Raw genomic sequence first — 68157 nt, 5'->3', positions numbered from 1 at the left:
CTGAGCGTTAAATCCCTGCAGATTCATGCCTAGCTTTTTTACACCGGTTTCGTCCTAGGAAGTCATTGTGTTTTTAATTTTAATTGCTCCAACTGCACATCTAAAGTCCCTTTCAGATACAGCAAGTGTCGCCCCGTCCTTTCCTACAGAACAGCTCGCTTTACAGGTAGAACAGATGGTTTGGAGAGGAAAGATGGATCTGGGGGAGGAGGGGGGAATATTCCCAGCCTCAGGACGACATCTGGGTCAAAGGTCCAAGTGTATCACACCCCACACACCTCAAAAACACGCATTCCTGACTGCTGCATGGCGCCTGCGGCTGATTCTGGGTTGAACGAGATGAATGAAGGGGGGAGGGGGGAGGAGTAAAGGAGAGCGCATTTTAACAGCAGTAACTGTGTTTTTGTGTTCCTCACCAGAAGAGAGGGGTTGCTCCTAGTCTGGAAGCCTCAGCCCTCCCCTGGGCAGGCGGGCTGTCCCAGGGCACCGGATGATCTTATTGCACACACACACACACACACACACACACACACACCCTCCCCGCCCCCACCCGGCTCCTCTCTGACACAGGTCCCCACGTGACAGTGCCTGCCGGTGGGGGCTCCGGGCACACCAGGCAGCCACGGCCTTCCCCTCGGGCCCTGAAGTTAGAACGGGTCTCTTTGAGCCTGGAGTGGCAAATGGTTGTTTCAAGCTTGTTTGTAGCACATGTAACTAACATTTTAAACTCATGTTTTAAAAACAATTGGGATTTTGAATGCCTAAAGGTAACTTGAAAGTAAGTACGCATGGTCGTTATTTTGTTGGGGGAAGAAAACGAATTGACTAGAAAATGAATCATGTCATGTGCCCTGTTTCCGGGCCTCCCTTGGGTCTCTCCTGTCTGTCTCCCCTGCACGGGCAGCCTGGCAGCCCCGGGTGAGTAACAGGTCTCGCCACTCAAGTAATAAAACGCTCCAATTTCATTTATTTAATCATCCGTGTGCTTCACTCGGCAAATATTTATGGAGTGTCGGCTGCAGGCCCAGTATGGGGCTCCTGCGCCCCGGAAGCAGAGCCCAGGGCGGCCAAAATAGCCAGTCCCCAGCTGTCGGGGACCGTGCAGAGACCGCAGCAGGGCTGCGGGGACCAGGCTGCAATGCCGCTCCTCCTGTCCTGGGAGAGGCGGTGCCCGGATCGGGGAAAGGGAAACAGACGCCGGGGCAGGAAGTGAAGGCAGGTCCTGGACCCTCTGGGATCACAGGAGAGCACTTGCCATTCGTGCTCACGGTCCTTGGTCGCTGGCGGGTAAGGTTGGCATTTCCAAGTGTAAAAGGAACTTAAAGTCTGGCTTGTAAATACGTTTTAGGTCAAAAGAAAAGTGGACCAATTTAAGGAAAAATATGAAGTGAATAATAGGGCAGGTTTTGCATCTCAGACTTGGGAGGTGGAGGTTGTGGGATTAATGGGCCAACATCAATTAACCCCATAAAGTGCCTGCGTGGGCGAGGTGCTCCGTGTGGCCCGGAAGAAATCACTCAGCACAGATCCTGGGCGTAAGGCCAGGGCAGCCTCAGCCACAGTAGGGGACAGGACGCTGGTGTTTAGCAGGTGAGGTCCCTGGGCGGGGCGGGGTGGGGGCACCAAGCTGACTGGCCGGGGTGCCGGGTGGGCGGGGTAGGCCCCTTTTCCTAAGAACTCCAAGGTCTGGTCTCCTCCTACAATGGACCCCCTGGGGGCGAATCTAAATAGGTGACCCCTGCAGCCAGCGTCCTCTGGCTGTGCCCTTCTCCACGGGGGCCACTTAGTGCCACACCCCGACCTTGCAGGCGGGCAAAGGACCCCTGGAAGCCGACTCCAGCACCTCCTGCCGGGAGCAGTGAAGCTTCCCGCCAAGGTTTGGACCTGAGTTGGGGGCTCTGGGCTGGCAGCCATCCAGCCTGGGCTGGGGTCCCAGGATGTGACCGTGGGTGAGTTTGCCCATCCCCGAAATGGGGGGATGGAGGGATGGGGGACAGTGACACCTGCTTCAGGTTGCCTGCGGGGATCCAAGGAGTGGACAGTACGTGTTTGGCGCTTACCAGCTGACGGATAAACAGGGGTTTTAAACCCTGAGTCATGCTCATCTTTACTTCTCTAGGTCCCGGGAGCAGCTCCCAGCCCTTGTGAGCAAACGGCTCAGTTGGATCTCGGATCGTGGAGCCCATATGGGGCCGAGCCCACTCCCCGGCCCCAGAGGGAAGAGGCCCCGCAGGCTCCTCCCTCCCCCACAGCAGTCACTCCTGCCACAACCTGCACGGCTGGTTTAGAGAATTCCCTGCGTGTTTGGTTACTTTCTAAAAGAACATGTTCACTGCACGATTCTACCTTCTAGAATTCTGAAAAAGTGACTTGGGAGGGCCAGGAGAGCATGGTCCCCCAGTCAAGGAATTCTAGACCACCCCTGGGGAGGGGGAGAAGGGAAGCCCCCCCAGCTGACTCCCAACTCCTAGTTGTTTCTCAAGCAAATGCTTTCTATTTACACAAACTCTCCTTGTCTGAGACACCTCCACCTTTGACCTAGAGCTTCCAGGGTCTTCCAGTGGGGTGTTCATTCATTCCATGTCCCAAGGGGGGCATTCTGCCCTCTGGGGGGCTTGGGTCTTTGCCGCCTGGCATTGTAATTATAACTGTGATAATGCTGCATTGTCCTTCTTGGCATCCTCAGCCTCCACCCTTAAAATGCTCCTTAATGCCCCAGTCTGACCTTCCCTGAGTCCTCTTTCCCCAGCCTCTAGTCCAGGTTCCGGCTTCAGCTTCCATCTGTTCTACAGAGACCCTATCACCAGGCCAGACCACTCCTCTGAGCATCAAACCCCAGAATTTAACATGGCATCCACATTAGTGTGTCCCTAAGGCAACTGGACACATTTGAGCCAAGCTTGTGATTTTCCCCCAGACTGGTCATTTCCAGAGTCCTCTGTCTCTGTGAATGAGCCGCCCTCCGTTCTGAAGCCAGGACGGTAGCTCGAGTCCCCCCCTGTGTGTTCAATCCAGCCCAGCACGACAGCTCCACCCTGCCCCGGCCCCTGGCAAGAGGTGAACCTGCTCTGGCCCCAAATTTGAAAGGGCTCCCGTCTGGCCCTCCCTGGCCCTGCCCGTCTGCCCAGCGCCAGAAGTCCATGGGGCCAGAGGACACCCTCCTAGATCCAGCTCTGGGGACCCCGGAATTCCCAGCCCAAATGTCCCCCAGCTCACCTCCAGTCCCCACACAGGTGCATGGCTCCTGAGGTGACCGCAATGCTGGTGGGAGCCCCCGAGCCCCCAGGGGTGCCCAAGGGAAAGCTGTTTGCAGGGGACCTGGGCCAGGGCGGGGCCAGGAGCTGAGAGTCCTCAGCTGTACCCTGGCTGTGAGGGTGTGTGTGTCACAGTGCAGGACCTGTCTCGTTTAGCATCTTGCCAGCCTGACTGAGAACTTTCAACAATTTGGACGTGTGGCTTCTGGGCTCCACTCTGTACCCTCCCCGGGGCCTGTGCATGGCAGTGCAGGTCTGTCACCAAGAGTGCACAGCCCTGCCCTCCTGAGTCCCTCTGAAGTCAGGCCCTGGGCCTGGGTCCCGCCACTCCCGCCTGGTCTTAGGGGTGGCCATGTGGCACCTGTCCAGCCTGTCTTCACCTGCTGCAGAGCGCTGGGAAAACACACTTGACTAGGAGAGAGCTGGCCTGGCCCCCGGCTTCTGCCTCCAGTCCCCACTCGCTGCTCAGGGTCCTCCAGCCGGCACCCTTTCTCCTCCCCAACCCCCACTGGGGCCTTCCCAGGTCCTCCAAGGTCCTCCAACCCTAATCCACAAGACCTTTGCACAAGCTATCCTGTCTGGAACATTCTCTCCTCCCCAAATCACTCGCTGATGCCTGGGCTACTCCACTCAGCCATCTCAGGTGTCCCCCAAGCCCCAAGCTCCTCAGTTTCCTCTGTTGTGGGCTCACAGCACGTGGCTGGGCTGTCTGGGCTCCTCCACTCAAGACTCAGTGGGGTGCCCACCCCCGCAAACAGAGGGCTGGAGCCGCCCCACCCACCTGTCCAGGCCCACCCTGCTACCTCCACTCTCTCTGCTGCAGCCACCTGACCTTCTTCGTGTTCCTCCACCCAGGCACCGTCCCTCCTCAGGCCCCCTGCACCTGTATCCCCTCTTCCTGGGATCCTCTGTCCTCTCCCCTCACTCCTTCCTGTCCCATGTCACCTCCTCCCAGACACCTGCCCTGGTGACCCCATAAGCACTATCCTCTCCTGCTAGACACAGCCCTCCTGGAAGCCACTCGAGAGTTAGGGAGTTCGCTAACTCCCTGCTGACACTCACCCTAAACCCCTGGTACATAGTTTGGTTAGTCAACGGTGAGCCCTGCTTAGATTGCCTCCGGAGCGCCCCCATGGTGCCTGGGAGGTACTGCAAGTGCCCCCAAAATCAGGGGTTCCCAGACTTTCTCTGCACATGGCACAGTTAGCATTTCAGTAATCTTTTTATGGCATCCCGAGGCCAGAAGAATTGCCCAGTGGTTTTTATTTATTAAGTAGTTAGGATATATTCCCATAAATATATTTATGGGAAAATAGTCTGGCAGTTCCTCAAAATGTTAGACATAGAATTACCATGTGATCCAGCGGTTCCATTCTTCTGTATATACCCCAAAGAACTGAAAACAGAATTTCACACAACAACGTGTGCGATAATGTTCATAGCACTATTCACAATAGCAAAAGGCGGAAACAACCCAAATGCCCACCAGCGGATGAACGGATAACAAAATGTGTTGTAGTCATGCAATGAAATATTATTCAGGCACTGAAGAAGTGCAGTCTGACACACGTGTGATGTGGATGAACCTTAAAAACATGATGTTGGCCGGGCGCTGTGGCTCACGCCTGTAATCCTAGCTCTTGGGAGGCCGAGGCGGGCGGATTGCTCAAGGTCAGGAGTTCGAAACCAGCCTGAGCAAGAGCGAGACCCCGTCTCTAATATAAATAGAAAGAAATTAATTGGCCAACTGATATATATATAAAAAATTAGCCGGGCATGGTGGCGCATGCCTGTAGTCCCAGCTACCCGGGAGGCTGAGGCAGAAGGATCGCTTGAGCCCAGGAGATTGAGGTTGCTGTGAGCTAGGCTGATGCCACGGCACTCACTCTAGCCTGGGCAACAAAGCGAGACTCTGTCTCAAAAAAAAAAAAAAAAAAAAAAAGAAAAACATGATGTTAAGTGAGGAAAGGCAGGCTTGAAAGACTACATATCGTATGATCCGTTAATATGAGATATTCAGAATAGGCAAGTCCATAGAGACAGAAAGTACATTGGTGGTTGCCTGGGAAACAGGGGAGAGTGACTGCCTAAGGGGATGGAGTTTCCTCTGGGGCTGATGACTGTTTGGAATTACTAGGGATGGTTAGAGATCCACAGAGATAGTGGTGATGGCTGCCCATCATTGGGAGTGCACTAAATTGTAGGTCGTAAAATGGTTCATGTTATGTGAACTTTACCTCTTTTTTTTTTTTTTTTGAGACAGAATCTTGCTCTGTTGCCCCGGCTAGATTGCAGTGGGGTCAGCCTAGCTCACAGCAACCTCCAACTCCTGGGCTCAAGCAATCCTCCTGCCTCAGCCTCCTGAGCAGCTGGGACTACACATGTCTGCCACCACACCTGGCTAATTTTTTCTATTTTTAGAAAAGAGGTCTTGCTCTTGCTTTGGCTGGTCTCAAACTCCTGACCCCAAGTAATCTTCCTGCCTCGGCTTCCCAGAGTGCTAGGGTTACAGGCATGAGCCACCATGCCCGGCCATTCACCACAATTTTTAAAAAAACATTTATGTCTCAAAACTTAGTAGCTTTTTAAAAACAAGATACATGTAAATTAAAAGAAAAAATAATTTTTATTTCATTCATAACCACAGTTACATACTAACTAGAAGGTTGCACCTGTTGGGCACTGTACAACTTCTCAAACCCGAGAATCAGATTGGACCTTGTCACTCTCCTTTCCTTTCCCACACTGATTTTCATTACTGCTTTTTATCACAGCAACCTCCAAAAACCCAACTTTGTGAAGACAGAGCATTATCAAGAGGAAAGTAGTGCAATCTTAGGTTATCTGGAGCTAGCAGTTCACGTGCTAGCTGGACTTTGCTGGCGGTCTCCAAAATCTAAAATGTCCTGCTGTGGTGTGAGTTCTCCATGCTGCCCCAGGGGCTGGGAACTGTGATCATAAGTATATTTGGAGTTGAATTAATTGTGAAGGTAGTATTTAAATACATCCTTAAGATGTCCATCCATTATTTCTTCTTCCTCTCTATTTTTGTTTGTAATCACCCTTTCCTTCGAAATAAAAGATATCGGGCCAATTTCTTCCCCAAACGCCCACTTCTGGATGGAATATTACACACCCTGGAGAATTTCTTGGCACTTACTGACACCCAAAGTCAGAGGCGGAGGGGACTTTGACACATGCTAGCTGGTTAGCGTCACTCAGAGCCCAGGAAGTGGAAGGAGCCTAGAGTTTTTCAGCCGAGACACAGCAGAGGCAGCTGGTGGTGTAGCTCTGAGGACAGAAGAAAGAGGCACAAGACCAGCTGCAGGTGCCTCTCTTAGAGACGTTACAGGGTCCGATAAGAAGAGTGGAACCCTGGAGATCTCTCTCGAGTACTTTATAGATGTCGTCCCAGTGTATTTTATGGTGACGAAACATATTGAGAAACAGTGAAACCCTACAACCTTGAAAACCGGCTTTAATTATTTTGAGGGACAGCGAGCGGCTGAAAGGAGGACGGTGGGTATTTTCTGGGCTGCGATCTCCGGTGTCGCTGACCCGGGTCCACGCACACGGGTTTGTGTAGGAGGGACTTGAGTTCGGGAGAAGGGCAGGGAACAAATGCCCGAGTGCTCGAAACTAACCCAGGCAGGCGGGGCAAGGAGGGGGCTGTAACCATCACGCCCACACCCGCCTCTTGAAGGCCATTTTACTTTCCAAGGTGGGCATGGGCTTTGTTTGAGCTCATAGCCAGATAAAGTTTGTCTGCCCTGGATTGTCAAGGCCGGGACCTGATCTGGCGTCATTAATGGTGTCTCGGGGGCAAGGCAGGGGCTCCGCCTTATCTGTACCTGGGGCGAGGCCCGGAGCCACTTCAGAGCCACAGCCGGCCGCCCCTTGCCGAGGCTGGACGTGCATTCCGGAAGGTCGCCCGAAAGCAGAGCTGACCTCAAAGAGCAGGTGAGCAGAGCCCAGCCACGGAGTGGGCCAGGCAGCCCGAGAGTGACCCACAGGTCCCAGTGCACTTGTGCTAGGCGACTGGGGAAGTCTGAACAGGGACAGTGGCCACAGGGAATGGCGGGTCCACCCTCTCTCTGAGCGCACGGCTGGGGAGGGGCTTGTGGCAGCCCCAGGTTCCAGCTGATGAGCCAGGCAGGCTGTGGAAAGAGGCAGGGCCTGCGCTTGGGGTCCACACGGATCCCGCTTGGTGGGGCGGGGCCGAGGGCCGGTGAGCAGACACGGCCAGAGCCCAGAGCGCAGTGCCGGCCGCAGCCCGGCCCCACGGGCCCCTCCTGGGCCCCAGGGAGAGAGCGCGGCTCGGAGGGGTGCGAAGACAGAACGTTTCACTAACTCCTCCAGGTACCACATCCGGGCAGGGGCCCTCTTGAGCCGTGAGCTGCCTGTGGGGTCTTCACAGCTGTGTCGAGGGTCTTGACAGCACAACCAGCAGACAGTCCTGCAGGGACCAGCGGCCGGGAAACGCAGATGGCAGTGTCGAGTGGACTGCCGAAACCCGGGTGCTCTGGGTCCCCGGGAGCCGCCGGGGAGGAACTTAGTGGCCGCGTTGCCCACTGGGCCTGGCGAGACTCACTGTCCTGGGTTGACTTGTGTCCCCTCAAAAAAGAAATGCTCAAATCCTAACCCCCAGTACTTCAGAATGTGACCTTATTTGGAAATAGGGTCTTTGCAGACGAACAGTTAAGATGAGGTCATTAGGGCGGGCCCTAATCCGGATGACTGGTGTCCCTGTGGTAATAAAAAAGGAAACCTGGACAGACACACAGACCTACACTGGGGAAGAGGATGGGAGGAGACAGGGCAAGATCCCACGTGACCAGTGAGGCGTCTACAAGCTGAGGGACGCCAAGGAGGACGGGAGGCACCAGAGGCTGCAGGAGGACCTCTCCCCTGGAGCTGTTAGGGAGAACGTGGCCCTCCTGACACCGTGGTTTTGGGCTTCCCGCCTGCAGAACTGTGAGACAATTCATTTCTGTTGATTGCAGCCTCCAGTTTGGGGTCCTTTGTTAGGGCAGCCACGAGAAACTGAGATCAGTGTCTTGGTCCCAGCTACAAGGATGTCTGTCTGGTCCCAGACCAAGAGACACTGGCTGTCTGTGTGCACGCAAGGCCGACCACCTGCTGACGTGGCTGCTCTCCAGGCTCCCTGGGGGGCTGTGGTGGTGCATTTTGTGTCAGCTTGACAGGGCCACAGGGTGTGGGATCAGACGTTATTCTGGGAGTTTCTGTGGGGACATTTCCAGATGGGATTAACATTTAAATCAGCAGACTGCGTTAAGCGGATGCCCCTCCCCCATGTAGGTGGGCCTCGTCCAATCAGAGGAAGGCCGGAAAAGAACAAAAAATGCTGAGACCCGGGCCCCCCGCTGAGTAAGAGAGAATCCCCCCTGCCTGATAGCCTTTGACCTGGGACATGGGCCTTTTCCTGCCTTTAGACAGGAACCACACACTGGGTCTCCTGAGGCCGCAGCTTGCCACCCAGCCTGCAGACCATGGGGACTGTGGCTTGCGTGACGACGTGAGCCAGCTTCCCACACAGACACGCACACACACACGTGCACGCACATGCACACCCTATTGGGCCCGTTTCTCCGGAGCACTCTGAGAATACCTGGTCTTAAAGGTTTCCCTTTCATTTTATTTTCTTTTTTTTTTTGTTTGCTCACTTTGTTGCCCAGGCTAGAGTGAGTGCCGTGGCATCAGCCTAGCTCACAGCAACCTCAAACTCCTGGGCTCAAGGATCCTCCTGCCTCAGCCTCCCGAGTAGCTGGGACTACAGGCATGCGCCACCATGCCTGGCTAATTTTTTCTATATATTTTTAGTTGGCTAATTAATTTCTTTCTATTTTTAAGGAAAGACAGGGTCTGGCTCTTGCTCAGGCTGCTCTCGAACTCCTGACCTTGAGCAATCCTCCCGCCTCGGCCTCCCAGAGTGCTAGGATTACAGGCGTGAGCCACCGCGCCCGGCCAGTTTCCCTTTCATTTTCTAGAACGAGGCCGATCTTCTCACTGGCAGACCTGGCAGACTCCCATTTTTGCAGACTCTCTTGTGTTTTATAATTTTCTTTCATTCTTTTAAAAAACCACTTTCAAGCCACAGCAGTGAAGCCTGACGCTGCTGTTCAAGGTCAGTAAGATGAAGGGTCGAGAGACGGGACTCCACCTGTCTGGACAGGTGCCCCTCGAGGGGAACGGAGAAACCGGGCGCTCTCTTTCCGAGGGGTGCACTGACGTGACCTTAGTTAGGACAGGCGTCTGAAGGCCGGAGCTGGCTTCCCTACACCCTACACCCCCACCATCTGCGGCCGAGGTGCAGCTTTCCTGCCCCTTCCCCAGTGCGCTGCCCCCAGGGCCACGCCACCCCCAGGCCCGGCCAGGCTGCCCCCCACCACGAGAGCCCCGCCCAGCCCAGGCTGAGTCCCTCTGGCCCCTGGCTGCTGATGGTCTCTCTTCTCACCACCCCAGACCGGACATCGCCAGCCGAGACCCTTGTCCTCTAGCTGGGAAAGAACTCGCCTCTGATTCCACCTCTCACACCCTCCCCACCCCGGCGGCTGCACCCAGTTCTCCGGGGAGCCTCCCCCAGGTGCCACCCGCCGCCATCTGTGGGCCGTGCCGGGAACTGCAGCCGCAGCTGCGCAGGAGTCAGGAGGGCTGGGGCCCAACCAAGCGGTCATTCATTCCAGGACCCAACCAAGCGGTCATTCAGTCACTCAGCAAACACAGGGGAACCAGCCAGGCACTGCTGTAGGCACAGATGGCCGTGGTCGGGCCGGGGACCCGGCCTTAGGAAATGAGCAGCGTGTGCAGCAGCCACGGACGGCTGAGTCCTAAAACATTTCTGGAAAACTCCTGTCCCCCTCATCCTGTGATTTTTCCCGAGAAACACAGCCCACGCCTGCGACAGCTCATCCTTAGCCCGTGCTCACGCTCGTCTTTCCAGTCAGCTTTACCTCTTTGTCTTTTCCGCGGAAATTTAACATTTTTTTTTTTTTAGAGCCAGCAGTCCTTAATCTTCTGAGCGCTGTGTGATTGTTTTGTAGCAAGAAAAAAATGCGTTCCTGTCACCCACAAGTAACAGCCATTAATACAGCGCCGAATTTGTCTGTGGTGTTTTGGGTTTTGATTTTAACTGCATTTTGCTTTTGAGAACTATCCATGAAGATACAGTGTCACTCTGAGACACTTCCTTTACCTGGCATGTAACGTCTTCATATAAAACACACGCCACTTGAACCCACCCTGCCCACACACACGGTGGTCCCCGAGCCGTGGAGCAGCCCTGCAAACGTGTCTGCCCCAGACAGCTTCGCGGCAGCGAGCCTAGCCTCGGAGGGAGTCTCCACACCGGCGGGGAGACGCGTAAAAAGGGGCTGCCTCTTTTAAGTGCAGGGAAAGAAAAACCCAGGGAGAACAAACAAATGCTATTTCCACTGAGCATCCGGTCAGATACGCAGCCCTTACAAGGAATGAGAACATCTGGACAGATACAATAACACCAAATTGTATTCGATCGAAGGAGCGAGGCACAGGCATTGACAAAACGAGACCTGTTTCTGTTAGGATATTATACAATCTGTAAATGCAAAAGATACGGCGCAACCCAAATCCCCATCGATGAGCGCTGGTGGGATTATTATCGCCCGTCCACGTGGAGGGGGGCCACGCAGTGTGACAGAGTGATGGCAGAGGCCACTCTGGACACAGCCAGGCGGAAGAAATGGTGCACTGTGCAGCCACTTAGGCAGAACTGGCAGGAAATGGGAATCCATCTGCCTACTGCCTTTCTGTCTTTCTTTCTCTCTCTCGCTCCCCTTCCTTCCTTCCTTTCTTTCTCTTCTTTCTTTCATCCATCCATCTATAATCTATCATCTGTATACTGCTGATCTACTACCATCTATCTACCATCCATCCATCAATCGTCTATTATTTCTCATCTGTCTATGCAATCTATGTACTATGAAGCAAATTAAGCAAATGTGCACCCACTTGGTGGCCCAACCAACCAGAGGGGAGCTCTTCCAGCTGACTTTAAAAACATAGGAATTTGACAGTCATTCCTAGTGGAAAATACACTAAGGACAAAAGAAACTACAAAAAAGAGAGGAAGGAAGGAAGGAGGGAAAGAAAGGAAGAAGAAAGGCAGGGAGGAAGAAACCCAAACCCTTTTCTGTAATAATGCTGCTGCAGGCTTGCTGGTGTCACTATGCTGAGAATGCCGGGTGTGCAGGGAAGGACAGAGCAAATGTGATATTCAAATTCTGTCGTTACCTGTGTCATGGAGAATGGGCACTTTGGGCATGAGAGAATGGAAATTAAGGAGCTCTAATTTAAAAGAAAAATAGCAGCATAGAATAATCAGTAAAATCAATGATAATTGATAATCTAAGCATACTATAAGTTAGGCTATTGTTACCTTTTCTTCTTCTTCTTCTTCTTCTTCTTCTTCTTCTTCTTCTTCTTCTTCTTCTTCTTCTTCTTCTTCTTCTTCTTCTTCTTCTTCTTCTTCCTTCTTCTTTTTGAGATAGGCAGGGTCTTGCTCTGTCACCCAGGCTAGAGTGCAGTGGTGTCATCACAGCTCATTGCAACCACAAACTCCTGGGCTCCACTGATCCTCCTGCCTCAGCCTCCCAAGTAGCTGGGACTACAGGCTCGTGCCATGATGCCTGCCTAATTTTTCTATTTTTTTGTAAAGATCCGGTCTCGCTCTTGCTCAGGCTGGTCTTGAACTCCTGGCTTGAGGTGATCCTCCTGCCTTGGCCTCCCAGAGTGCTAGGATGACAGGTGTGAGCCACCGCGCCCGGGCACAATATGTCATTTTAAAAGGTGCAAATTTGCAGTTACATAGGGTAAGTGAGTCTAGAGGTCTAATGTATTGCATGAGGACTACAGTCAATACTGTATTCCATGCTGGAAATTTTGCCAAGGGAGTGGAATCTAGGTGCTGTCACCACACACACACACACACACACACACACACACACACACACACAGAGTGACTGGGGAGGCGATTATGTTAGTTGGCTTGACCGCAGTAGGCATTTCACTACAACTATGTATATCAAAACATTATGTTGTACAATTTAAGTATATGCCATTTTATTTAAAAATAATAAAATAACATACTTTGCTGATACAAAAAAATAGAAGTGATCATGCAAATAATTAAACATATTATATTTGGGAAAAATAGGCAAAAGTTATGAAACAACAGTAGGCCACTGAATAAAATAAGTTCTTTAAAAATCAGAGTTTTCACGTTTTCAGCAACCTGTGGCACACGGACTCATGATCCGAAGGTCGTGAGACGTGTGTGGCAAAATCACACCCCGTCCCAGCGGGTGGGCCACTGGACGCCCCCACGTGCTTTCGGACACAGCGTGAAAGCTGCAAGAACTCGCCTGAAAGGGGCCTTGATTAATGTAATCTTCAAATTACATCCAAACAGGCCTCTGCTTTATGACTACACATCTCATTTGTAATTTAAGGCTTACGCAAAGTATAGCATTATTCAAATGCTCATTTTTAATTTGTTGAGAGAAAAGTCAATATTTGTTATTAAGAATATGGCTCAAGTATAAGACCTATCTAGTGTGGAGCAGGAAAAGATCAAAGGTATAACCGCAGAAGACGTGAAAAGCTCCGTTTACCTTTATAAAACTGTGTCCTTAGATGGCCTTTCCTCTCACGCCTGGTGCAGCTGCTTTATACTGTGTGTGCTCGCGTGTGCACGTGGTTTGTGTGTGAGCACGTGTGTCTGCTCACACGTGTGTGCGTGTGTGTGTGTGTAGGCACATGACAGTGGACCTGAGACGCTCTGCGCTCTGCACCAGGGGTGGCCCAGGGCCTGCAGAACATTCCAGCACGGCTCCCATTCCCCCCTCCCCACACTGTGAGGCAGCTGTACCCCCCCACATGCCTCCCCCACCACCCGGGGGCAGTGACTGGGGAGGCTTAGAGGTGCACGCACCCCACCTACGCCCGAGGAAGCCTCAGAGCCGCCGAGACCTGGAGGCAGCCTCCCCACGAGAGGCAGCGGACACACGGGAAAGAGGCCGTAGAAGCAGCAGTTCAGACTGAGGGGGCTTAAAACAAAAAGGCCTCCATGCAGCCGTCAGAGGACGAGACCTTTCCCCTGTGAAACTGGGACGGGAGGACCTGGGACCAGAGAACCGGAAGGAGCTCTTAGAAACGGAGCCCCGATGGCCGGGAGCAAACATCAGAGGAGCGAGGAGTTCATCCAGCATCACCGAGGAAGCGGGAGAGGTGGGCGGTGGAGGGGAAGGGAGCGCGGACCGCAGGGCGGTCAACATCCCAACGTCCCAGCCAGCAGGAGCTCCGGGGGAACAGGTGGGGGATTGCTCAGGAGGCCGGGAGGAGGCGGGCGAGGACAGCCTCCCAGGACCGAGCCTCTTGTACCCTGCTCTCAAAGGCACGGTCTGCCTCGCTTCCCAGCAACGTTGAAAATAGTTTCTCCGTGAAACATTTTAATTGCAGACACGAATACAGATAATGAGCCGATGATCGAAACTTGGGTGTGGAAGGGAAGGCAACTGCTCTCCCCGTTTGAGGAAACCCCCAGGTGACGTCACCAACGGACAAAGCGAGGCAGAGAGGCGCACAGCGGCGACCCAGAGATGCGGGGAGATCACCACCGGGAAACAGAAACGGAAAACGGAGCAGCTGCTTGGACGGTGGCGAGGGAGGGGCCCGGGGGTCCTGCCCTTCCACCTGCAGCCCTTCTGGGCCGTTCGGTGTGACCATGTGCCCGTGACGGCCCCCACAGAAATGCACACCTATAACTTCACGGTGGTTTTCTTTTAAATTTACTTGTAAATTAAATTTTTCTTTTAAATTTTATTGCAAATTAAATTTTTCTTTTAAATTTAAGTAATTAAATTACAATTTTTCTTTTAAACTTAATTGTAAATTAAATTTTTCTTTCTTTCTTTTAAATTTAATTGCAAATTAAATTAAGTTTTTATTTTACATTTCTTTTAATTTTTCTTTTAAATTTAATTGTAATTAAATTACAATGTTTCTTTTAAATTTAATTGTAAATTAAATTTCTTTTAAATTTAATTGTAAACTGAAGTGTAATTTACCTGAAATAAGATGTACAGATCTTAAGTGTTTGGTGTGGTTGGTTTTGACAATTATGTAACATGCACCTGTGTAGCCGCCATCACTCCAGAAGGTTCCCGGGCCCCATAACCAATCCTCGCCAGGGGCGGTCGACCGCTCTCTGAGCCCCACCACCGCAGGCTGTTTTTCAGGTCCCGATGGGGCATATAAAGGGGGTGCCACAGTGTGTGGGGGCCACAGTGCGGGGGTGGGGGGGAGTGCAGGGGGGCCTCAGTGCTCTCTTGCGTCTGGCCTCCTCCCAGGTGCGTTTGCGAGCCCAGCGTTCGGCTCTGTGTCTGAGAGCTGCGTGTCTCCCTGAAAATAAGACCTACCCATAAAATAAGCCCTGGCAGGATTTCTAAGCATTTGCAAAACAGATACATCGTTATCAACTAATAATTTAAAGTTAACATGTAAATCGATGGATCTAACATTTAACACGTAACCAAACGTTCTCAATATGTGAATGACTAGAACCAAAAACCTCCTGCTTGTCCACATTTTTAGATACATTTTTTGAACTGCACTTTCTGTGGCAATAGTTCTTGCCTGCCACTGGCTCGCGTCCCCGTGCATTTCGACAGGATGCAGAGCAGAGAGGGGACTCGTGCGCCAGAGGACACGGCGCACCCTGCTGCAGTCAGCACCGCCAGGGCTGGGCCGGGAGAAGGTGCTCGGACGGCAGCGCGGTTCCCTGAGGGACACGCTGCACCTGCCTGCAGTTCAGGACCAGGTGCCCCGCCTCTTAAGACTGTACATCTTCTTCTAACTCTTTAATTTGCAAAACACAATGAAACAAACGCCTCTGCTAGCAGTTTGGAGGCTGAGATGGGAGGATCACTTGAGGCCAGGAATTTGAGACCAGTCTAGGTAACATAGTGAGACGCCATCTCTACAAAAACTTTTATGTGAATTATACCTCAATTTAAAAGAAAACTGTATCTCCACTGTGAAGTGACGCGTGTGCCTCTCTACAAGAACACGCATGTATAAGAACACGCAAGAACAAACTGTCCGGAAGGCCCAGGCGAAGCCATAGAACTCAAGATTCTATAAGCACTGCTGGGAGATCCTTTTGAATCTATTATGTACAAAACTACCCATTTATTTTTCTTCAAGACAGTAAAAAGACTCATTTTATAGTTAAGTGTACAACACCTACCATATGTATATTTTTAAGGCTTACCACCAAGTGTTAAAGATAAATGTTTCCTAGGCCGGGCGTGGTTGCTCAGCCTGTTATAACTAGCACTCTGGGAGGCCGAGGCAGGAGGATAGCTTGAACTCAGGAGTTTGAGACCAGCCTGAGCAAGAGTGAGACCCCATCTATACTAAAAACAGAAAACTTAACTGAGTGTGGCGGCACCTATAGCCACAGCTACTCGGGAGGTTGAGGCAGGAGGATCACTTGAGCCCAGGAGTTGGAGGTTGCTGTGAGCTAGGCTGATGCAACAGCACTCTAGACGGGGGCAACCGAGCAAGACTCTGTCTCAAAAATTAATAACAATAAAAATAAATGTTTCCTGATTTATAGCCACTCACAATTACTTTTGCTTTTTTTTTTGCAAGCTCAACCCCAAACTGCACTCAGTCACCACTGCGTACGCAGTTGCCCAAAGAGCCAAGGCCTGGAGAAATTTTATCTTTGACAAATGAAGATGCATCTCTTTATTCATTGAGGAGTTTTCAACATTTTCCAACATCCAAGGCAGCAGAAGGAAAGTCTGCCCAGCTCACAGAGAGAAACCGGGTCGCCTGCTGTGTTCGTTCTCTCTGGGCCTCCAGTGGATGGGTTGGTGCCCACGGAAGTTGGGGCAGAACTTCACCACCGAGTCCACGCACACGCTAATGTCCTCTGGAAACATCCTCAGAAGCCCCAAATCGTGCCTTTCCAGGTTCCTAGGCATCCCTTAATCCAGTCGAGTTGACACCTAGATTTTTTTTTTTTTTTTTGAGACAGAGTCTCGCTTTGTTGTCCAGGCTAGAGTGAGTGCCGTGGCGTCAGCCTAGCTCACAGCAACCTCAAACTCCTGGGCTCAAGCGATCCTCCTGCCTCAGCCTCCCGAGTAGCTGGGACTACAGGCATGCGCCACCATGCCCGGCTAATTTTTTTTTTATATATATATCAGTTGGCCAATTAATTTCTATTTTATAGTAGAGACGGGGTCTCGCTCTTGCTCAGGCTGGTTTTGAACTCCTGACCTTGAGCAATCCGCCCGCCTCGGCCTCCCAAGAGCTAGGATTACAGGCGTGAGCCACAGCGCCCGGCCTGACACCTAGATTTAAGTCCACAAATCTACCCGTGTCCACTTGCCACCCATACACACCTCCTTCAACCACACCTAATTTTCAAATGAAGACAAAAGCAAGGTGATAGTCCTGCCTAACACGACCCAACTATCCTGTGATTGTAGTTTTCAAGATTTTAGATGGTACGGATTTTAGAATTTAGACCTTAGGGATTTTGATCTTTGAGGATGTCAACATTCAAGATTATGACTTTCAGGATTACGATCCAAACCCATTTGTTTGTCTGCCTTTTTTTTTTTTTTTTTTTGAGACAGGGTCTTGCTCTGTTGCCCAGCTAGAGTGCAGTAGTGTCATCATAGATCTCTGCAGCCTTGAACTTCTGGGCTCAAGTGATCCTCCTGCCTCAGCCTCCTGAGTAGCTGGGACTACAGGTATGTGCCGTCATGTCCAGATCATTTTTCTATTTTTTGTAGAGACAGGGTCTTGCTCTTGCTCAGGCTGGTCTCGAACTCCTGGCTTCAAGTTGATCCTCCTGCCTCCCAAAGTGCTAGGATTATAGGCGTGAGCCACTGCACCCAGCCTTGGTTGCCTTTTTTGGGAAAGGTATTTTTGCTGGGTATAAAATTTTCACTGTCAGTTTCTTTCTGTTATGCCCCTGTCCTCTGGGTTGCATCACTCTAGATGTGAAGTCGACTGTCGTGATTATCTTTGTTCTGTGTGTTATGTGTCTTTCCTCTGGGTGCCTTTAGGGTTTTGTCCTTATCACTGGTTTTAAGCAATTTGATTATTATGTGCCTTGACACAGTTTTCTCCATGATTCTTGTGCTTGGTGTTGTGTTTCTCGAATATGTAGATTTATAGCTTTCATCAAATTTTGAAAAGATTTTGCTCATTATTTCTTATGATATTTTTTCTTTTCCTTCCTCTCTTCCTCCAGGGCTGAACTGACACATATTTGGAAGCTTAAAGTTGTCTCACAACTTACTGATGCTATTGATCTCCCCTGATCTTTTTCTGTGTTTTTTATTTTGGATAGTTTTTGCTCTAACTTCACTGATCTTTTCTTCTGCAATGTCTGATCTGCTCCTAATACCATCCAGTATATTCTTCATGTCATCGCTGAAGTTTTCAACTCTAGAAGTTCAATTAGTTTTTTAAAACGTATCTTCCATGCCTGTAGCATGCTCAATCTTTCCTCTAGCTTTTTCGACATATGAAAAACAGTTATAATCACGCTTTTAACGTCTGTGTCTACCAACTCTATCATTTCCAAGCAGATTCTGATTAATTAACTTTGCTTCTTATCAGAAGTTATATTTTCCTGATTCCTTGCATGCCTGGTAATTTCAGATTGGATGCCATTCTGAATTTTACATCGCTGGGGGCTGGATGTTTTGTGTTCCCATAAGATATTCTTGAGCTTTGTTCTGGGATTTAGTTAGGCAACTTGGAAACACTTTGACCCTTTATGCTTTGCTTTTAAGTTTTGTTAGGTGGGACCAGAGCAGAGTTTAGGGTTAATTTCCCCTCATGTTTAGGCAAAAAGCTTCTGGAGAACTCTGTCCAAATCTCCCCAAGCTATGAGACTTTTCACCGTGCATGCTGTGCACAGGTAGTTTCCTGACATGCGTGCTCTGCCACGGCTCAGCTGAGGCGTCGAGGGGACATCCGCTGACCTCTGGTGACATCTCTGCACAGCTCCTGCTCTCCAGGGATCTCTAGGGGCTTTGCCTTCCTCAACTGCCACCTGTGCCCATCAGCTCAGACACCGCTGAGCTCCACCCCGGCTCCCTCTCTCCGCCCTGCGGCCTGGGCGCCCCGTCCAGGCTGTGAGCTGGGTGATGGTAGGGTTTACCTCGCTCCTCACCTCTCGGGTCCTGCTGTCCTTCACTCCCGAGGGCCAGTGTCTTCCGTGCCACTGTTTCACGTGCCTCGTCTGGGCTTTCAGCTGCTTCAGGTATTCTACCTTGGTTAGAGGCGGAAGCGTTCAGACCAGAAAACCGAATTGCATGTGGACCCTGCAAATGGGGCGAACGGCACGTGCAGAGACCCCAGGGCGAGGGGGAAGACTGCCTGCGGGGAGACCGGGCCAGATCCTGCAGGTCTGGAGGCTGAGAGAGGATCTGGGGGCATTCTGCACAGCATGCAATGACGCGTAGCACCTGCTGATCCTTCGGCCAGCCCGGCGGGGAGGAATTGGTACACTTTAATTCACGAAACAATGGCAAAGCACAAAGCCACACGGGACTCCCTCACTGCAGCCAGCACCCCCATTCCAGACTGTCTCTGGCCAGCAGGCCGTGCGGCCTCCGGGTTTCCAGGGCTGCTCCCTGCAGCGTGGTGCCCGGTCCCTCCCGCCCGTCATTACGTCACTGCCGGATGCTGTGGCCGAGGCTCAGGACAGGAGCAAGGGCTCTGGGGTTCAGCCCTAGCTCCAGGTGAAGCACAAGGGGGTGGCACGCTAGCGGCCAGGAGGGACTGACCGTCCCATGCATAGGACGGGTTGTACTCGGCGGGCACGAAGTCCCGGGCCTCTGCCCTCCGTCTCTCTGAGGGTGTCTCTAAAGACAGGGCGGCTCCCGTCCCCCGGGGCCACCTCCTTTAGGGAGCACATGTGAGAAGGCGAATCCGTCAGTGGGCAAAGGGCAGCCCGCCTGGTTCCAGGGCAGTGTGGATGTGGGGGCCACGCTTTGAGGACACTGGGAAGGCCCGCTGCCTGTACCTGGTGGGCCTGGGGCAAGTCACAGTCCCCGGCCAAGGGAGGGGACACCCTTGGCTCCGTGGGAAGCCAGGCCTGGGCCAGAGGGAGGCCCTGGCCAGCCTCATCCAGGCAACCCAGGCCCCTTCCAGCTAATTCTGATCGCGCTGCCGCACACGCAAGTGCAGGCACCCCTGTCACACCAGACCCTCTGACAGTGACACATTCAAGCCTGATATAAAAAATGCTGGGGAAGGAGCCAGTGGTGAGCTCTCTCCCTCTTCTACGGGGACCGGTTTCCGATGCGTGTGAAAAGGCCGTGCCACAGGCTGCGACCTCGCTCCTGTCTCGCCACGCCACGTGGCTGTCGGCAGAGGGGACCGCCGCGCGGCGCTCTGTGCTCTACGGAGGAACGCGGGCACTGACGAGCCAAGCGCCTGTTAGCGACAGTCGCCGGGGCTGATTCCTTCGCCTGGAGTGTTTCTGGGTTGCCTGTGCGCGCAGAGAGCCACACAGGGCTGGCACGCAGAAGACAGTGCCCGCCGTTAGCTAAATGCTAAACGAATGAATCCCGCTCGCTGGCAGGAGACACCATCCTACTCGCAGCTGCCAGACACCATCTAAGCGGGACTAAAACGTCCGAGACGTGCTTCTCACAGTTCAGACGCTGAAGAAGAGCCTGCTAAGTGTCCCTGTCCAGCAAGGGGTCTTCCTTGGTGCCCATTCTCTCTCGATCTAAGCTTTGCAAAAATGTTCTATGCGCTTTCTTTAGCTTTTTTTTGGGGGGGGGGCTGGGTGGGTTGGTGATCCCTGAGAAAGCTTGCGATACCTCAGCCTCTCAGGGAACATTTCAAATAACCCAGACGTCTTGCAGGTCTGGACTGGAGAGAAATCAAGATGTAGCTGACGGCAGGGATCGCAACCGTTCTCAAAATGCACCAGGTGTGTCGACGTTTCGTGATGGGCGGTCTGAGCAGAGGGTCAGCAATTGGAAAACACAGGTCACAGCACCTTTTATTTATCAGCATACAAAACAGTGTGACACGAAATACACTCGACGTCCCAGAACAGCCTTACCGCCTTGCAAATCCCTAGGGGAAGCCAGAGACGCCGCGCCTAGGGGAAGCTGTGAGCGAGAACACGGTCAGGACATCTCCCTGACGCGCCCGGAACTCTCCAGAGCAGCTCCCGCGGGCACAGCGAGGGGTGCTTGGCACAGAGCGTTTTCCTGAGAGAACACACCACCCGCTGGACCCGTCCGGAGCCCCGGCCCCTCCCCCACAGAGCGCGCCAGTCCCGGGGAGGGGAGCGGCCGTACCTGCGATGGCCCTGCAGGGCCCACACGTGTGGCACTTCAGCACGCAGAGCCACAGAGTCACAGATCGAAAATAAATTCTCATAATTTATTAATTTATAACAACTGAGATGGATTCACAGAGCTCAGAGGCCACGATGGCTCGGTCTGATTTCCTCCTTTAAGGACACATCTGTGCACCGTGGATCAGGTAAAAAAATTAAATACTTTCTGCCGATAAACAGTGATAAATATGCAGACAGTGTGCACTCGATGACTTGGCTGAGTAGTACTTTTGTTTTTTTGCATCCAGTTATGAACACGCAAACTCACAGCGACTGCCTTGGGACCACGCACCTTCCCTCACGCAGTGGCCCCAGGAAGACCACGTGTGTTGCCAGGAAACCGGGAGTGAGTCTGACTTTTATTTAGAGCCCTCCCTTATAGCATAACAACAGGCAGGACGCATCTGGCATTTCAATAAATACGGCGACACACCAGGGCCGCGTGGTCTACGTTAGGCTCTTTAAAAACATGTGATGCAGTCTTACTCTAGGCACTAAAACAGCTTCTTTAGAAAAATAAAATTGTGATCTCAAAGGCCTTTCCTCACGGGGGAGAGGAAGAAAAGGCAAATGCTAGTGATGTCGGATCACGGGCCCGGGGCCCGCGTGGGTTCTTTGTTAGCGCGTTTGCCCGCTAGGTTCCCACCAAGGCAGAAAGAAATCGTCACCGAGTTTTACAAAAATATCTCAGGAACCCGGGATCTCTCGCCGAGCCCGTGGATGCCCGGACCACACATATTTGGACAATGGAGACAGCGTTTTAGAAAATATATCACTCCTACCCCAAGTTCATTTGATGAAACTATCATGTACAAAGCAGTTAATTATATACATAAATAACATAAAAATAATTATCATAAATTAAAAAGTAAAAGGCTCTCCCACTACGGTTCGGTGGAGGCGGGAACGGGGAGCGGGGCCTTGCACGCAGGCCCCCGCCGCTGCCTGGGGCGGCGCCCCCCAGCCCGCGAGGCCCTGTATTGCACAAACACGATCTAGGCCTGTGCGCGGAAGCGTGCTGTCCGGGGCGGCGTCAGGCGGTGATCAAGGTGCGTTCTGTGTCACACCAGCCGCCCGTGCCTGGCTGCGTGTCGGGCCCCTCTGGCCTGGTCTGTCAATCACCGATGGTCCACGGCGTTCCCCAGGGAATGTAGATCTGGGACCAGCAGTGACCAAGGGCAAAATAAGGCAAGTCTATCATTTCATTTTGGACAGTGTTAAAAAATATCAGGAGAGTTAGAATCGAACCTCTCCCCCGGCCTCCGGGAGCTCCCGCGGCGGGTGGCAGGGCGCTGGCGGCGGGGCCTCTCCGTCCGCGAGCCCTCTCCATCCGCGAGCCTGGCCCACACCCCCGAAGCTGCACGCACGTATGACAGCACGTGTCCCTGCACACGCGGAGCCGGCCGTTCATCCCCACATTCATTTATTAGGGGCAATCACTGCTGCTGCGACCATGCCAGCCGCCCTGCTCTTTCCCACCCGCCACACCGGGCTCAGCACGTTCTTTTTGTTGGTCTTGAGACAGGCCAGGCTTTGGAGTTAAAGTTCGAACAAAAGGACACATGCTTGCGTTCCCTCTCCGCCCACCCAGGGGGCTCCAGCTGAGCTCACGGGTAAACACGCGTGGGTGGCGGGGTCCTGAGGCCGCTCCGAGGGCTCCTGCCGGGGCAGCCGTGCGGACCCAGACCCACAGTCCTACAGTGTGAACGACTCAGGTTAAAATAAAGTTAAAAAACAACATTGGCCACAGCACAGTCATGAGTACGTGACGTATCTCTGAGATAAAGCAAAAACGTGAAAGGAACTGCACTGATAATTGATTCACGGATCTGACCAGGATGTCTTTGATGCCGGAGTCAGTGACCTTGCCTGACCCCGGGATGAGCTCGAGGGCGGCAGGCTCCCGTGCCGCGGGGCACACCTCGCACCTGGCTTCAGCCCAACGAACGGCACATCGACTCAACTCGCATCTCGAAGGGGAGAATGGATGTTAAACTTCCACCTGCTCGCTTGCTAGGAGAATCCCAGGGGGAGGACAAGGCCGTGTTTCCCTGCAGCCACTGCCGCATGCGGGCACTGTCTGTCAAGTTCAACACAGTAACTGAGCTCAAAGGAAAGGAAGAAATGAACCATTAACGCTCCTAGTAACTTACCACTTGCCTCTTGGGAGCCTGCCTCTACGTTTCCGTCCCCAAAGCCGGGGATGCGGACAGCCCGGAAGGGCGGGAGGAGTGGCCCAGCCCCAGCGCTCCGCCTGGCTAAAGGCGCCGTGGAACCAGACCCGGTTTAAAGCTCCGGCCGTCGGCACGCTTCTCAAGCTAAGCTGACGGACCGTGGCCGTCCTAGGAGGGGTTTGGAGACACTTCCGAAAAAGCTAAGCCAACCTTGCGTACATTGCAACACGTGACTTTTTTGTTTGTTCGTTTGGTATCCGGCAACACGCAACACGCCCGCCCCGGCCCGGCTGCCCCTCGCGGCTCAGTAGCTGTACATCTGCTGCTGCGGCTCTGCCTGCACCTGCGGCGGGGCGGCCTGGGGTGGGGGCGCCTGCGGCGGGGCGGGCGGCAGCACGTCCGTCTGGGGCACGGCCCGCCAGGCGAGCGGGTGCTGGTCGCCCAGCTGGCTCCCCAGGGGCGTGATGGAGTTGACCAGCGTGGTCAGGTTGATGAAGTGCGCCACCGACTGCGGGTTCGAGGCTTCGGGCTGCGGGTGGACCTGCACGTCGTTCTGGCGGTTGTGCAGCATGGCCGACCCGCTGACCGTGTCGAAGGTCACGGTCAGGATGGAGTTGTCCAGCTGCAGCTGGCGCTCGGGGGTGGTCAGGTGCCCCACGGCCACCGGCTGCAGGTTGGTGAACTGAGTCCCGGCCGCGGTGGTGATGGGAGCCACGGTGATGTTGGTCAGGCCGACTGAGCTGGACGGGGCGCTCACGTTGGGGTCACCCAGGGTCACCACCACCTGCAAGAGTCGCATGTGACAACAGATAGTCATCATTTCTGCACAGCGGAGAAGAAAGTGACCTCCCCGCGGGCACTGTGTGCGTGGTGCTGGCACAATCACACACCTCGCCCGGGGAGGGGAGCAGAACATTCCTTGGTGAAAGAGGAAGGCAAGTTAATTTTGTCCTGGAAAAATAATTCCAGTGAGAAAGAGAAACGAGATACAGGCAGAGTCATAGCGGCAGTGAGATAGAACCGAGAAACAAACGGATATCACTGGCTCGGAAAAAAATAGAGAAAAGCTAGCATGAATAAGGCAAAAAGTAGATTCTTCCGTTTCCATTTCCATCTCTAACTGCCTGGCTGTTGGCAAATGAAAATCCCAACTTGGAAGCTAAAAAGGGTAGTGAAAGTATCTGCAGGAGCAACAGCTAATGAGAAAGAACGCAGAGTTTGGCCGCAAAAGGCCAAACGCGAGGATTTAGCCCTCGGGATGACCATCTCCAAAAGCCGGCGGCAGTGCCCAGGCTCAGCCACACCAGAGGCGGGGGGCTTCAAAAGCAAACAGGGAGCTGGCGGAGCAGAGTGCCAGGTTCCATCCCAGGACGCAGGAGCGGCCGGCCACGCCCTTCCTCGCCGTCTCCCTGCACCCCTCCCTGCAGGAACCTCGGGCTCCCAGGTCCTGCCCCCCCGCTGGTCAGCGCAGGCACAGGGCTGCATCTCTGCAAAAAGGCTCTGAGGCCGGCCCTCTGCCGTCTCCCCAAACTGGAAACGACCCGCCCCTCCTCCGGCCAGTGGGAGCCGTCTCTCTCCAACATGCCAGAGTGTCCAGTGGCTGTCAGCTGCCACGGGTGGGATCTGCAGTCAGCACTCGGAAAGCCACGCCAGACGAGAGGAAACGGGACGCCCCTGCTGCCGCGGCCACGCGAGGTCCACCCTGTACACCGCGGGGTCAAGAGAGGGACTGGGGTCTCGCGAGCCGACGCACGCACGGGGACGCTGCGTCCTGCCGGGCAACCGACCTGCTGGATGCTCTGCACGGCGGAGTTGGTCTCGTCGCCCACACTGCCCGCGAACTCCGCCTCCTTCTCCGAGTATTCGCTGAAGGCGGCCTCCTCGGGCACCGGCGGCCCCGCCCCCTCCTCCGGCTTCTGCTTCCGCTTGTGACTCCGCTTGGCCGCCTTCCCGTGCTTCCCTTCCGCCAGGTCCTCCTGCTCCAGCGTCAGCTCGGGCTGCGGGGACATGGGACTCAGCGACCGGCTGGGTGGACGGGCTGCGGCGTCCCGGGCAGCCAGGGCAGCCCAGCACCGCGGCCGCACGCGCGTGGGTGGGGCTGAGGCTCCCGGGCCACCTGGCCGCCACGGGCACCCGTGACCACGGCCGTCTGCGCACTGGCGTCTCTGAGGAGCGCGGCAAGTGCCATTGGTTTCCGTGTGTTAAGGATATCGCACACACCTCGTGCTTTTATAAAGCCCACGTTTTCTGCTAAAATGTAAACGTCTTTCAAAAATTTAATTGTTTTAAGCCACTGGGTAAAGGGAAATGTCGCAGCCCTGGTGGGCTCCGGCCAAGGCTGACACGCTGTCAGGTCAGGGCTCTCGTCCCCAAGGCTGAAGCAAACTTGCCAAAGAAAACACTTTTGGATGAAAGTGGGTTTGACCACGAAAACCGCACGGACACCTCCTTTAGGGACAGCGGAGGGCCCAGCGGCCATGGCCACCCAGCCAGGGCCTCCGCCCCACACGGTCTGTCCAAGAGTCAAGGGTCCCCCGGCCACGCCGGGCCTCTGACTCAGGCCGGCTCCTCGGCCTCCCGGAGGCCTCGGGCAGCGGTGGCTGGCAACCCGCTCCGCCGGGCCACCTCCACGCCTCCACGCGTGCTTCCTGTGCCATGCCACCTGCGGCAGGCAGCCCAGAGGAGCTGGCCAGGACGCACTCACGGTGGGACTTCCCCCCGACCTCTGCCTGAGACCGCGGCCCGCCAGGGGCAGACGCGGCGGGCGGTGTCTGGGGCCGCACCTGGACCCCCGACGCTCACGCAGCGCGGCCCACCCCTAGACCCGCACTGTGCTCAAGAGCGCCGTCTCCAAACACGGCAGTTTCCACGCGATGCTGAGTAACTGGGAGCATGACGTGTTCTCTCTGTGATAAAAACGTCTGTGCAAAGGCATCAGCTAAAAGTTTCTTTAAAAAGTTCATCTAATAAATATGTTCAAAGTTATTTTGCATAAAACAAGTATGCTAATTTTTTCTAGAAGCCGTCTGTTCTCCAAAGTGAGATACACCAGTATTCAGAAAACTGAAGTTATAGAGACTTTATACAAACTAGGAGATATTCTAGAAGGTTCTGGGGGGAAAGATCAATCAAAAACCGGAGAATGAAGCCTGAGCAGGCAACACGAGGCGCAGACCTCAGGGCTTGTCCAGGGGCCGCCCCCACGGCCCGGCCGGGCCCCTGGGCCCACTGCAGGCACCGCGTGTCCGGGCGCCCCGCACCTGAGCCGAGCCGCTCACCTGGACGATGCCGATGGAGGAGGCGTCGATGGTGGTGGTCTCGGGGAGGTGGTCCAGGTCGTCGATCCTCACCGCGAGCACCTGCGAGGAGCAGGCGGTGAGCCGGGGAGCTGGGCCCGCCAGCGGCCGCTCACAGACACAGGCGGGAGCCCAGGCACCGCACAGGCGTGTCGCCGACCCCACTCACGGGCATCCCCGTGCCTTGCCCCGCTCCACCCGGGACTGAGCGAGAAACGCCAGCCTCCTGTCCGGGCTCTCCCTTCCTGACCCCTCACCCCTCACCCCAGGCCCGGGGGTGCTCTCACGCGGGCCGTGCCCTCTCGCACTGCCCTCGGACCGTCTCACGCCCACTCAGGCGTGGAGACTCTGTTTCCCCCTCTTCTGCCCACAGCGACGTGCCTTCGGCAGGGGAGGCCGCGGTGGAGCTTCTGCTCTTTCCAGGGAGGAGCAGAGGGAGGGAGGACACGGGGTAGGAACCACCGGAAATGAGACGCTTGTGCCTCAAACATCTTAACTCTCAGATGGCCCTTGCACACACAGGGACCTTCGCTTGTCGATCTGGTGATGCAGTGACGCCCTGCCCCCGCCGTCCCGCCCGCAGCCGCCGCCGCAGCGAGCAGAGTCCCTGGCACACGACACTCACGCCGTGACCACGCCCCGTGCACACGCGGTCCTCCCGCCAGCTCAGCAAGTCCTGCCCGAGGCCAGCGGCATCCGCCGCCCGCACCCTGCGCACACCGGCTGTGCCGTGCCCGTGCCCCCCAGTGGAATCGCACAGAGACGAGGCCACGGCACAGGCACGGCGGGACATGCTGGGGCGCGTGAGACCGGGAGTTGCCACGGGAGGGAAGGAGCCGTGGGGGCACTGCGCAGGACTGGGAAACCTCGGGTCGTCTGTAGGGCCCTCCTCCTCCTCCTCCTCCTCCTCCACCACCAGCATCACCAGGCCCTCGGCACACAGTCTGAGAGTCGGCTCCGCAAAAGAGCCAACACAGATGCATTCACTGGCTTTACCCTTCTTAGGTTAGACCAGAAGTGAAAAGTGTTTCTTTGTTGTTTTTATTTTTGAGACAGAGTCTCGCCCTGTCACCTGGGCTAGAGTGCAGTGGCGTCAGCCTAGCTCACAGCAACCTCAAACTCCTGGGCTCAAGCGATCCTCCTGCCTCAGCCTCCTGAGTTATGCACGACCACACCTGGCTAATTCGTTTCTAGTTTTAGTTCTCTGGCTAATTTCTTTCTATTTTTAGTAGAGACGGGGGGTCTCACTCTTGCTCAGGCTGGCCTCAAACTCTTGACCTCAACCGATCCTCCCACTTTGGCCTCCCTAAGTGCTAGGATTACAGTTGTGAGCCACCGTGCCCAGCCAAAAAGTGTTTTCTGTTTTAATTTTTTAAAGTGTTAACATTGATTCAAGGCAGGGAGAAAGATCATAGCTTGAAGTCACAAAATAGTGTCAATGCTAAATCTCTGAAAACACTTGGTTGAATACGTTAGCCTGACTCCAAGAAGCACCTCCCTCCTCGAGTCTGTGGCAGCACCAATGGCCACGGGCTGGTGGGGACTGCTCACACTCCTGACACCGGCCTCAGGTGCAGCACCCGCACGCCCAGAGCAAGCCCATGGGGTCACGCCGCTGCCTGGGGCCGCCTCTTCCACATTTTCTATTCCAGTCTGCAATGACCTTGCCTCTCCGTCTACTTCTATCTTTCCTTCCTTCCCCACCCAGACCACGAAGTCCAGGAGGGCGGCGATGAGCTGGCTGTCCCGACACTGGCGGACGCGTGACTAAGTCAATCCAGCATGAAACAGGGTGGGATGAGCAAACGGGATGACCCAAGAGAACGGCTGTCCCTCCAGACAATGTCTGCCTCCCGGCCCAGCCCCACCAGGAGGACCCATTCTGCACACTGGCTACTCCGGAGGGGAGAACAGGGAAGGGGCAGGTTTGGCTTCCATCTCCGCGTAACCCCAGGGGGAGCATAGTGTGTAACCTTAGCAAGAAGCACACTGAGGCTCTTCCACCCCGTGCTTTTCATCACTTAGCACCTCCCACGTGGCGGGCGGCACGCGCAGAGGCACCGAGACCCAGGCCCTGCCTGGGGGAACTCAGGGTCTGCAGAGGGAGACGGGTCCCCGGGCCAGCGCGGCGGCGCGTCCGAGCCACGGGAGCGCGCACAGAGCACGGGCGGGAGAAGGAGCCGGCCGGCACGCTCACCTCGGGGTGCTTGCGCCGCATGTGCCGGCTCATGGAGGCCCTGGTGGACACCTTGGTCCCGCACAGCTGGCAGCTCTGCGCCTCCACCTTGTCGTGCGTGAGCTGCACGTGCTTCTGCAGCATGTACTCGGTGACGTACTTCTTGTCGCACACGGAGCACGTCCACTGCTTGCCCACTTCTCACGCACGCCGGGCGGGGAGGAAAGACGGGTGAGCGCGGGGCGGCCGTGGGGCAGGTGGGGCCAGGCGCGCACAGGCCAGCGGGCCCCCCTCCATCCCCTGGGAGCCCCATCCGCATCGGCCGGGGTGAGACGTCCAGGAGCGGATGCGGACGCCGCGCTGGGCCGGCTTTCAGAGGGCCAAGGGGCCGCTGCTAAGCCAGGACAGCACCGGCCGTTCTGGAAAAGGCCATGCAGCAGAACGGCTGCGCCCACCCCTGCGCCCGCTTGCACGGCCCCAGCAGAGGGCGGCCCGTGGCCGGGAGGTCCCCCAGGTGGCGCCCGCTCACCGGTGTGGATGAGCTTGTGCGTCTCCATGGTGTTCCGCTCGCTGAAGGTCTTCCCGCACAGCTCGCACATGAAATCCTTGATCCCTGCAGGGAGACGCACGCTTAATCCCACGTGTCTGGAGAGCGTGAGTCCACCTCAGAGGACGTCCTGCCCGGCGTGTGTGTGCCCGCAGCGCTGGGAGCAGGTGGGCCGCCAGGGGACGGCAGACCGCGGACACCCACCCCACGCTCAGCCGGAAGTGTGGCCGGAGAAACGTGCCCCTCGGCGGTGACATTTCGTATCAAATAAATAATGAGATGTGGGAAGAGTTTTCTGAGGACTCAGGGAGGGTGGGACTCGCAGAGGGAAACCACCACTTCTTTAATGCACTGATTTTTAGTAGAGACGGGGTCTCGCTCTTGCTCAGGCTGGTCTCGAACTCCTGACCTTGAGCAATCCGCCTGCCCTGGCCTCCCAGAGTGCTAGGATTACAGGTGTGAGCCACCCGCCCGGCCTGATCTGGCTCTCTGTTGACTGGATGGTGAGTGCTCAGTCAGCCCTGGCCCGCGACTGGCCGGGCAGGAGGCGGGAAGCAGACACTGTGACGGGGACACCAGAGGTGCCCGATCCTCCCGACCCTCTTCCGCAGCCCTGTGCACAGAGCTCCACAACGCCCCTTCCCAGTGCTGGCCGGGAGCCCTAGAGCAGCGTGGGTCCCCGTCCGCCTTCAGCCGGGCGAGGGGATCGAGTCAGCCCCATCCCACTCCCCAACTGATGGGGGCGGCCCCTAAGGACGCCTGTAGACAAAGCTTTCCCCTAAAGTGGAAACAAGGGGAGGGATTTGCGAGAGTTTACTGAGCTCCTCGTGTGTGCAGGGCCCTGGGAGGACGGGGCAGGGGGCTCCACAGCCCAGCAAGCGGCAGGCAGAGCATGGGTGTCCCGAGGACCCAGTGAGGGCACGTGGCTCAATTCTGGGGAGCAGGGGAATGCCCCAGAAAGGCCAAGCGAGTAACGGACAGAGCTCCCCCCCAGGAAGGAGGAGGACGGAGCGGTGCTGGAAAATCGCAGGTGCCCACAGCAGAGCCACGTGGCAGCCTGGGCCGCCTGGGGAGCCGGGGTCAGGAGCACAGGCGAGCCAGGGTCAGGTGGCGGCGGGACTCAACATGCAGATCCGGGGCCCTGGGGACCACGGCATGGGCTCCCGCCACGGAGCTCACGCTCAGATGCCGCCCTGGCCCTGGGCTGGGCACCGTGTCCTGGCACAGATGCCCGCAGGGAAGGCGGCTGAGCGCACGGGGGGCAGCTAGGAACTGGCGGGCATCGACAGACGCCCACCACGGCTGCCCAGCAACCTGAGCCCCTGCGTGCACGGGGTTACACGTGACAGGGAGGCTCGCAGACACGCAGCTGCTTACCCTTGGCTCTGGGGGGGTCACCCAGAAAACCCAGCCTTGAGCCAAGAAAGGGCAGCGTCTGCAGGTGGCCCTTCCACATTATGTGCCCACCAGGAGGCCCCAGCTTCCCTGCCCGCCAGCGCGGCGCCGCGGACTCACCCGTGTGCCTCTTGTAGTGCTTGAGCATGTTGACCTTCTGCGCGAACCTGCGGTGGCACTCCTTGCACTCGTACTCCTTGATGCCCTTGTGCAGCTTCATGTGGTGGCGCAGCGCGTGCTTGGTCTTCATGCCTGGCGGGCACACGGGCGGGTCAGAGGCGGCCACGCCCGCCGCGCAGACCCCAGCCCCCGCGCAGGCGCCGGGCAGTGGCCTCCTGGCTCTGACCCCGGGCGGGATGGTCTCCTCAAGGTCAGAGTCAAGTGCCGGAACCTGACCCAAAGGAGGCGGCTCCCACCGGCGCCCGGCCCAGCACCCTGCCCCAGTGCACCGGGCGCACGCCTGCCAACTACAGAGCTGCCGCGCGGCCGCGGGGACCAGGACAGACAGAGACAACAGCGCTCATCTCCACGTCCTGACCGCCTATCACAGCCAGTGCACGTGACATTTTTTATTTTATTCATTTACGTTTTCTCAGACGGGGTCTCCCTCTGTCACCCAGGCTGGCGTGCAGGGGCACAATCATGGCTCACTGCAGCCTCCAACTCTTGAGCTCAAGACATCCCTCCATCTCCGCCTCCCGAACAGCTGAGGCTGCAGGTATGCGCCACCAAGCCTGCCTAGCTTTTTTTAAATTATTTTTTTGTAGAGATGGGGTCTTGTTATGTTGCCCAGGCTGGTCTTGAACTCCTGGCCTTAAGCGATCCTCCGGCCTCAACCTCCCAAAGTGTTGGGACTACAGCTGTGTGCCAACACACCTGGCTAATTTTTCAAAAATTTTTTTGTAGAGACAGGGTCTCACTCTGTTGCTCAGGTTGCCATGACAGCTCACTGCAGCCTTGAACTCCTGGGCTCCAGCGACCCTCCCGCCTCAGCCTCCCGAAGAGATGGGACTATAGGTGTGCGTCACCAGGTGTGGCTAAGTTTTTTTAATTTTTACTTTTTAGAGACGGGGGTCTCACTACATTGCCTAGTCTCAAACTCCTGGACTCAAGTGAAACTCCCATCTCAGCCTCCCAAAGTGCTAGGATTATAGGCGTGAGCCACGGCACCAGCTCCCACCTGACTTTTTAAAAAATCTTACTTTGGTGGGAGTTGGGGAGGAAAGGGGACTGGCGGGGCAGGTGGGGAGCGCGGCTGGGAGCTTAGGGCACAGCAGGGCCGGCCTGTGCCCCTGGGGCAGACGCCACTGGAGACGTTCAGAGAAAGGACCCTCAGAGAAAGGACCCGTGGCGGTCCCCTGAGGAGGGCGCCTGGGCCCTGCCGGGACAGCAACTGAGTCTCACCTTGCAGACCCACCTGTATGGTTTCACAAATTGTTTTATTTCTGTCTAGGTGCCTGTGTTGCTTGTTCAACAAAACAACCCGAGTGCTGTCCTCGCACAGGGTTACCCTGGACGGCAGACGAGAGCCGGTGCCCTCGCTGGCCCCGCGTGGGGGCCTGAGGGCCGGGAGGGGACTCGGCGTCCCTGCAGGGAGGGTTACGGGGCACGCGTAACCTGCGTGTTTCTTCACAGTTTTCTGTTTAAGCTTTAAAAACCCGACAGAGGAGAAAACAAAACCATTTGCGGAACGCAGTGTCTAAAGACCCCATGGCCGAGCAGGGGAAGCTGCCCTGTCCCCGTCTCCCGTTGGGTGGGCGGAGGCTCTGCGGCCCCGGGACAGCCCGAGTCGTCTAGGAGGTTGTCGCTTTTCTAAAAACAGGAATGGCCCAAAATTTTGACATGTCCTAAGAACTATGTTTTTTAAGAATTTTGTTCACTGATCTATTTTATTCATAGATAGTTAATTAACCTTATGTTAATGACAGAGGAGATCCCTGGGCCACGCTGAGTTGACGCCGGGACACGCAGCTGACCGTGGTCGGTCAGTGGGTAGGGCTGAGGGCTAACAGCTGCCGGACCCCGCAGGGATTCTCAGAATCGCTCTGCACGTTGAACCATTACATAGAGCATTAGTTTCCCACTTGTGGTATCACCTGTTTGGGCCTTTAGATTTAGCACGTCTTTCTGCCTTATGGACCACTTCATCTGTCTTCCAGATTTAACACCGACCATGTCCTTCCTCGCTGTTACGCAATTCACCGAAGCCCGCGGGCCCCTGGGGTGCCCTGGCGGTGCCTTCTGCACTTGGACGTGCCACCCTCACGGACCCCTCCTTTCAGTGAGTGGAGGTGGCGTTTCCACCCTCGTGCACCCGGTGGCCCGCGGAGACGGTCCCGTGGGAGCCGGGGCCGCACCTACCTTTCCCGCACTCGGCACACAGGTACTCGCGGATGTTGTCGTGCACACGCATGTGCTCCTTGAGCATGTCCTTCCTGGCGAAGGACTTCCCGCACTGCTCACAGGCGTGGCTCTTCACACCTAGAAGGCACGCCGGCATCTGGCCCGAATCCCTGCCAGGGGGGTCCCCGCAAAGGCAGCGCCTGGGAGAGGGCCTGGCTGCAGCAGGACAAGGAGGGTCACCTCTCCGGGCCCCTCTGGGGGGCTGGGGCATGAGAAGGCCCCCGAGGCCCTCGAGGGGGTGACGGGGGAGGGGGTGCTCCGAGTCGCCGCAGGGCAGGCGGGACAGAAGCGGCTGGGGAAACAGCAGAAGGCACGGGGCTGTGCACGGAGACCCCCGCCCCCCCGCAGCTACCTGTGTGGATGAGCTTGTGGCGCTCCAGGTTCCCGATGCTGTTGAAGATGCGCCCGCAGATCTCGCAGGGGTGGATGTACCTGAAACCAGACACGCTCAGCGCGGCGCAGGGCCCGGGCGCGAGCACGGAGGGCGCGTCCCCAGGCACCCTGCTGGCACCGGAGGCAAGCAGCGCCACGCGGTGAGACAAGTAGCCAGCGTTTCTGCCTCCGTCACGGCTGACCGTGGCCCCCGCCCCGTGATCGGATGACGCCCCGACCCACAGCGCTGCAGAGCCGGCCGCGTCTGGGGACTGGTCTTTGCAGAGGGGATTAGACTGCAACACCGTCTCGTGGGTGGGCCCCAGTCTGCCCTGAGAAGAGGAGACGGACGCAGACGCACGCAGGGAGAAGTCGCCGTCTGCGAGCCCAGCGGAGAGGCCTTGGAGGACCCCGGACTTGCGGCCTCCAGGGCTGTGCGAGACAACGTCTGTGGTTTAAGCCGCCCGTCCTGCTATGTCAGGGCAGCCCTGGGCGTCTAATCGGGCTGCAGCCGGGCCCGTTCACTCACTACTCGCCATCAGCGCTCATCATAGCCCGGCATTAGTGACGCCCGACTACCGTGGGGGGAAGGGGTTCCTGGTGGTCTGTGGGCAGGCCCAGGACCCTGCTGTCTTCCCATCACGTGGCATGTGTGTGCTGTGAGTCCAGGCACGGGGACACCGGGAAGCTCCGAGCCACAGCGCCCAGCCTCCCCGCAGCCTGGCCCGGCCCTAGGGCACGGAACTTGCCCGCGGCTTCGGACAGCTCTGTCCCTTTGCAGGGAGACGCGTGCCCTCCCTTCCTGCAAGACGCCCCGGGGGCTCACTTCTGCACGTTGGGGTCCGGCAGGTTCTCGCGGTGGATGACCATGTGGGCGTGGTAGGTGGCCTTCAGCGCGAAGCGCCGGTTGCAGATGCTGCAGCCGTGGCCCTTCTCCTTGTGCACGTCCATGATGTGCTTCAGGTAGTCCTTGCCCCGGCCGAAGGTGAGCTGCAGCGCAAACAGACAGTCGGTCCCTGGGGCCGCAGCTAACTGGGCGGCACACGCCAGGCCCGTCGCTCTCCCCAGAGAGAAGGGGGCTCCCGGGGCCTTGACGGGGAGCCGGGGCTTCCCCCAGTGGTGGAGCCCCACTCGGGAGATGGGTCTACTCGCAAACAGAGCCCCTCCCTTTCGGCAGACCCCTGCCCTGCACAGGGTCCCCGAGAGGGGCCTCAGGTCTGGGGTGGGGAGAGGAGCCCCTTGCCGGGAGACCTTGCCGGGGACCGACCCGCCCCAGCCCCACGCTGCACGTGCGAGCACGCATAGGCCAAGGGGCAGGTTCCTGGGGTGGGGGCTGTGAGACCGCGTGCACCACCCCTCAGCCCTGAGGGGACACGGGATGGCCTTCCCGGACACGTGTGAGCACCCTCGTGTGAGCACCCGGCCTGCGCTCGGCCCCCCAGGCCCTGGGGGGGGGGCGCTTCCAGTCTGTGCGGCGGTGCCGTGCGGTCCCTGCGGCCCTGTGCCTGCCGGCATCTCCCCAGGGGCCCCGGCGTGTGGGGCGGGCGGCACGCACCTGGCACCTTTTGCAGCTGTACTTGTGGGGCTCCGAGTCTGCACTCTCATCAGAGTTGTCGTCGTTCTCCTCCGAGGAGATGCCGATCTTGCCGATGAACTCCTCCCGCTGGTGGTCGTCCATCAGCGCGATGTCCTGGAAGACGGCGCAGCGGCTCTAATGGCGGGCGGGAGCCTGGCTGCCCGCGCTAAGGGGCCGGCTGAACTTCACCCACATGGAGAGGGAAACGCCTCCCTGACGCCCTAACAAGCTGGCCCTCCTGCGGCAGGTGCGGGCCGCCCCCCAGCTGGCCCCGGGCCGCCCCACGCCGGAACCACTGCTCTCTGCACCCCCGTCTGCTCCTCTCAGGCCCTGCAGGATCCCAGCCCTGGCCCTGCGGGGAGTCCCTCGGGCTGGCCGGGCGCTGACCCTCAGTCCGGACACTCCGCTTCCACCCGGGCCTGCGGCACCACAGTCCCTTGCTCAGCGTCTCCCGACCTTTGCCACACCCCGAGTCCTCACTGCTCCCCCTCACGCGCCCGCTCAAGCCCTTGCTTTCCTCCAGGGCAGGGGAGGCCAGTGCGGGAGCACCTGGCGGGGAGGACTTGACTCCCGCCCTGCAGCGGGGCTGCCCTGGGTGCAGTGACCGCCACCAGAGCCCACTCTGAACAGACCGGCGGGGCCAGACTGGCACCTATTTCAGGCGGTGTGTCTGTCCCCCAGACCTAACTGCCCAGGTGACGGTGTTAAGAGGTGAGGCCGCTGGGAGGTGACCAGGCCTCCAGGAAGAGCCCTCGTGAAGGGAACGGATCAGCGCCTTCGTAAAGGGACCCCAGAGCGACCCCTCGTCCCTCCCCCCTGCGAGGACCCGGCAGGAAGCTGAAGCAGCCTTCACCGGACACCGATCTACAGGAGCCTCGACCTTGGAGGTCCAGCCGCGGAACGGTGAGAAACAAATGCCTGCTGCTCACGAGCCCGGTCCACGTGACTGTCATGGCAGCCCGAGCTAAGACAGACGCTGGCCGGGGCCTCTGTGCCTGGGCTAGGGTGGCCTGCGACCGGCACCTTGAAGTGGACGTGGATGTGGTCCCTGAGCACGTCCACGCGGAAGAACTTGCGCCCGCAGATCTCGCAGGTGTACTTCTTGTCGCCGTGGGTCAGCAGGTGCTTGTTCATGTTGCTCCTGCAGGAGAACACCTGTGGGCGGGAGAGCCGGCGCGGTGAGGGGGTGTGGCACCGCGGGACATGCAGGAGGCTGTCACCGGCGGGCTCCCCGGCACAAACCACAGCCAGGCACACAGAGGCCGGACGTCTGCTTTCCAGGCTCTAAGTCCCGGGTATTTGCACTGAGACACGCAAGCAATCAGAGATGCCGAGTCAGGATCATCTGCTGACACGTTTTAATATGCGCTCACGTTATGTTATGGAATTAACCACCATCTAGTCGTCACTGTAAGTCGTGGCTCAGCCCAATGTTTTAGGTCACTTCAACATTTCGCTAGGACAGAGCCCATGAAGGAGCTGGTAAACCACGGAGAACCTGTGACTTTCTGAGAGTGGGCACCAGAGAGAAAGACACCTTCAGCTCATGTACTGTCTCCCGCACATTCACGTCAATGCCCGACACTGTCCGTGGGCCACCTCTGTGGCCAGCACAGGACTGGGCACACTGCGGCCCCCAAGACAGATGTGGCCCTGTGCGGCCTAGCACAGAGTGGGCCCCCGCCAGGGTCCCGGGCCCCCCTCCTCACAGGTCTGTGCCGGTCTCCCACGGGACGCCGCTCCCAGGGGCCAGGCAGCCTGGGTGCAGGTCTCCAGCGCTCGACTGACGCCCACGTTCTCGTTCAGAGAACGCAAGAGGTGAATGAAAGGGAACGAGCGTTTCAGGAGGGGCGGGAGGCTCCTGTTCCCGGGGGGCAAGAAGGTGTGCAGGGACTCGGGGCCAGCAGCGCTGTGCCCACATCCCAGGGACGCCAGGTGGGAGGGGAGCAGGTCTGGGGAAGGAAGAGTCCGCAGGTGTCAGCTGCCTCCTTTGTCAGGGAAGCCTGAACTGACGGTCAGAAGCGGTTGGAAAGGGAGAAGAATTCGGCTATAAAACCACACGTGCCATTCGCTACCTGCCGCGACCCTTGATGGGAATTCAGTCCACGCTGCACGGGATGGAACATCCCAACGCCCTGCGCAGAGCGGGTGGTTCCACACGCGTGATCTCCAGCGGCGTGCAAGGGGTGGGGGGCAGGCTCCCCCAGGGCAGTGACGCTCAACACGGGGCAGGCTCTCCCCAAGGACCAGGGACACGTGACATGGGGCACGGGCTCTGCCCTGTGTACAACCAGGCCCGGCCATCTTGGCCCACGCACACGCCCCCGTTCCCCCCGCTCCGCCCCACCCCAGCCTCGCCTGCCCCCAAACCCACTCGAGCCCTCAGGCCACACTGCCCTGCTGACCATCTGCTCTGGCCTGCTTTATGGTCTGAAAAAAATCAGGAAATTTCATACAAAAACACGTTTCTGTTTGGTTAAAAGGTCTGGCAATGCTGCCTGTGCCAGCAGGCGGGGCAGCTGGGCCGGTCCCAGCTGGCGGTCCCCAGGGCCTGCAACCCCAGCTGCTGTGGGACATCGCGCCAGGACACCAGCGCCAGGCGGCTCCTGTGACCTGTGCTTGGCTGTGACGGATTCATCACTGTCCCTCCTCTTGGTGGCTCCTAGAGCCATGTGCCAGACCTGCTGGGGCTCAGGACTTGTGTGGAAGCCTGTCTCCGAGCCTCTGCTCCGCAGCACGTGGATGCCAGGAGGGACACACGCTCTAGTCCACCCAGGACACGGCTGACATCTTGCAAACACGGTGGCCACGAGAGCTGGGAGACAGCATCTCTAGTGAAGATCAGGCGCTCGTTTGCAGAGAATGAGCCCATTCTCACGTGGCAGCCTGACGTGGCCGTGAAGGTGACGTCAGGGAGAGCGTGGTCTGAGCGCCATGCAGGTCACACCACGGACAAATGTGCAAATGGGGACACTTCAGGTTAAGGCAGCCTGAGCACCCATCGTGACCGGAAGAATCTTGCCCCCGATACTCGACGGGCACGGCTGAGTCTTCACTTACGAGAACGACGTGCTTTCCATCCCAGCCTCCTGCACCGACAGCGAGTTACCTTGCCGCACACTGGACATCCGGAAGGTTCCTTCTTGTAGCGGACCAGGCTCTCCCCGCCGGCTTCCAAGTCCTCTCTCTTCACCCGGCGCACTCCTGAAATCCCCACCCCGCCGGCAAGAGCATGAGCGCCGGGGCACGGACAGCCAATCGGACGCCCGTCCAGCCGGGGCCTTCCCCGGGCGGGAGCGCAGGGCTGCCCACGCGAGGCACAGGGACCGTGTGAGCGCTGCCCCTGCACACTGCTGCTCCCCACGCGGCTCCCAGGAGCGAGGGGACTCTGTGACAGTTACCGAGTCCGGATCACTTGGCAAAAGGAGGGAATGGAGCGTTTTAAATCCCAGGGAGAGGGAGAGCCGCCAGGGGCCCCGTGAAGAGGTGTTCTCGCCCCGCCCAGGGCTCCGGGCCCGGTTACGGCTCTTTCAGACGGCTGGAGTTAGGCGGATGTTCTTTATTAAAGAGATACTGATATTCATCCCTTGTAAATTAAATCAGCCAAATCAGCATCAGGGTGAAAAGTCAGCTGGTAAAATCTTTATGGCTCTAAGCCATATTGCTCAGAACCGGGATCAAAACAGACCTTTGGAAGCTCGCGTGCAGCAGGTCACCTGGACGAGAGGGAGGTGCCCCCCGGCTCTCCCTGCACTGCTGACCACTCTGTGGACACACCCGCCATGCCAGGCCCCAGCGCAGAGCCACAGACTTGCCGCCCGCTGGCAAGCTGGACACGGCCACACAGGCCGTTCCCCAAAGCCACGGCGGCACCAGCAGGACAGGCAGCGGGAGTCTGGGGAGGGTCCGGACTAAGCTCCAGTGCACAGGGAGGAGCGTGAACCAGTCACGGCTGAGTTTATTCCCACAGGACACGGCCCGAGTTACACGTATGTTGCACGGTGCAGCCTCACAGGGGACAGATGACCCCCCGCAACCACAGCGCCGGCATTTAGGAGCACAGGCCCTGCGCCAGCGCTGTGTGAGGGGCTTCCTGAGCAGGGTCTGGTTCAACCCTCACCCCAACTCCAGGGGTAGGGCATGATTCCTGTCTCCCCCGTACAGGTGGGGAAACTGAGGCACGGTCACTTGCTGAAGGCTGACTGGTCACCTCGTGGAGACCATGAGCGTGCCACCCCAAGGAATCACAAAGAAACACGTTGTGCATCTTCTTGAGCCAACATGAAGAAGAGTTAGGTAAAAAAGTCAAGTGCAAAAAATGACGTAGGATGCAATTCCCATCTTGTTATTTATTTATCTATTTTGAGACAGGGTCTCGCTCTGTCACCCAGGCTGGAGTACAGTGGCGTGATCACAGCTCACTGCAACCTCAAACTCCTGGGCTCAAGTGACCCTTCCGCCTCAGCCTCCCGAGTAGCTGGGACTATAGGTACGTGACACCACGCCCAGCTAACTTTTTCTTAATTGTTGTAGAGATGGGGTCCTGCTATGTTGCCCAGGTTGGTCTTAAACTCCTGGGTCTCAAGTGATCCCCCTGCCTTGGCCTCCCAAGGTGCTGGGATTGCAGGTGTGAGTCCCTGCACCCAGCTCAGTCTTGTTTTTCAAAACAGGCATAGCAATACGAGCATGTTTATATGGCGACAGTTATACTTCATGTACGACTTTGTCAGCTCACGTTTTCAACAAGCATAAAGCTTTGTTTGTAATTCTCTGTTACAAATGTGATTTTTTTCTAAATTTTTATAAGAAGGTGCTTTGGTCGGTGATTTACGAAGCGCTGGTCAGCAAAAGGGCGGCTGCTCGTAGCTTTTCCCGCTTTCTGTCACACTGAACATCTGTCATGGGACCTAGTGCCTTTGGAAGACACTTTCAATGACTGCACAACCCTGAGTCCTAGGAACGGCCTGGCTTCCTGAGCTCTTTCCCGCCGTGGTGCATTCGGGCGTCCCAGCCCGCTCCACCTGCACGCGGCGTGGCTGGCCCGTGTCCCGGCTCTCTGCCACCGGGGCAGGTTCCCAGACAGTGTCATGTGCTCAACGGCGGCCGTTTCTAGACACCAGAGCAGGCGTGGCCCGGCGTGCCCCAGGTGCCCCGGCCATCCCTGCCCTACCCCAGGTGCGCGCCCCGGACAGGTGGCTCACCTTCCAGGTGCCTGCGCTGGTGGTCCAGCATGACGTCCTTGCGGTAGAACATCTTGTTGCAGACCTCACAGGCGAACTTCTTGTCCCCGTGCTTCTTCTTGTGCTTGGAGAGGTTGCTGTTGGTGGAGAAGAATCTGAAACACATCTCACATTGGAACGTCTTGTCATCTGTCCAGAGAGCAAACAGACACAGCGGTTTTGAGCTGGATGCCCTCTGACGCAGGCGCGAGCGCGTGGCCTCCGCGGCCGTGGCGAAGCTGGGGGAGGGAGGCGCACAAGGGCGGCGTGGCCAGGAATGGATGTCACCTGCAAGTCACGTGCCACCTGCCCCGGGGCACAAGACGCGGCAGGGAGTAGACGCGATCCAGGGGCTTCTCCACTTAAAAAGCAAGCACTGTGCTCACCTCCGTCCCGAGCACCTGCTGCCCCCCCAGGGCCCTCCCTCCCGCCGTGGCCCTCGCCCTCCACACCCCCCCCCCCCCCGCCTGCGGTCCCAGCCCTCCTCCCCCACCTGCCTTTCCCCACCTGCCCACGGCGCCAACGGGCCCAAATTCCCCACATGCCTTCGAACCTGAGCGCCTCGTTCCTCGGTCCCCTTTAGCACATGCACCCTTAACACACACACCAAACCCGCAACACAAATCACGCTCACACACACCACACTAACACACACATAAACACGCACACACTCTGCAGAGCCTCCAGAAACACCCGTCCTGCGCCCAGGCCTCTGCTCTCGCCCCTCCTCAAAGACCTCCAGTCAAACCTCTGCTTCTGCCCCACCCAGGACCCCGACAGCACCCCAGGGCTCCTGCCACAGCACAGACCCCAGGTCGCCTCAGCCCGGCCCCCGTGTCCCTGGGACCCCTCGCCTCCTCCCCAGCCAGCCCCACCCGCCCAGCAGAGCTGCTCTCTCTCCTGCGCCTCGCACACAGGTGCACAGGTGCGTGTCCCTCTGCAGAGCGAGGCCGCCAGGACAGACCATGCCGTCGCCAGTGCTGGGCCCTGGGCGCTAGCCCGCCGACCAGCTCCCGCACCCAGTAAACGTTATGTATGCCAAACATACAAATCTCTGAGACCGCACCGAGAGGTGCCATTTCCACAATGACTCCAACCAGTGTGTCCCTGCTTTGCTGCACAATGGCGTCACTCAGAACCTGAGGGCCCACCGCCTGGCCTGCCCAGCCCCAGCACTGGGACATGTTGGGCTGGACACTTCTCTCCAGGGCGCCTGCCAGCCTGTGCACCGGGGGGTCCAGCAGCGTCCCCAGCCTCCCCCCACTAGACGCCAGGAGCACCCCTGCCCCGAGCCAGCTGCCACAACCAGACGTCCCCTGACACTGCCAATGTCCCCTGGGGGCAGGGCCCTCCCCGCTCCAGGCTGAGATCCACTGGGCAGGACCAATGGATCGATTCTGGGGCAGGAGGCGGCCTCAGTAGGTCTTTGCCTTCACTCGGGAGATGCCGGCGTCAGCCCAGGGGGCGGGGAATCGACGCCCTCGGCACGGACAGGGTCAGACGCCTGGTCTCTTCCCACGTGGGCAGCAGAGCAGGGTGATCTGCCCGGCCGCTCGGCCACCCCAGGGCCTGCCAGCAAGACGGCAGGCGGCGGTGAGGAGGCCACCTCTGCTCACGGGCGCCACACCTAGGGTAGGGCGGGGCGGGGCGCGGTGGGGTGGGGCGGGGTTACAGCACAGGTGAGCCTCCCTCCCAGACAGATAATGAAGAGCACAGGTGAGCCTCCCTCCCAGACAGATAATGAAGAGCACAGGTGGGCCTCCCTCCCGGAGAGGAACTGAACAGCATAGGTGGGCCTCCCTCCTGGTCAGGTACTGAACAGCACAGGTGAGCCTCCCTCCCGGATAGGAACTGAACAGCATAGGTGAGCCTCTCTCCTGGACAGGTACTGAACAGCACAGGTGGGCCTCTCTCCTGGCCAGGTACTGAACAGTACAGGTGGGCCTCTCTCCTGGACAGGTACTGAACAGTACAGGTGGGCCTCTCTCCTGGACAGGTACTGAACAGCACAGGTGGGCCTCCCTCCTGGACAGGTACTGAACAGCACAGGTGGGCCTCCCTCCCGGATAGGAACTGAACAGCATAGGTGAGCCTCTCTCCTGGACAGGTACTGAACAGCACAGGTGGGCCTCTCTCCTGGACAGGTACTGAACAGCACAGGTGGGCCTCCCTCCTGGACAGGTACTGAACAGCACAGGTGAGCCTCCCTCCCGGATAGGAACTGAACAGCATAGGTGAGCCTCTCTCCTGGACAGGTACTGAACAGCACAGGTGGGCCTCCCTCCTGGACAGGTACTGAACAGTACAGGTGGGCCTCCCTCCTGGACAGGTACTGAACAGCACAGGTGAGCCTCCCTCCCGGATAGGAACTGAACAGCATAGGTGAGCCTCTCTCCTGGACAGGTACTGAACAGCACAGGTGGGCCTCCCTCCTGGACAGGTACTGAACAGTACAGGTGGGCCTCCCTCCTGGACAGGTACTGAACAGCACAGGTGGGCCTCCCTCATGGCCAGGTACTGAACAGCACAGGTGGGCCTCTCTCCTGGCCAGGTACTGAACAGCACAGGTGGGCCTCCCTCCTGGCCAGGTACTGAACAGCACAGGTGGGCCTCCCTCCTGGCCAGGTGGCCCCACTGGCCCTAGGGCTTGGCAGTGGCCACAGAAGGCAGCACTGCTGCTCTTGGGCTTCGCTTTCCTCCCCCACAAGCCCCCCTAGGCTCGCGGACGGAGAACCCACTGCACACTGCTCCCTGCGCTGGGAGGGGGCTCAGCCCGGAGGGAGCAGAGCTGCCCTGGCCTCCGTCAGTGAGGGTGGCTCCTCCTGCCGCGGCCACCCTCACATCCCCAGCTGCGGAATCCCGGCAACAACCCTGCTCCCACCAGCGATCCCGCCACCGCCGAGGCCGTGTCTGTTTTAACAAGCGGAGCGGGTGAGAACAGACGCCTATCGGGATCTGAGGCCGGGCCTGGGGCACACGTCACCGGGAGACGGGAGAGTGGGTTTCTGGGGAGCCAAGCCGCAGGGAGGGTGACGGTGACGGTCCGTGTCCTGCCCGAGGGCCTGGGTGTGAGCCGCGGAGACTCCCCAGAGCAGCGCTGGTGGTCAGCCGCCACGAGGGACACTCAGACACGTTATATCAGCACCTCGCCACGGCACGGGGACGAAAACAAGACGGGTCCTGTGGAGGGAACCTGAGAAAACCCACCAGACTACGGATTTTAAAGCTTTTCTGCACAATTTCCTGGTCTACGGAAGATGCACATTCTGACTTCTGTACGATAAAAAAGGGTCACATCAGGCAGGAAACAGGGCACACGACCCCCATTTCAAGGTTTAGCCTCCATTTCAGCCTAAACTTCTAACCTTCGAAATTAGAGCATCTTAGAAGAGAAACTGTATCACAATTCACCGCCACTTTGGTGGCTCTACAGAATTAAAAAAGACAGGCCAGGCCAGGAGAGGTGGCGCATGCCTGTAATCCTAGCATTTTGGAGGCCAAGGCGCAGGTTCTAGACCAGCCTCAGCAACACAGCAGGACCCCGTCTCTACAAAAAGAAAATATAAACATTTGCTGGGTGTGGTAGCATGTCTGTAGTCCTAGGGAGGCTGCGGCAGGAGGATGGCTTGAGCCTAGGAGTTCGAGGCTACAGTGAGCTATGATGACGCCACAGCACTCTACCTGGGTGACAGAGCCAGACCCTGTCTCTAAAAACACAAGCAAAGATGAACATCTGGCTTAACAGAACTTCTAGCTGACACGTAGCAGCTGCTGCTCTGGCTGCTTCTATTACTGTTCCATCTGTGTCCAGAGACACAGTTAAAAACAACAAGAGCCACCTGCTGCCCCTCAGCCTAAGCCTGCCTCCCAAGCACCCCAGACACCAGCCACAGCCTCAGGAACCTGCTGCTCTCCTGCACACCCTTGGGGACCACGGGGGAGCTAGCAAATGAGATTCAGGTTCCTCTGTCCGCTGCGGCTGCACCCAATGCAAACGCAGTCAGGCACCTGTCCCCAGGTTTCCTGCGAACACTTGGGAGGGGAGGGCTTAAAATGCGGGTGGTGCAGCACACTGGAAGCTCATCTGGAAGCTTCCGGAAGCCACTCCATGCCTTGGACACAGAGCCTTTCCAGCAGTTAAAGCTGAGGTGGATGTGACTGGTGCCTGCCGCCTGGACAGCCCTGCCCAGGGCAGAAGCACGGTGGACAGCTCCACACGGGAGCCCCCAGAGCAGAGCCGACCAGGCAGAGGGGCCCTGCAGGTGCCGGGGAGCAGCCCCAGGACAGCGCGAGTCCACGGATGCAGGCCCACGGCTCTCCAGGGGCACAGGGCGGCAGCACCTCAACAAGAGCCAGCAGAGAGGCAAGCACCAGACACGGAGGGCAACAGCCGGCAAGATCGGGTGGGTGTCGCAGGCTGGCCTGTGGGTCCCTAGGCCACGGCCGCTGGCTACCCCCACGCCCCGGGTCTGCTCGAGTCCTGGAGAGGGAGGACACCAAGGCAACTGCGACTCTCCCTCTGCCCCCTCTGGGACCACCCACCTCGGGGGCCCCACTGGACGCTGGGAGGGAGGTGTGGCCCCAGAGGGCAGCACACTGTCACCACGGAGCACGCGGGAGACGCAGCCGTGCCGTGGCCGCCTTGCTGCACATACGCATCTCTAACCTGGCCTGACAGATGCGGCCTCAGACACCCCCGGGCGCGGCGGCCCCTCCGCCAAGGCCTGTCCAGGCACGGCCAGCCTCCCGCCTCACCCGACACCCCACTTCTGGAGACTGGGGCGCAGACGCGGGCTCAGAACTAAGCATCCCTGCGAGGTGGCCACAGCGCCCCCCTGGACGATGCAGGACAGACGGACGAAGGAGACCCAACGGTCAAGGTGGCAGAGCCTGGCTCCCCAAGCCACTGCCCGTCTTTCTTTCATTCCTCACGCGGTCCCGGACACGCCGTGCACCGCTGCGCCCCTTCCCAGCGAGCATGGCCCCCAGAGGTGGACCCCCACCTACAGCGCCCCACGCCAGGGCCACAGACGGCCTGGCTGACTAACGAAGGGCACAGACGTGTCCCTCTGACACAGAAAGCCTCCTCCTGTGTCTTCAGAGCCGCAACAAGCGCTTTGCAGTCACGGGCACGGAAGGAGTGTCAAAAGTGAGGCTGTTCGCGCCCACGCCATCTTGACTCCCACCACAGCGCCCCGGCCCGCCGCGCAGGGCGACGGCAGAGGCGGGGCGGCCCTCACCTGTCCTGCAGTTGTGGAACTCCAGCGCGCTCTCGATGCGGAAGGTCTTCTCGCACGTGCCGCAGCGGTGCCGGTACTCGCCGTCCACCTGCGCGAAGGGGCGCGCCCTCGTGAGGCCCCAGGCAGAGCCCCCAGGGACCAGCCCTGGGCGCCGCCCGCCCCAGCCACCCTACAGCGGTGTCTGCCGCAGCTCTTTCCGCTGCTCGCTCCTGCTCTATCTGGGAACAGGGAGCGCGCACTCTCGCCGCCCTCGGAAAGGAATCCCCGTCTCAGGCAGCCTCACTGCCCAGCCTCCCGTCAGCGCCTCCTCTCCCACCCAACGGAGACGGCCCGGTGGTGCCACCCACCTCGTTCCTGCTGTGCTTGTAAGACACGTGCTGCTTCAGGCTCTCCTTGCGGCTGAACAGCTTTGCGCACTCCTCGCACTTGAACAGCTTGTCACCTGTGGGCGCGAGCGGCAGGCGGGGGCTTCGCTACTTGGAGCACGCACTGGAAGATGGGGTGCTGTGCCGAGCTCTAGGGGGGCCCTCCCGCTCCCTCTGTGTCGGGGGGGACGCCCACCGGAGAGACCGGCGCCCCCCTGCAGCACGGCTGGCCCACGGGGACCCGGCGGTGGCAGACAGGGCCGCCCTGCCGCCGTCCTCACCGTGGGAGCGCACGTGCCGGCTGAGGTTGCTGCTGTTCTGGAAGACCTTGCTGCAGATGCTGCACTGGTACACCCGCTTGTGCTCCCCCAGCTGCTTGATGAGCTTGCGCCGGATGCCGTGCCTGCCCGACAGGATCAGGCTCCGCTTGAGGGAGATGCCGCCGCCCTGGTGGTGGGTGAACCTGCCCGGGGAGGAGCAGACCGGTAGAGACGGTGGGAGACTGAGTCGCCCGCCGGGGAAGAGAGTTCAGGCTACAATCATCTTGGAAACAACCCCCTCCCAGAGCTGCCCGGCTAAAGCTGCACCTCTGTGCGAGGAAGGTGGGAACTGCCGCGGCGACACCCAGCCTCCAGAGCACCTGCAGGGATGGCGCCTCGAAGACTGAATGGCAAAAGTTAGTCCCTTCTGCACAGCCGCACACCCCCTGGTTCGTGGCCACGGGAAAGCTCGGAGGTGACCCGTGTCTCAACTAGAACAATCACATCTGTGTTCTGTTTTCCTCACTTGCTCTTGACTCTCTGTTTTATATTTTATCTGAATCTGATTTTTAAAAAAAATTCTTCCCCCTACTGGGCATGTTTTGATGGTGAGCCCCGGAATCCTCCGGGCAATGAGACGGTATAAATGTGCAGGTGGGGCCCGTCATTCCTGATAGTGCTTTGGCCTCAGCTCCAGGCCCCGCCGGGGCACCAGGCACACTCTGCGGCTCTGGGACACTCCAGAAAGGGCCAAAGAAAAATAATGACCACCAGTGCATTCAGCTTCAGGGCAAAAATTTACCCAAGAATAATAACAAAACACAAATATTTTCTTTGTTCAAAAACAGAAAAGGAAAAGAGGAACACAGAATGAGATGGTAAGTTTACCAAAATTCAAATAAAAAGCTGTTTTATCACGGCAGCACCCTTCACGGCAGTCAAGGGGGGAGCGGCCCAAGTGTCCCCCAGTGGACGTGGACGAGCCCCCAGGACCCTGTGCTCAGGGAAACAGGCCAGTCACGAAAGGACGAAGACCGTGTGGTCCCACTCCCGCGGGTCCCTAGAGTGGCCAGACTCACAGACACGGGCAGCAGAGTGGGGGGCGCCAGGGGCTGGGGAGCCAAGTGTTTCACGGGGACAGGGTTTCAGTTCGGGAAGATGAGGAAGTTCTGGAAAGTTCTGGAAAGTTCTGGAGTTCTCTGATGGACGGCCATCAAAGTGTGTTGATGGCTGCACAACAGTGCGAGTGCACTGAATGCCACTGACCTGCACACTTAAACGCAGCTAAAATGCTGAATGTTACGTCACGTATATTTTATCACAATAAATAAATGTTCCTGACAGCTGAGCTGACAGTGGACGCACTGTCACGCTCCGGAGCTCCAGAACATTCCTGCTGCTTCCCAAGCACGTCTCCGTCCCTCCTGGCGGGGGCCCTTCCGGAACGCCCCAGCCGCCCCAGCGCCGAGTGCCCACGGGACGGCCGGCGCGCAGGACTCACTTTGGCACGGGGCTGGCGTCCCCGGCGCTGCCGGCCAGCTTGCCCAGGACCAGCTCCATCATCCGCTCGTCCGGCGTCCCGCTCACAGGCTCGTCCGGGGGGACCTCGGCAACGATCTCTGCCACTTGCTCTGTGCGGGGAGACACGGCAAGCCCAGTCACCGGCAGAGCAGGCGACAGACACGGGGCTGCAGCCAGGCCACGGCACGCACACGGCTGTCACGGCTCGCACAGGAGAGGAGACCTGGCGGGACTGTGGGCCCACAGGTTTCCTTGCACATACAGGAAGGGAAAATGCCTTTCTCTCCCCAAACTGAGCTCATAACTTGTGATTCTTTTTTTTTCTTTTTGAGACAGAGTCTCACTCTGTTGCCTGGGCTAGAGTGAGTGCTGTGGCGTCAGCCTAGCTCACAGCAACCTCAAACTCCTGGGCTCAAGCGATCCTCCTGCCTCAGCCTCCCGAGTAGCTGGGACTACAGGCATGCGCCACCACGCCCGGCTAATTTTTTCTATATTTTTAGTTGGCCAATTAATTTATTTTTTTAGTAGAGACAGGGGTCTCGCTCTTGCTCAGGCTGGTTTCAAACTCCTGACCTCGAGCAATCCTCCCGCCTTGGCCTCCCAGAGTGCTAGGATTACGTGAGCCACCTCGCCCGGCCGGATTCTTATTTAAAACCACATCACAACATTACCCCAATCCTCTGCACCGACTGAGACACAGGAGAAGGCGCAGTCCCCCCTTCCCTGCCACCGCTCTGCGCTGAGCTTTCCCACCTGGCACCCAGCTGACCTGGTCTCAGGCCCCTCCCCCCGCCTCCTGGCCCCCCGCACGCCAGGAAGCCCGTGCCCCGCAGGAGACTCACCCAGGACCCCACCTCACCTGCCGGCTCCTTGTCCTCAACGATGACTAGAGGCTGCTCGGTCTTGGATGCTTTGGGTTTTCTCCCCCTTCGAGGCTTTTTCTTCTGTTCTTTGGTGGCCCCAACGCTCTCATTCCCGGGCACTGCAGGGGCGTCCCCCCGGGGCGCCTCTGGCTCCTTCTCCGGGGACACCTCGCTCTGGCTGCCTGGAGCAAGGCTCTTGGCCTGTTCCAGGTGACCCAGGAGATGTTCTGCAGGGGACACGAGAATGGGCACAGTCAGGAGCCTGATTCCCGCCCACGCCCGGCCCCACCTCTACTCCCCATTTCTGCTTGTTTTTATTTCGTTTGTTAATAGCGCACCGTTTGTATAGATAAATGAACGTTATTTCCACTGTTTTTGAAACTAAAAGCATTTCCACTACACAAACACAACTACTATTTTAAAAGGCAAATTGGGTGATAAAAGCAAGGTAGGTTCACCATGGTGGCAGTCTTGAGAACGGTAAAAGCGAACACACACGTACGTTTGCAACTAAAACCTCGGGTGGATACAGCAAAATACCAAAGTGTTTCTCTCCAGAGGGTGACATTACAGGCAATTTCTATTTCCTTCTTTAAGCTTATTTATATTTTCTAATTTTTCTGCAATGACCATGTACTATATTTACTTTAAAATGTACCTTCAAAGAGGAACATTAAAAAGTATTCAACTCACGATAAATAAAATGCCCTTTCCTTTAAAAATGCTACATGAAAGCAAAAAGCTTTGCTCGATTTGTAATCAAAGAAAGCCTCAGAGACCCTCCCCAGAAAAGATAACCGGAAGACACAGAGGTAACGGGCAGGCAGGGCTGGGTACCAAGTCCAAGGAAAGGTACTTTTAAATCAGTAAAGGGCAAAAAAGCGTAAAGAAGGTGAGAACATACTGCAGAAAAGCAGTTATGACGAGTAACCAAATAAAACTTCTATAAAATAAAAAGCAGAGACTGAACAGAAGCACAATGTGTAGATTAAACAGAGAACGAGGCACAACGGAAGAGAGAACCGGCAAACTGAAACGGGGAGTGCCGGGACTACCCAGAAAGGAACACGGACAGGATGCTGGAGACACGGAGATGCTCTCTCCACTGAGAGAGCAGCGGAGAGACACGGGGCGTGACCAAGAGAAGGCCTCCACACGGAGACACGGGGCGTGACCAAGAGAAGGTCTCCACACGGAGACACGGGGCGTGACCAAGAGAAGGTCTCCACACGGAGACACGGGGCGTGACCAAGAGAAGGTCTCCACACGGAGACACGGGGCGTGACCAAGAGAAGGTCTCCACACGGAGACACGGGGCGTGACCAAGAGAAGGTCTCCACACGGAGACACGGGGCGTGACCAAGAGAAGGTCTCCACACGGAGATACGGGGCGTGACCAAGAGAAGGTCTCCACACGGAGACACGGGGCGTGACCAAGAGAAGGTCTCCACACGGAGACACGGGGCGTGACCAAGAGAAGGTCTCCACACGGAGACACGGGGCGTGACCAAGAGAAGGTCTCCACACGGAGACACGGGGCGTGACCAAGAGAAGGTCTCCACACGGAGACACGGGGCGTGACCAAGAGAAGGTCTCCACACGGAGATACGGGGCGTGACCAAGAGAAGGTCTCCACACGGAGACACGGGGCGTGACCAAGAGAAGGTCTCCACACGGAGACACGGGGCGTGACCAAGAGAAGGTCTCCACACGGAGACACGGGGCGTGACCAAGAGAAGGTCTCCACACGGAGACACGGGGCGTGACCAAGAGAAGGTCTCCACACGGAGATACGGGGCGTGACCAAGAGAAGGTCTCCACACGGAGACACGGGGCGTGACCAAGAGAAGGTCTCCACACGGAGACACGAGGCGTGACCAAGAGAAGGTCTCCACACGGAGACACGAGGCGTGACCAAGATAAGGTCTCCACACGGAGACACGGACCAAGAGAAGGTCTCCACACGCATGGCGGGACCCACACAGAGAGCAGAGAACGAGAAACGCGCGGCGCGCGAGAAGAAGGAGGGGGACCGTGCAGAATGGATGAAAGACACGGGCCCTCGGCCCCCAGAGCTGTGACGAGGAGAACGCACAGGCAACGTCCACGGGACGGACTGCAGAACCTCGAAGGCAGGATTCCAAAAGCACCTTTAGAAGAGACGACCTACAGAAGAACAGCAGAGATGGCGGCAGACTTCTCAGCAGCGATCACGGACGTCACAAAGCAGTGAAACTATACCCTCGAAGGGCAGAGAGGAGATCAGAAGACACCAAACCTCAACACCCAGTGAAAACAGTCTCCAACACGCACGGAGACATTCTGAGACACAAACTGACAAGGCTGCCACCTGCAGGCCTGCCCTGGAGACGTCCTGGAGGCGACACGAGAGTTTAGATTGAAGATCAGAAATGTGCACCGAAAGCGGACTAGGGGGAGAGAGCCACATGTAAGGAAATTAGGAGATACCATTATAGATAACTATGGATTCAAACGAAAAATAATGCAAGTTAGAAAGTATTTAGAACTGAAATATGGGGCACGGGAGACCACATATCAAAGAGAAGTACACATACTCTACTTACTAATGCAGCACTTTATATAGTGCACATAAATTTAGATACTCCATGTAATCAAAACGTGGAATGTGGCTAATATATGGTCTCAGGAAAAAATTCATCTTAAATACTTGTATGACATTAGAAAATAAGAAAGCTGAAAATTAATGAGCTAAAGCAGTCAACTTAATAGAAAAGAAACAATAAACAAAAAGTATAAAAAGGAAATAATAAATGAGAGCAGAAATTAATAAAAATGAAAATATAATAGAAAGAATCAACAAAGCCAAAAGTTGGTGCTTTGAGAAGACGAATAACATTGTAACAGTCTGTCAAGGAAAAACAGGGAAGGCACAGCCAGCCGGAGCTGGGGCATGACAGAAACAGCAGCCCCTGCCTCTCGTCCACTACTGTCTTTCCATTTTCTCTGTCAGACATCACCTACCACTGAATATGGAAGCCCAAGATTCAGCTTTCTTACGCCCGGTTCTCTGCCTCCCAAATATTCACACTTCTCCCCGGTCTCACCGATATATCCCTATTACAATTTTTGAGTAAATCAATAATGAGTGTTTACATAATTATGATCATAAAAATGTATTCACAGCTGTGCCATATATGGGTTATGATTAGTTTTATATATATACAACTTTTGCCTTCCTGGAGTTAATTGTTGCTTTGGCTTTTAACATTGCTTATTTTCTTCTGTATGTCACTAACTGATCCCTGAATCTCTACCAGAAGTCTAACTCTTCTCTCTGCAAGAACATCAGTTAACCTCTTTTCCTTCTCTTTCCCTTTTGGAGCCTTTCTTCCTGGAGCCCTTGGTCCTGCTCCAATTCAGACCAGTTGCCCCTGAGCCCCAGGGCAGAGCTCTTGTCCTGCAACCTCCCGCCCCAGCAACCTGGGCGTTCCCTGTGCCCCCCCTGTGTCCTACACTCAGAGGACGTCTGTCCTGTGTCCTGCCTGTCAGCACCAAAAAGCATCCCTACGACGTTTTGCTAACTTCTCACCTCCTGAGCCCCAGCTTTCGGGGCTCCGAAAGCTTTCCCCAGCTATCCTGCCCGGAGTGCAGGTCTATGCCCAGGCTCTGCAGCAGTGTGGGGACGCAGAGGCCCGAGAGCACATTTCCTGGCGAGCCAGTGGGGGTGTCTGGCTCTCAGAGGCTGCACGAGTGCGGACTCCAGCCCAGATTCTTGGGTCCTTCTTGGAAATCATTTTGTCCTTTACTTTTTTTTTTTTTTTGTTAGAGACAAAGTCTCACTCTGTCACCCAGGTAGAGCGCAGTGGCACCACCATAGCTCACTACAGCCTCGAATTCTTGGGCTTAAGCGATCCTCCTGCCTCAGCCTCCCGAGTAGCTGGGACTGCAGGCATGCACTACTGTGCCTGGCTAATGTTTTAATTTTTTGCAGAGACGGGGTTGCGCTATGTTGCCATTCCCGTCTCAAACCCTGGGCTTTATCGATCCTCCCCACCTTGGCCTCCCAAAGTGCTGGGATTACAGGCCTGAGCCTCCACGCCTGACCTCCTTGTCATAAATTTTGAGCTACTCAATGCCTTCAATATGTCCCTTCCTAGTAAAGCAGTTGGGGTGCGTTCTGCTGTTTGCAATGAGGGACCCCAGGGGGAGCCCTGCCGCCTTCTTTTTGGGTGGAGTCCTGATTCTCCCAGAAGCCCACCCTCCAGTAACCTCATGAGAAAAATGACACAGGAGGCCGGACCTCTGCGCCGGGACTGTCTGAAACACCCTGGCACAACGACGGACGTGGCTTAGGAATGTTTGGTTGGGGTTGAGAAGTATTGACATGATGCCACCCTGATTCTCACCGTGTCAGGCAGCTTGGTTTCTTCTCTCTGAAAGTTTTTCTTCTTTAGACCCTAACACGATCTCACCCTCCGTGGAGACGCGGCTGGGCGAGGTTCCTTTCATCGCAGGGCCGGTCACTCACCGGCCTTTCCATCCAGAAGCACGTCCCAGGTCCGGAGCAGTCCCGGCTCGGCATCCTCTCCCATGGATTCGCCCTCTTCTCTGCGGGACTGCTCCCGGGCGACGCTTCGGTTCTCCTCTTTTCCCTATGGTCTCCTCCTTGTGTCATCTCTCTGGAAGGTTCCTTGACATCCTGCGGTACGCATCCCTCAAACTTAACTCTGTGACCACGGCTTTCATTTCCAGTTATTCTCTGTTCTCCAATTTGTTTTAATAGCAAGCTGTTCTCATTTCGGGGCTGCAACAGAGGTTTTCTGTTTAGGTTTGGTTTTCAGTTTTCACGGAATAATTGTTTCTGTTGGCCGCGGTGGTCTCCCCTCTCATGTGAGCCCTCCTTCCAGAGTCCACAGTGCCCACACCTGAAGGTCCCCTGGGCGCCCCAGGCACGGGTGGCTTCCTGCAGGATACCCAGGGGGCGAGCGGTCATAGTCCTGGAGACTGGCCGGTTCCTCCAGAGAAACCGACCCTCCCCTTCCCAGACCAGAGACCGGGCCGCCCCTGTGCTGGGAGGAAAACGGGGTCTCGTTTCAGTGGCGTGACCCCCCCCCCCCGAGTCCTGTCTTCAGTCCAGCGCATTCCTAGAGGCCCCACTCCCGGGTCCCTCTGCGTTAGCTCCCTGGACCGTCAATAATCTGCCGACAGGGACGGGGCAGAAGCGGAGGGGTGTGGCCACCTCCCATGCACACTCCCAGCCAACCACCCTGCCACTGTCCCCAAGGCCTCTGGACCTTTCTGGAGCTCCACGGCAGAGGCTGGCGTGCGACCTGGTCTCCCCCACCGCTGGCGTCAGCTCCTCTTGTCTGCACGGTGGCTGTCGTTTCCCCAGCACTTCCCAGCTTCTGCGCCTGCCTGCTCCCCGCGCTGCCCCAGTTTCCTCTGTTTCTGCCCTTTTGGTGGAATTCAGGAGGGCGCCGAGGCTAATGCTCCGGTTTGATGCGCTGTGTTCAGCCACAAGGCTGTTAGGGGGACTCTTGGGATGTGAGCAGGGCTCCCCAGGGGACAAGAGGGAAACGCCACCCCTCAGAGGACAGGACGAGGACGACAGTCTTCTGTCTCACTGAACTGCCGCTCAGGAGTGCGCGGCAGGCCTGACTCTGAAAAGCATGAGCCAACCTTCACTCGCCTGGAGTTGTGCATCTTCTAAGTTCAGTTAAAAAATTAACAAAGGAAGTTCAAGTTCAAGCGTTGGCTTGGTTTGGACGTTAGCCTTCCTCAAAGACAGCAAACGGGCCAAGTCTGATCCTGAAACTACACGGCCAGGTCTCCTTGCCTCAGGCAAACACCTGGCAGCTTCAGACCCCATGAAATGAGACGGATCAGAACCGCCTTGTCCCCGTGAGACCGCAGCTAGGGCCGCTTCCGGAAGGTGTACTCGAGACAGGCGCATCACCTGGCCAGGGGCCGTGCTTAGTGCCAATCTACGGGGCCCCTCGCCCCTCGCAGGCGGCCCCCAGGGTCCTGCCCTCTGCACGGCCCCTCCTTCGCCAACAAGCCCCCTGAGACAAGCTGCAGAGACGGACGCGCCCGAGACCACTCGGGCCGGAGTCTGAGCCCCGCCGGCCACACTCTGGCCGCACGGCTTCGGCAGGTGATTCAGTCGCCCGCCGAGGTCATCTCGGCCCTGGCGCGGGAGTCGCGTTGCGCCGGACGCCCGCTGGGAGGGGTCCCTGGGCTCCCTCGGCGACGTGCTTAGGAGAGGGGCCGGCACTGAGTCGGCCTCGGGGAACGCCGGCCGGACTGGACACGGCGCCCAAGTTCACAGCCGCACGCGGATGGGGACGAGTAGATCCGACTGCCAAGGTGGGGAATCTGTTTTCTTCACTCAGAACTAGCCATCAGGTAGAGCACAGAACAAACACACACGGCAGCCTCTCTCGCTCCGTGGCCTAAATGACCTCGCCGCGGTGCTGCCCGCGCTGTGCAGTCTCACACGCGGGCCCCGCCGACTCTGGGCGTCTTCGCAGACCTGGCTCCTGACACCCGGCAGCCGCCTTGCCGTTCACGTCTCGGTGACAGTCACAGACCCTCCCCGCCGAGCAGGCGCAGAACGACACGTCAGCAGAGTCCTCACAGCCAAGACCGGTAGGACGTGCTGGGAGCCGTGACCAGAGGGCTAGTCAGTCTGTCCCTTCCCAAAGCAGACGGACGGCCCCTGCCGAGTCGCCGAGGCTCCTCCGTGGAACGCTCGCACTCGTCTCCTTGTTACTAAAACCCGCCTGGGAGGAACCTTCTCACAGGTTCCAGAACCTTCCGGCCGCTGACCTGGGGAAGAAGGCCAGCCAGGCCTGCGCCCCCAGCCCAGGGCTGCCTCGATCACGGTTACAGCCGCACTGCCTGCAACCCCGCTCCTAGCACATTCTACACGTGACAAAAAGCCACTCACTGTTACCCACGTATCGGCCCTGCCAGCGTGTCTGGCTTTGGTCTCCGTCACTACACGCCAGCCGCACACGGATGCGGCAAAGGCCCTCGCTACGGGACATCACAGAAGGCTCTCGGGGCCCCGCACCACGTGGGCGCACACTCGGTTCTCCCCTGGACACCTTAAATTGGTGCGACAACCAGAGTAGATAAGCAAACAGAGGAAGGGACAGCAGGTTGGGACGACAAAGGTGGCGCTGTGAGACAGCCGAGCGCAGTCACACACTTGTCGAGGCCGAGGGGTCTGCCGGAAGCTTTAAGCCGGAGGAGGCTGAACCGGGGGGCAGAGACAGACAGCGCCGGCACGCCCACAGCCCTGGGGAGGCGGCGGTGTGGGCACAGGGAGCTCCGCCCAGGAGCCGCACAGACTGCGCGACGCCCAGCCAGCCTTACCGCGACGTCCCAGCCCGCCTTACCGTTCAGGAGCTGCAGCTCGAGGAAGGAGGCGGAGCACACCTTGCAGGCCCAGGGGCTGGGCTCCGGCTCCACCGGCGCGGGGGCGCTGCTCTCCAGGGCACCTGCAGCTGCGGGACAAGAGAGGAGACCAGGTGATCATCATCGCACCTGTGTCTCCATGAGGCCCCGCCCCGAGGAGAGGGGCAGTCCTAATGGGGTGGGGGGTGGGGAGGAGGAGGAGGGGAAGGAGAAGGGAGAAATGGGCACTCTCAAGTTCCAAGCACTGTTCCAGGGTTTTCACACATCGACTATCCCCATGTCACAGATGAGGAGCCTGAGCCCAGGGCGTGGGGGAGAGCAGCCTGTGGCGGGGGCTGTCCTCTCTCGCCTGTCGTGGAAATGGGATTTCCTCCAAGAAGCTGCCCGGTGGGACCAGACCCATCCCTTTATATGACTTCAGGAAAAATAATGCACCCTAAATATCCAAATTTCATCCCCCAATCTAGCATCGGCTCATAGGATAAGAGACGGTGGAACCCCAACAGCCAGCCTGCACTGGCCCTGTGCCCGGTCCGCCCGCCCCAGCCCGCTGCCCAACAGAGCCCAACAGCCGAGCCCCTGAACACAGACTGGTGCCCTGGGGGAGATGAATCTTTAACTTTATTCGATTTGGATTTAAATTTAAACAGCCACCCGGGGCAGGTGGCCGCTGCCTGAGCAGCACCTCTAGCCCTTCGCCCCACGCCCCCAGGGGTCTGGGGAGGGAGGACAGTGACAGGGCTCGTAAGATCACAAGAAGGAAGAAGCACAAAGGGCGTATGAAAGTTTTTGTCGTTCTAAAAGCAAAGGAAGGACGGAGAGAGGTCGGCACCCGCAGGGCACTGTCACAGGACCCCTCCCTCCAGCCTCTGCCGTCTCTTGTGCCCACTCGGGACTCTGCCGGCTGGAGGGGCCCAGAGGAGACCGTGGACACGTGGAAACCACAGTCAGAGTCCCGTCCCTCCCTCCCACTCAAACGCACTCAGGCTCCAGAGAGGGAAACACACACTTGCACGTGACCCGTTCAGGAAAGGAGGACCAGGAAGGGGTCAGGGGGAAGCCGCCACGTGAGCACAAAGGGGATTTCTTTTTTTTTTTTTTTTTTTTTTTTTTGAGACAGAGTCTCGCTTTGTTGTCCAGGCTAGAATGAGTGCCGTGGCGTCAGCCTAGCTCACAGCAACCTCAAACTCCTGGGCTTGAGTGATCCTTCTGCCTCAGCCTCCCGAGTAGCTGGGACTACAGGCATGCGCCACCATGCCCGGCTAATTTTTTTTTTTTTTTTTATATATATATCAGTTGGCCAATTAATTTCCTTCTATTTATAGTAGAGACGGGGTCTCGCTCTTGCTCAGGCTGGTTTTGAACTCCTGACCTTGAGCAATCCGCCCGCCTCGGCCTCCCAAGAGCTAGGATTACAGGCGTGAGCCACAGCGCCCGGCCTACAAAGGGGATTTCTTCCCACGGCGTGGGCTGCTGTCCCGGCAATGAGGCCCCCACCCCACGCACGTAGGTCAGGCCAACCCCAGACAAGAGGCAGCCCTCTGCGACTTACTGCTCCCTGCCTGGTAATGGGGACTACGCAGAAGGACTTGTCTGACGACTGTCCTCTCATCGAGGGAAGTACTCAGCATCTTCCCAAAATCAATTTTGAAAGAACGTTTAAGGAAAAAAATTACCCAGCCATCAGAAGGCGATTCCTGACCGCCGATCGCTGAACAGCCGACAGAAGGGAAGTATCTCAGCGAAAGCTACCGCCACACACGCACACGGAGGTGCCAGGCGGTGACGGCAGGAAAACGCTCAGGAGCTGCCGGCAGGCCAGCACGTGCCGGGAAGCAGAGGCGAGCGGGAAGACGGCAGGCCAGCACGTGCCGGGAAGCAGAGGCGAGCGGGAAGACGGCAGGCCAGCACGTGCCGGGAAGCAGAGGCGAGCGGGAAGACGGCAGGCCAGCACGTGCCGGGAAGCAGAGGCGAGCGGGAAGACGACAGGCCAGCACGTGCCGGGAAGCAGAGGCGAGCAGGAAGACGGCAGGCCAGCACGTGCCGGGAAGCAGAGGCGAGCGGGAAGACGGCAGGCCAGCACGTGCCGGGAAGCAGAGGCGAGCGGGAAGACGGCAGGCCAGCAAGGCCTCGGCTACGTGAGAACGCAGGGTTTCGGAAGAAAAGAAACTGCGATCCCAGCGAACAGCTTGGCGTTCGCCAGTGAGGGGGAGGCCGCCGGGGAGAGAACCTTCCGGGGTGAAGGGACGTCCCGCAACTGACTGGGGTGGAGCTCACACACCTGCACACACCCGTCAGAAGTCCCTGCGCTGCACACTCACCACGCGTGTGCGTGCCTGTGCGTGACGATACGTCTGTCGCCAGTGCGGGCCTTTCACAAACACCAGCGAGAGGCAGTCGGAGTGCCGCCAGCTGTTGGGGCAGAATGCCGGTGCTGCGCCTGATTCAGCAGCTTCCCCGCTGTCCCGAAATGTGTTTGCACTTTAGCCTTGTCCTTGGAAAGTGACTTTGACAATCTGGTGGCGAGGGCGGGTTCTGGGGCCCGCGTTCCTCCCGTGGGGACCCAGGGGTGCGCTGGGCCTCCCTCACCTGCCAGCAGGCCCAGGGCCAAGTCAAGAAAGAAAACCACCCTCGATGTGAGCTCCAGAAAATACGCAGTGAGGAAAGCAAACCCGCCGCCAGAAAAACACAATAAAATCAGTTTTTAAAAGGAGGCGTCACTGCTCCTTTAGGTTAAAATCAAACTTTTCTCTGTGTTTGGAGCCGGCTCTGCCAGTCTGCAAAACCGTCCGATTTCTATAACCGAGACGCACGTTGAAAGCAAATTTGAGAAGTGACAGAAATACTAAATAAGCCAACGAGTCTTAGGAGCCCTGACGCTCCCCGGGAAGTCGGCCGCAGCGCTGCGTCATCTCTGGGAACACAGGGCCCGTTCCTGGTGCCACGCCACTCGCCTCGCTCTGCCACTCCCGCCGGGCCACGGGGCGGTGATGGCTGCAAAGGGCCCCTGCCCCCGCCATGGGCGCGGTCTCGAGGAAGCCTGGTCACCAAGCAGGAGCAGAAGCCAGGCCTCTGCGAGTCCAATCTGAACCACCGGGATCGTGCGGGAGCCAGCTTTCCGGGTGTTTCTGGCCCCTCTTCGCTGGTCCCGTTACCTACTGAGAGCTAGTTTCTAAGAAGCGAGCCAGGGTGGGCTCCTGGTGCGTGGCCTCCGCCCGTGCCTGGAGAGGACACCTGGGGACAGAAGGGGCTCTAGGGAAGGGGCGGGGTGAGAGGCAGGTGTGGGGGAGGGGAGGCAGCCGCCCTGCTGCAATTCCAATGACCTGCAGGGGGACCCCAGGTGAGGGCCTGCAGGGGGACCCCAGGTGAGGGCCTGCAGGGGGACCCCAGGTGAGGGCCTGCAGGGGGGCCCCAGGTGAGGGCCTGCAGGGGGACCCCAGGTGAGGGCCTGCAGGGGGACCCCAGATGAGGGCCTGCAGGGGGACCCCAGGTGAGGGCCTGCAGGGGGACCCCAGGTGAGGGCCTGCGCACCGGGAGGGCCCAGTGAGCATTCAACAGGCAGCTCTTACAGAAGGGAAAGAAAGAAGGGACCCGACAGCCTGCCAGGTAATAGGAGCCTGCGGTGTTCTCTGCTCTTCCCAGAAACAGCCCTTGCCATTTGTCCCAAAACAGAAAGTGAAAGTCCTAAAATGTACTTATAAAACCTTAGAGTACCTAAGTTGCTTATTTATTTCCCCGATTAAAAGCCTGCTTAGGAGAGTGACTGTGCACTGCATTCATGCAGACTGTCCCCGTGTCACCATGCAAGGAACCCTTCCGTTCTCAGAGGCGTGGGGGAATCATGGTCGGGGCGGAGAACCTGCGGCCTCGGGGCCACCACACGTGGCATCTGGATCCCTGAGTGTGGCCTTCTGACCGAATCCGAATTTCACAGAGCAGGTCCTCTGACTGATAATAAAGGCTGAGGCAGGAGGCGACTCTGTTGGACGGCACGGTCCCGGGCCGCTTCCACCTAAATCCACCATCTCCAGCCCAGCTCCGGACCGGAGGGCTCTGCAGCGGTCCAGGCAAGCAGAGCACCTGTAACTCCGACACGGGGGCAGACCACGCTTCCGCTCTGACCTTGAGAGCTGTGAAGGGTGTGTCGTCACCCAGAACACGCTGACCAGGGTGAGTCCCCAAGGTCAGGGCCTCATAACCCAAGCCCCGGCTTGACATGCGGTCTGGGCTGGTCGTGGGCACACACGCTGCCAATGGCCCAGGCCTTAGGGATTCCCAGACACCAGACACCGGGTCCGGAACGGTTGCTGGGACATTACTCGGTGAGGCCGGCCTCGGCCCTTCCACGCAGCTCCTACCCAGCAGGGGCTTCCTGGGCCGGGCCAGGGGCAGGGCTGGCGGCAGCTGGCCTCCAAGCTCTTTCCATCCCTTCACCCTCAAAAGACCCCCAGCACAGGCCTTGGTCTCCCTCTGCAAATACGTCTGTGAAGGACGCTACCCCCTGCCCCACCCTCCGACACTCGGCTTCCTTTACCGTCCTGGCAGAAAGTGCCACCGTGCAGACCTGGAGGGAGCCGCCCCACCTGGGGCCTCCTTACAGTCCCTGGCAGGGTCCTCAGACGCCCAACATGTGGCCACCCCTCACCTGCCCTGGAGCGGGCTGAGCAGTGACCCCCCCAAATCCACATCCACCTGGAGCCTTTGGGACAGGGTCTTTGCAGATGGCATCACGTTAAGATGAGGTCGGACTGGATTAGGGAGGCCCAAGTCCAATGACTGTGTCCTTCTGAGGCGAGGACACAGGGACACTGGGAGGAGACAGAGGCAGAGCCTGGAGAAGCTCAGCTACAAGCCCAGGGACGCCGAGGCCACTGCTCCAGCCACCACCAGAGGCCGGGGGTCGAGCCCCCAGAAGGAACCAGCCCTGCCAACACCTGGATCTTGGACTTCCGCCCTCCAAGACCAAAAAGAATACATTTCTGATGTTCAAGCTGCCCGGTTTGTGTGCAGCCACGGAAATCTAAGGAAATCAGCTTGTCAGGGCAGCCCTGGGACACCCCCACATCCCCCACAGCCGCCTCCACTCACTCATGCTCTGTCTGCCTGGTCCACACCCCCCCCAGGAGGTTAGGGGATCCCAGGAGCATTTTACAACCTCGCTTATAACAAACAAACACAGGACAGAACAGACCCTTCCAGATATGTTAAGAATTTACTCTACAGAGCTGTTCTGGATTACGCTGCATTTATAATAAAGAGGAAACCATTTCCATGTGAGAACTATGTCATCTGGGGGGTCGGAAGGACAGTCAATGTCTCTCTCCCCTCTGAGCAAATAATTTCCATGGCAACGATAAACGATGTTTGCCCCCTGGGTGGTGTCAGGGTGGGCCACATGAAACAGCTGTCTTGCAGGTCAAAAAGTGTCCAATAGCAATTCCATATGGTGTCTCCAGGTTATGTAAAGAGATCAGTGACAGAAAGACCCACGCTGCGGATAGGATTCAAATTCCACAGCCCCTCCCTCCTTCCCAGACAGTCACGCCCGGACCCTGGTCAGCAGGACAGGCCTGTGACTTGCTTTTCCAACAGGAACGCCGGATTTGGGCAGATCACTAGCATAACCTTCGCTCAGTCTTTCTTTACATGTACATGCGCGCACACGCGCCCCAAATCCGGGAGGAGGCTGCTGCCAGGGGAACAGCAACACGGAGCCAGATTCCGGGTTCCAACCCCCATTCCTCCACCTGCTGCGCCGTGACCTCAGGCAAGTTCCTCAACCTCTCTGTGCTCTGTCTCCTCCATCCAAAAAAAGGGATAACGCTCCAACCCCAGAGGGTTGGGAGGGTAAGTGTGGAAAGTCCCGAGAGCAGAACTAAGCATGGTCGTACACAAAAATATGACATTTACATCAACACAGACCACATATATGATGGTGGGCCTGGAAGATTACAACACCGTGTTTTTAGCGTGTCCTTTATATGCTTAGATGCACAGATACTTACCACTGCGTCTTAGCTGCCTACGGGACTCCACAGTCACACCCTGTACAGGTGTAGCCCAGGAGCCACAGGCCGTTGTAACAGCCCAGGTGTGCAGAAGGCCACGCCACCTGGCCTGCATACGTGCGCTCTAGATGTCTGTATGACGGAATGGCCTGACGACACGCTCGTCTCAAAACGTGTCCCGTCGCTAAGCCGCACCTGACTGTATCTGCTTGTGTCACGGCCAAGTACCCAGATTTACCGCGGCAGCCCTGAACCGGGAGCTCCTCCCAGCGGTGGCCCGGCTTAGGGCTGAGCCCCGGATGCTTAACCAGAGGACAGACAGACCCGACTCTGTGGGGGGAGAGCAGCGCCCACACCTTGCCTGCACCCCGGCCGGCAGGCCCAGCGCGACCGTCTCGCTGGCGAGGGCTGGCACGGCAGCCAAGGGGCCGGCAGCCCCTCGGGCGAGGCGTGAAGGAAGGTGGCCACGGGATTGGGGGCCGCCACGTACCGTGGACACCGGCGCAGGCCTGCTTCAGCATGGGCTTGTCCATCTTCTTGGCGTAGAAGGCGGCGTACCACACGCGCAGCTCGGTGCCCGGCGGGATGTCCCTGGAGGTGGTGAAGTACACGTCGCTGCCGTGCTGGTAGGCCGTCAGGTTCTGGTGCGTGGGCTCCGCCGCCGGCCGCACCAGCATCATCCAGTTGCAGTCGTCCTCGTTGGACGTGTCGAAGCACACGGGGTGCCCGTCCTTCTGGAACACCTGGGGGGGCAGGGAAGGGCGATTACCCCCCAGTGTGTGTGTAGGGGTGCTGGGGAACCCCGGTACACAGTACCGCGTCAGAGGCCGTGTCGGGCTCCTGCACACGACCGCTCAGGTGTTCACGATGGCCGGGAAGGTCACGGCAGACCACGCGGCTCAGGCAGGCCAGGCTGGTCACAGGCAAAAAGCAGTAGACACGGCAAAAGGTCCACGTGTCGCCCATCAGACACCTGAGCGCTACACCTGGTCCAGGTGTCGCTGGGACACCTGAGTTCTGCTCACCGCCCAGGGGTAGAACTCGAGTTCTCACCAGTTTATGGGGGCCTGAGGACACCTGAGTTCTGCTCACCGCCCAGGGGTAGAACTCGAGTTCTCACCAGTTTATGGGGGCCTGAGGACACCTGAGTTCTGCTCACCGCCCAGGGGTAGAACTCGAGTTCTCACCAGTTTATGGGGGCCTGAGGACACCTGAGTTCTGCTCCTGCCCCAGGTGTGACAGGGACACCCGAGCTCTACGCATGGTCCCGTGGCAACTGGGACGCTCGAGTTCTACCCATGGTCCCCGTGAGCACCTGGACACCTGAGTTCTACTCTGGGCTCTGCTGCAAGCGTGCACGGTGACATGAGCCAAGCTCCTCGGTCTCTATAAGCGGTCCCTCATCTGGAGAACAGCGTTATTGCTCCACGGATTAAAAGCAGGCAGGGAGCAGGGAGAGGAACTTAAATATTTGGAAGTTCAGCTCAACCACGTGTGTACAGGGGGGTTTTGTCGCCCTCTTTCTGCTGTAATCGTTGCTTCCCCACCATAGGAAGGGATCTCTCCCCTCCCAAGCTTTTCCTGCAGAGGCCCCCTAAGGACAGAGCCCTCAGGAGCGAGGGGAGGGGACAGAGAGGGGCACCAGGTGCCTAATGAGCTCCCGTCACTGCGGAAAGTGTGCTCCCTGCAGGTGACACCCTCCTCCTGGCGGCCCACAGGTGCCCCTGGGCAGACAGGTGTCCGAGACTGGCGCGTGCACTGAAAACAGCACGACACCAGACGGCCACCTTCAGAATCGAGCCGCCAGAAGACGACCAAAGTGGGCACAAAGGACTTTCTCGACAGGACTCACGCCAGACCTGTGCCCACGCCACCGTGTGCGCCGGCCGCCCGGGTCCCACGAACGACGGCACGCGGCCGGCGGCCTTTCCTAGGCGCGGTTCTAGGGCTTTGTGTCACTCCTCGACATGAAACAGCCTGTCTCAGTCTTTTCTTTGTGTTTTTGTAAACAGATCAAGCACCTTTCCTTTCCCCCTTTCTGCTGAAATCTGCCCTGTAAGCTCGGTTTTTCAAAGGACTGCCAAGAAAACAAGCTCAGGAGCCCCTCTGTCTGTCCCTTGGAGGGTCTCAGGGACAGCCGACCTCCGTCCGCGGCACCCCACTCCCCGTGTGCTGGTCTCGGACGCCTGGGAAGGCTCTCGGGGTGGGGAACGGCCCGCCTCACCTGCCCCGTGGGGCTCGCACGGTCGCATTTTAAGCACTCTAAGCCCCCTTGCGGTTTACACCCACTTCGTTTTCTCAATTTCACGTACAGGTGGAGAACAGCTGTCTTTGCCCAGCCTGACGCGCTAAATTTTGAGAGCTGCCAAACTTTGTACCATCACCTGCCTTTGAAAGAGCTTTGCAAAATGCAGTATGCCCTGCCTAGGTGCGACAGTATCTAGGTTGACGCACGCTTGCAAAAGCCACCTCGCAGAACCTGTAATATCAAGCCAGGTCGTAAGGGAACTGAGGTCGGCGTTTTGGGTTTACTCCTGCATACATTTTACATACACTCTTTAATGTTTTGCCAAATTGAAAACTATAAAATACTAACTTAAGTTTGATGCTCTTGTAACATACAAACTAAAAAAAAAAGAAAGAAGAAACATTTTCTTGGAAATCAAGCAGAAGCACAGTGTTCAGGGCGGCTTCCGAGGCGCTGGGCAGTCACTGAACCCCACGGTCAGCGCACCCACGCCCGCAGGGGGCCAGGAAGGCACCGGCTCCGGGCCCCGCTGGCAACCGGCCCTACCTTCAGCGGGAACGCGGACTCCTTCTCCCACTTGGCGACCCTCCGGGACTCGAACGGCCCGAACTGCGTCCGCTTCACGAGCTGAGTGACGGCGAACACGCCTTCGGCTCCGTCTTCCAGCCGCCTGATCTCCAAGTTGGGAGGCAGGGACGACCTGGAAACGGAACCAAACGGGAGACTCGAGAGAGGGCGGCCACCAGGGCAGCCTCAAAGCCCACTCTCACCCACCCTGCGGCTCTCGAGATCAATTCTCAACAGTGGCGAGACGGAAGCCGCCCTCCCGAGTGCCTCGCGAGTGGTGACGGCGCCGACAGAGGCTGTGCTGATCAGCTGTAATCCTGTGGCTGTAGCCACACAACGCAGACCCACCGCAAGGCCCTGCAAGATTCGCCCAGAGCACACGCTGGAGTGGCGTTGGCTAAAGGATGCGTCTAAAATCCCCGAGAGCGAGCAGAGCACCAGGCGACAAGATGGCAGGCGGCCCGGCTCTTGCCCGCAAGGGGCTCACGTGGCCAGGGAGGGAGGACCACAGAACTCGAGACCAGGAACCCCATGGAGGGTGCCACGGGAAAGACACGCGCGCCACGGGCCTCCCAAAGACCAGAGGAGGGTTCCCAGCCAGGCGGGACGGGGCCAGTCTCTCCGAGGATGTGGCCCTTTTGATAAAGCAGAAGAACGTGCAGGACGGGGCGGAGGGGCGGGAACAGCAGCTGGGACCTCGGCACCGGGCCAGGACGGCCGAGCCCAAGACACGCCCGGAGCAGCGGCGGAGGCCAGGGTGCCCGGAGCACAGGCCCCCGGGGGGCAGCGGGAGGCCAGCTGACACCACGGACCCCTCAAGGAGGGGCCAACTGCGGGACCAATGGTTTCGACTGAACATTCGTGGGCAAAAGGCAACCGCTGAGGGCTTTCGGAAGATGAGACCCGGTCAGGTCTCCACTGAGGCAAAAACAGTAACCTCTTTCATAAAGTCACGCTGAGAAGAAAAGAATAACAGCGTCATGACCAGGGTCACCCATCTCCTCCATGTCACAGGCAGCCGAGCTGCAGAGAAGAGAAGGCCTCGTCCAAGGTCACTTGCTCTGGGCTGCAGGTGACGCAGCCTCCACAGGTAAACGTGGCCACGGGCCTCCTCCCTCCACCTGCAGGTGTTTCCAGAACCCACAAAGGCCCTGCCCTGTCCCCTGTGCTCATACCCAGCACCCCAGCGCAGCCCGCTGGGCTGGCCCCCCGGTGGGTGTCAGCCGCAGGCCTGGACGGGACGCAGAGCAGACCTACAGCGTGGCTGCCCTTGCTCGGTGCACCGGCCGCTCGGCCAGTCAGCTGTCCCGTGGACGCCTCACTGTCTCGGGGACAGCCGGGCTCCACGGAATGCTGGGCTGGGTCAAAGAACTCAGTCTGGAGCTTTGGGACCCGCCCTGGCTCGGCTCGCAGTGGACGGACGCCACCGATCCCCACCGCAGGTCTCTCTGCCCTTCTCCCCGTGCAGACTCGAAGGCCAGGGAGCTGGCACCGCAGCCGACACGGAGTTGATCGTGTCTGACACACGGGGCTGGGAACGTGAAAGCAGCTCACGCGGTCACTCACCTTGCCCGGCTTAACACAAAGGAGTCTTTGACCATGACCACGGGGCCCAGCTCCGGACACTCGGAGTCGTGGTACTGGCTGCAGTCTTCACACCCTGTGAGCAGACATCCGAGCGTCAGAGAATGGGGGCGGGGACGGCATCCGAGTGGGGGCACGGCATCCTCGTGGGGACACTAAGACAGGAACCTGGGACGCGAGGACCCTGCCCGTGGGGCGCCCCAACACTGGAGGGCGAGAGGGGGCATGAGCCCACTCACAAAGGCCCTCTCGGTGCTCCTGGAGATATCAGGGGTGTGAATGGGCCACGTCCCCAAGGACAAGGCGCGGCTCTGGGGACACCTCGCATCATACAGTCACCTCTGTGGTGACCATAACGGATCCTCCCCGCACGCTGAGAATGCATGAAGCCCACAGGTGTCAACCCACTTACCATAAATCTAACACACTTTCCTCGTTCTAAACCCCCGATCTCCTTCCGAATCAAGCGCTACCCCCTGAAACGCGCCCTTTGCCAGGAGCTCCGAGAAAGGCGACCCTGCTAAAACCACACCCCGACTTGCACGGCTCCCACAATCACGTTTCTTAAGGCAATTCCAAAAGGAACAGCTTTTCTCTGTTATACACCAAAAATGCGGGTGTGGCCGTGCCCAGACGGCGAGCTCGGGGCTCATCTGCGCCCTGCAACAGGCCGGGGTCACTTACAGATGAACATGATCTCTTCGCTCCCATCTTCGGCCATCGCTGACACCTGTTGGGACACAGAGAGCCGCGTTAGTGACAGCGCAGTGTCTAAAGTCCTGGGGTCCCCCAGCCCGTGCGGGGTGTTCGGGACACAGAGAGCCGCGTTAGTGACAGCGCAGTATCTACAGTCCTGGGGTCCCCCAGCCCGTGCGGGGTGTTCGGGACACAGAGAGCCACGTTAGTGACAGCGCAGTATCTAAAGTCCTGGGGTCCCCCAGCCCATGTGGGGTGTTGGGGACACAGAGAGCCACGTTAGTGACAGCGCAGTGTCTACAGTCCTGGGGTCCCCCAGCCCATGTGGGGTGTTCGGGACACAGAGAGTCGTGTTAGTGACAGCGCAGTGTCTACAGTCCTGGGGTCCCCCAGCCCATGTGGGGTGTTCGGGACACAGAGAGCCACGTTAGTGTGACAGCGCAGTGTCTACAGTCCTGGGGTCCCCCAGCCCGTGCGGGGTGTTGGGGACACAGAGAGCCGCGTTAGTGACATCGCAGTGTCTACAGTCCCGGGGTCCCCCAGCCCGTGTGGGGTGTTACCCGCACTTTAGAGGGAACACACAGCGGGGTCCCCTCTTTCTGTGGAATGGAGCCGGGGGCCTCGGAAGGTCTTCCCACCTAAAATAACGCTGCTTTTTAACAGACGCAGTGGACCTGAAGGGCCTCGGGTCCGGGACGTCTTCAAGAACCCCGACTCTCATCTTGTCACACAGCCATCTCTTTCCATTTGTAAAATAAAGATATCCCCGTTTTATACACGCCTGTAATCCTAGCACGCTGGGAGGCCGAGGCGGGAGGATTGCTCAAGGTCAGGAGTTCAAAACCAGCCTGAGCAAGAGCAAGACCCCGTCTCTACTAAAAACAGAAAGAAATTAGTCGGCCAACTAAAAATATATAGAAAAAAATTAGCCGGGCATGGTGGCACATGCCTGTAGCCCCAGCTACTTGGGAGGCTGAGGCAGGAGGATCGCTTGAGCCCAGGAGATTGAGGTTGCTGTGAGCTAGGCTGACGCCATGGCACTCACTCTAGCCCAGGCAACAGAGAGAGACTCTGTCTCAAAAAAATAAATAAATAAAATAAGGATACCCCCATTTTTTAAACCCAGTTTCCACACTGACACGTCTTGCTTTGCCTTCCCTCGCTGGGCTATAGATTCACCAAGGGCAGCCGCGTCCAGCGCAAGCTCTTTCCTCCCTCCCCCGCTGGCCTGCGCCTGCCGCCCATGCACACCCCGGAGCGTTTCTCGGAGACAAGCGGTGCGTGACATCGGGGTCGGCCCTCCTGCCCCCACACAGGCCGATGTCAGACCTGGTCACTTCTCCTTCCCGCCCATCCTCTGAGGTCACCTCAAGAACCAGCTGCATGGGGGGCAGCTGGGCACAGACCCCCCATTCACAGGGTGACCTGGACATCGGTCACTGGGGGCCGCAGACTTCCGAGCTGTGAAACGGAGATGAAGCCCCCATCTCCTCCCGTGGTTTGGGACATCTCAGAGCACAGTGAGGTGCACACGGCGTCC

At 57.8% G+C, this 68157-nt stretch overlaps 1 protein-coding gene across 1 annotated transcript; it reads right to left on the bottom strand.

Annotated features, from left to right (window-relative positions):
* Window positions 1-20726: 20726 nt before the first annotated feature.
* Window positions 20727-66805, bottom strand: PRDM15 (PR/SET domain 15). Its single transcript, XM_020284742.2, has 23 exons — window positions 66606-66805; window positions 65904-65997; window positions 64317-64470; window positions 62013-62265; window positions 55496-55603; window positions 48107-48337; window positions 47228-47357; window positions 45748-45929; window positions 45449-45543; window positions 45102-45189; window positions 39844-40011; window positions 37752-37846; window positions 35666-35797; window positions 34622-34756; window positions 33893-34056; window positions 33047-33126; window positions 32653-32772; window positions 30412-30543; window positions 28879-28962; window positions 28371-28546; window positions 26156-26236; window positions 24665-24874; window positions 20727-23661 (listed from the first exon to the last, which is right to left on the bottom strand). The coding sequence occupies exons 1-23, from the start codon at window positions 66640-66642 to the stop codon at window positions 23182-23184; spliced, it is 3429 nt and encodes a 1142-aa protein (XP_020140331.2). The 5' UTR covers window positions 66643-66805; the 3' UTR covers window positions 20727-23181.
* Window positions 66806-68157: the final 1352 nt, after the last annotated feature.

This window comes from Microcebus murinus, chromosome 1 (assembly GCF_040939455.1).
Source record: "Microcebus murinus isolate Inina chromosome 1, M.murinus_Inina_mat1.0, whole genome shotgun sequence".
Lineage (NCBI taxonomy): Eukaryota > Metazoa > Chordata > Mammalia > Primates > Cheirogaleidae > Microcebus > Microcebus murinus.
The sequence above is the reverse complement of the archived record's forward strand: the minus strand, read 5'-3'. Positions and strand labels throughout refer to the sequence as shown.

Coding starts and splice junctions, on each gene's coding strand:
- PRDM15 (XM_020284742.2), bottom strand. CDS start 66,642: ATGGCCGAAGATGGGAGCGAAGAGATCATGTTCATCT. Junction 30,544..32,652: donor GTGTGCCGAGTGCGGGAAAG/GTAGGTGCGGCC, acceptor TGTGCCCGCCAG/GCATGAAGACCAAGCACGCG. Junction 23,662..24,664: donor CCGTGCAGAGCATCCAGCAG/GTCGGTTGCCCG, acceptor CGACTCTTGCAG/GTGGTGGTGACCCTGGGTGA.